Source organism: Equus caballus, chromosome 18, assembly GCF_041296265.1.
Source record: "Equus caballus isolate H_3958 breed thoroughbred chromosome 18, TB-T2T, whole genome shotgun sequence".
Lineage (NCBI taxonomy): Eukaryota > Metazoa > Chordata > Mammalia > Perissodactyla > Equidae > Equus > Equus caballus.
In genome coordinates, this window is record NC_091701.1 from 37,822,326 (window position 1) to 37,894,414 (window position 72,089).

General features: G+C 36.4%; 2 long non-coding RNA genes across 2 annotated transcripts; one reads left to right on the forward strand and one right to left on the reverse strand.

Moving 5' to 3' along the window:
• Positions 1–3,155: 3,155 nt before the first annotated feature.
• LOC111768905 (uncharacterized) lies at positions 3,156–44,233 on the reverse strand. Its single transcript, XR_002801550.2, has 4 exons — positions 43,996–44,233; positions 39,419–39,505; positions 15,729–15,826; positions 3,156–7,358 (listed from the first exon to the last, which is right to left on the reverse strand). It is a non-coding gene; the product is annotated as an uncharacterized lncRNA (long non-coding RNA).
• A 6,654-nt stretch (positions 44,234–50,887) lies between these two features.
• LOC138918715 (uncharacterized) lies at positions 50,888–54,586 on the forward strand. Its single transcript, XR_011428416.1, has 2 exons — positions 50,888–51,346; positions 54,127–54,586. It is a non-coding gene; the product is annotated as an uncharacterized lncRNA (long non-coding RNA).
• Positions 54,587–72,089: the final 17,503 nt, after the last annotated feature.

A 72,089-nucleotide genomic window follows, 5' to 3' on the forward strand; every position in this document is an offset into this window, starting at 1 on the left:
GTTTAAAATGATTAAAGAGATAAATGAAAGTAGAGAACGCATGGGGAAATAAGAATAAACACTTGGAGTAAGAACAGGAAGCATTTTTATAATGAATCAAATAGAATTTTTTAAGTATAAAAGTATGGGGATAGAAATTAAAAAAACATTGCCTGGGGGGCCAATGAGGTTATGCAGTGCTTAAGTTTTCACATTCTGATTCAGTGGCCCTAGGTTTGACAGTTCAGACCCTGGGTGTGGACCTGTGCACTGCTTGTCAAGCCATGCTGTGGCAGGCATCCCACATATAAAGTAAAGGAAGATGGGCACAGATGTTAGCTCAGGGACAGTCTTCCTCAGCAAAAAGAGGAGGATTGGAGGATGTTGGTTCAGGGCTAATCTTCCTCAAAAAAAAAAAAAAAACCAAACACATTGCCTGGGTTAGATACAGGTGAAGAGAGAATTCATTAACTAGAAGATATATCTGAAGGAATAATCCAGCATAAAGAAAAAAGCAATTAAAATATGGAAGATAAGTTAAGAGTCATGAATGACAGGAAAAGGAACCCTAATAACAGAAATCCAATATATGTCCAATTTATGTAAATGTTGAAAAGGCAATACTTAAAGATAACAGCTGAGAATTTTCCAAAATATTTGAAAAAGTTGAATATGCAGATTCAAGAAGCACAACATGTTTTAAGTAGGTTACTCTGTTTCTTTATCATTTTCCATTGTTTTTAGAGTTCACTCTGAATCATAGTTTTTAATTTATTTAAAATCTCCTAAAGTCATTCAAATTGTTAAGTGTGCTATTCTAGCAGCAAATTAATTTCTAAACCCAATACATCCCAAGAATTGATTTTACTTAGTTAATATTGTAATTTTTATTGTGGCTTCCTTTCCTTTTGCTTCCATATTTGTCTTGGGTAAAGCTATGTTTTTCTTCCTCATAAAGGAGATGTAGTTTCTTATCTGATGGTTAATAAAGTCTTATTCCACAAATTTGCTTCCCATTTGAAAACCATGCTTAATTTGCATTTAATAAGCAAACCAGAGTGAATTTGAAAGCATAAGATATGATCTAAGAGAGACTGAAGACTAACCAGAGAGGATTCCTGAAGGAAATCTTTTACTCTAGATGGGGTTCAAAACAAAATAAAATGAAATAAGATTTAGGTTGCCAATCCAGCACCAACTATCAGAGCTAATTTCAGCAATTAGCAGGCCGAGACTGCACACTTAAATTGGTAATTACATTTTGATAATTTAAGATGTTTCACACCCCAAAAAAGATAGTGAAGACTATAGTTTCTAAGACTTCCTAGTTTATAAGATTTCCATTGCTTTTACATATCATGGTAACTTAATTAGGTATAGAAAGCCTATACAATAGTAAGACTATTTGTATCATTGTCTAAAAAATTTTAGTTATAAAGAGAAAGGCTCATGACACCATGATTTTGGTGTTTTTTGTTACTTTTATTTTTATTTTCATTGTTTGTATAATTTCTCTAAGTATATGAGTTAAAAATATATTCATGTAAAGTATGTTTGTATTCATTTTACATAGAGTAATAACAGCTCTTCTATCTTTATACCAAGGTCTTTATGCACGTATAAAGGAATTTTTTTTATTTTGTTTTTGAAAATAATTTTATTATGCATAATTCATGCATACCAAAGTATGTATTCACATGAAATATAAAGAATAATATTGAATTAAATATTTATATAATAACCACTTGGTTTGGGAGGTATGATTGGAAGAATTATAATAAAATTGCATCCCCCTCCTACATCTTCCTGAGATAATCATTGTTCTGAATTTAGTGTTCACAATTCACATTTTTTTCTCCCCAAAGTCGCAGTGCACAGTTGTATATCCTAGTTGTACTTCCTTCTAGTTCTTCTATGTGGGACACCACCTCAGCATGTCTTGACGAGCGGTGCTAGTTCTGCACCCAGGATCTGAACCAGCACACCCCAAGCCACCAAAGTAGAGTGTGTGAATTTAACTATTATGCCACTGGGCAGGCCCCTTACAATTCACATTTAAAAAATATATATATTTTAACCATATATGCATCATCCGTAAATAAATATGGTTTATTTTTGCACATTTTTTAACTTTATATTAACTTTATATGAATACAATGTGCTAATTTTGTTGTTTTTAGTGCTGTAGAACAGATTTTGACTTCTACTCACCCTACATACAGGAAAGCAGAACCCTGCTCAGTCTTTTTGGACCACCCTCTCACCCTCTGGTGCTCTGTCAGACAATGCTCTGCAGCTATCCACAGGGTTTTCATGGCCAATTTTTTCAGAAGTGGGTGGCCAGTGCCTTCTTCCTAGTCCATCTTAGTCTGGTAGCTCTGTTGAAATCTGTTCATCATGGGTAACTCTGTTGGTATTTGAAATACCAATGGCAAAATTCATCAGCATTACAGCAACAGGTGGCTGCCACAGTATGATGACCGACAGATGAGTGGTGTGGTTCCCTGACCGAGAAACAAACCTGGGCTGAGGCAGTGAAAGCACCGAATCTTAACCACTAGACCACCAGGCCTGGCTTATGCTGGTTTACTAAATCTTATCTTTATAGGAGTCTTCCATAAGGAGGCATATTATTCTACTGGCATGGTATCCTTTGGCTATATGCAAATGTTTCAACTTATTTTTGTATTCAAGTGTGTTTTTGTGACCAAAAACTGACTTTCGTGTTTTGCTGTTATAAACAATATTTCTATGAACATTATATAGCTCCCAGTGTACTATGCAAGGTTTTACTAGGGTATACGTCTAGAGTGTTTCCTCTTGTGTGATGTGCCTGTCCATGTCTTTTCTCTTTGTTCACTGTGTTGCTTACTTTTCTAACTGATTCTTGAATACTGCGTAATCCTTTTTCCTGTCTATTTTGACTGCTATTAATATAGCTATATCAGCTTTCTTTCATGTATCAATGTGATATATATATTTGTATATAGTGTGTATACATAAAAATACATATTTACAAAACTCCTATTTTAATAATTTTCATAGTTTTCGGTAGTCTAGACAGATAATTGTATTACAAATAATGACAATTTTTACTTTTTCAACATATTGGTACCATTTATTTGTTTTGTCTTGTGCTGATTTCAAAATGCAACAAAATATACAATAGAAAAGAATGAAAATATTCTCATTTATTTCTAATTTTAATGGGAATGAATTTAACATTTCAATACAGTAGTCTCCACTTATGCAAAGTTTCACTTTCTGTGGTTTCAGTCATCTGTGGTTAACCTCATTCGAAAATATTGAATGGAAAAAAATCCAGAATTAAACAATTCATAAGTTTTAAATTGCACACCATTCTGAGTAGCATGGTGAAATCACTGCATCCTGCTTTGTCACACTGGACCTGAATCATCCCTTTGTCCAGCGTATCCATGCTGTATACTCTACCAGCCCTTAGTCACTTGGGAGCCGTCTCGATTGTCAGATCGACTGTCATGATATTGCAGTGCTTGTGTTCAAGTAATCCTTATTTTAATTACCAATGGCCGCAAGGCCCAAAAGTATTGATGCTGGCAATTTGGATATGCCAGAGAGAAGCGGCAAAATGCTTCTTTTAAGGGAAAAGGCGAAAGTTCTTGAGTTAATAAATGAAAAAAAATCCTACGCTAAGGTTACTAAGATGTACAGTAACTTTTATTATAGTATATTGCTATAATTGTTCTATTTTATTATAACTTATGGTTGTTAATCTTTTACTGTACCTAATTTATAAATTAAACTTTATCATCAGTATGTATATGTAGGAAAAAGCAGACTATATTTAGGGTTTGGTTCTATCCGCGCTTTCAGCTGTCCACTGGGGGTCTTGAAATGTATACGCGGAGCATAAGGGGAGACCCACTGCTGTATTAGGATGCCACTCAATACAGGATTTTGGTAGATATACTTTTCAGATTAAAGAATTGTCTTTCTAGCTCTAGTTTTGCAATATTTTATTTGTTTTCCTTTTTTATGATAAACTATTTGCTTTTTTAAAAAAAGTAAATTTTAAATGTTTTCCTCTAAGTTTTTTTTATTATTAGCTCCTTTTATTTTCTTTTAAATTGTTAAGATGAAGAATTAAATTAATAACTATTCTAATCTTAAATCCAACTTGAATTTCTGGGATAAACCCTACATGTTTTATCTATTTTAAATAATCATAGATTTTATTTGTTAATACTTTATGATTTTTGGATCTATGACTATGATTGATACTGGCCTATAATTTTTTTCTTATATTTTCTACTTGATTTTGTTTCCAATGTCATTCGAGCCACATATATTTTTTTTATGTTTTTTTGTTTTGTGAAATAGCCTCTGTTGTATTGTCTTTGGAATGGTTTGTTTATGTTAGGTATTAACTATGTTTGGCATTGCTTAATTAATATTTGCTTGAATCACCTTCTAAAGTCTTCTGGATTTGGTGATTCTTTATGTGATAATTTTAATTACTATTTCAATACTTTTACTAGTTATAGGACCATTCATATTTTCTATTTCTTCTTGTGCTTCTTTTGGTGCACTAAATTTTGCTAGGAGACAAATCAGCTGCATTTTCAAATTTCTAATTTATTGGCATAAATGTTGTTTTGTCTTATTATCTTCTTAACCTCTACTGTATTTATGCTTGCTTTCTTTTTTACAGTTTTATTTATTTGGATATTCTCTCTTTTTATTTCAGTGAGCCTGGTTGAAGATTTGACAATTTTATTAATCTATTTAAATAACATATTTTTGGTTTTTTTGATTATCCTACTTGTTTTATTTCTTACATCAATTCTGCTTTATTATTTTCCAGTTCTTATTTCTTTCATCCTTAATTTATTTAAGATTTTTCTTTTGTCCTTTTTCTATTATATGAATTTAATTATTTAACTCATTCCTGTTTATTTTCTTCTTTTGTGATAGAAGTATCTTAAGGCTGCAAATTTTGCACTGTGAACAAGTTCAGCTCCATCAGCTAAGTATTGATAAATGGATATCTGATTCACTCTAAGTATTGCCTAATTTCCTTTTAGACATTAGGCGTTTTAGGTGTTCCTTTTAGATTATTTTTATTTTTCCTGAAACACATCTATCATATTCTTTAACTTGGTTTGAAAAATATTAGATTTTTTTTCTCAGACGGGAAGAAGAGGGAATACACAATCCTAGCAGAGATTAAGGCTCCTGGAGGAGCAGCATAATTGCAAGAGCACAAGATCAAAATCAGACATGGTGACTTTGAGATATCAGAATCATAGACATGTGGAAATGTAAAGTAGGCACATGAAACTCAGGGAAGTCCAGGACAGAGATACAAATTTGAGAATTGTTGGCATAGAGATTAATTTGAAAGTCTTAGGAGTCAACCTGATTCTCCTGGAAGAAAGTGGATAATTAGAACATAAGAAGGTCGAGAGGCCAAGGGCTAAGGAGCCCTAGCATCTAGAAGTCAGGAAGTTTCAAATGATCAAGTGAAGGTAGCTAATTGATAATGTGGAGCAGCTTAGTTATTAACGAGAGTAGAGAAATAATTTGATAGCTGGAAGGAGACATTTGGTCAAAATTTTTGTTTTGCTTTCTTCTTCAAGGAGGAAAATATCACGTCATGTTTGAATGCTGACAAAAGAAATCCTGAAGAAAGAGAGTGATTGAAGACATAGAAAAGATGACGGAAAAACTGGAATAGTAAAAATGCAAAACAATCTAAAATAAAAAGACTGACAACATCAGATGTTGTCAACGAGGTGAAACAACCAGAATTTTTATTTATTGTTGATGGGAATATAAAACGGCACAATAATTTTGTAAAAAATCTGTCAGTTTCCTATAACAACCATACACTTTATGAGCCAGCATTCCACCCATAGATATTTATCCAAAAGAAATAAAAACATATGTTTGTAAAACAGAGTGGCTATAGCTGCTTTATCCCATACTACTACCAAATTAGAAATAACACAACTGTTCATTAATAGGAAAATAGATAAACTGCAGAATATTCAGAAAATGTAATATTTCCCGGTCATAAAGGGAAATAAACTACTGATACATGTAACACCATGGATGAATCTCAAAAAATGTTGTGCAGAGCGAGAGAAGCTAGACAAAAATTAGTGTGATTCCATTTTATGTCAAGTTCTAAAACAGGGAAAACTAATTTCTATGGAAAAAAGTCAAGACAGTAGTTTGCTCTGTTGGTGGTGGAGGTAAGGTGTTGACTGGGAAAAGGATGAGGAAATTTTCTGGGTGATAGTAATATCCGGTATCTTTATAGCAGTTTGGGTGATGTAAATGTATGCATTTATAGAAATAGAAAATGTATATTCCTTTGTATATAAAACTTACTTCAAGAGAAAAATAAATAAATATTAAGCTCTAGTTAATGATAAGCATGCTGAAGTATTTAACAGTAAAGTAATGATTCCTGCTTTTACTTGGAAATACATTAAAAGATTACAAGATGGATTGATGGTGGATGGTTAGAGATGTGATAAAATGAGTTAGGTAAAATATCAATGGTAGCATCTAGGTAGTCGCTACATGGATATTTACTTTCTATGTGTTTGGAAATTTTTATAACAAAATGTTGGAAAAATAGAGAGAGGGTGTCTGGAGCTATGTGATTGGATTTCCTTTTGTTAAGAGGAATGCCAGTGCAAGGATTTGGAGGAAAAAAGGCAGTCAGAGAAGCGCTGCTCCTGGAATGAACCAACCCTGAGAGAAAGAGAAGACACGAACATAATTAAGTCATTTTGGTATGATAAAACTCCTCAGAAATCTCAATTTGTAGATTGCAAGAAACGTCTGGACATTTTTGTGGCTCAACTCTTCAACAGCTTTTTAAGATTGTTAAGGGCATAACCCACATACTTTTTCTCTCTATGCACTTGGCTCAGTGGCCATTCACTGACATTTCAATTAATGAAGCATTCCTCTTCTTCCTCTATCATATTCTTGAATCACGCAAAGGGCCCCAAATCATAGTCTTGTAACTGCACAAAGAATCTCCTTTCCCATGTCGGTAAGTTTATTTAAAATCTATTCTTCATTGTTCTATTTAGGAATCTTTCTTTGCTCTCTCAATGCTTTGAAGTCAAAGGCATCTTCATTTCATTTTGCAGCTCCCTCTGACAGCTGATGCAAGCTGGCAGAAGACGAAATGTACTTCAAATGTGGCAGAAGGGCTCAGTTCACATAAAGCAGCCATTCTCTCCTCTGATCCACTCTCGATCACTCTGAACTGCGCCAGGTTAAACAAGTCCAATCTCTCTATGGTACCTTGTGCAAGATTTGAATTTTCCTCCATGGGGCATGCCCTCATTCATTTGTTTGCATGTTTATATTTTCTGTGGCAAGGAAGAAGCAAAGAAAAGTGAAAGGTGAGGGTCATCTCTAATGGAGAAATGCTGGAGTGGGCTCATTTGAAATGTGCCATTATGCACACCAAGCAAAACCTAAAGGAAACCACTACACAGAAGAGCACCGCCAAGATTCGCCTGAACTCAGGATGCCTTATAGAAACTGGCCCCTGAAATTAAAGTCAAACAAGTCTTTTTCTTTTCTTTTCTTAATGACAGAAAGATTCAGTAAAATTCTACCACCCTGGTTGAGGGGTAAAAAAGTAAAAGCAAAATGAATTAAAAGTAGCATGTACATTCAAAATTTAAATTTCCTGCTAGTTCAGCAATGTAAGATGTCATGGGTAACACAGGGAATACTTATTTAAATTTTTCATATACTCTCAGAATGAATCAAGATTAAAATGAGGGAGTGCACATAATAGCAAGAAAAAGAGCAAAATCTCAAGCTTTCTTCCAGGTGAAAGATTAGTCATTTAGGGCCTTCCATCTAAAAAGCAAAATGGCAACTGCTATTTGCTTGCTTTAGAAACAAGTTTGTCCAAAATAGTTCTCTAGACAGTTCCACTCTGTTAGATTACTAGCGTACTCTGTTTAAAGGCAACCACTGTCTTGAATTCTTATCCAAAACACTTTGTCCTATCAATTTCGTTTGCTCTAAGTGGGTGATCATACACAAATAGGTGTGCTAACTCTGGTTTAAGTAGCCTGACACAAACAGATATTTTAAAAGGTGCCTAGATTTTTCAATGTACCTCATATTGGTGTTTCATTTTTATTTTTGGCATGGTTAGTGCTGTGTACAAAGTAGGTTATTGTGTGCTTTAATTATCAAAACGTGAAAAGAAACTTGAGAACACGACTTTATTTCATATTCTGACTTTGTCTTCCACACTCCAGTTGTTACTGGTATTAGACACACTGACATACACACAGAGAAAGGACAGGACATAGGTAAAGCAAACAAAAATTGAAGAAAACACAGGAAGACAACATTTATAATGCCACTGACAAAGCCAGTCACTTCACTTTAAATAATGTGGCAGGCTGCAAAACTATAGTAATTACTAGAATTTCATTTTCATTAACTAATAAACCAAGGAAAACAATTTAAGTATCTGAATGTCATTTTTCAAATGAAAATAAACTGTAAACATTTGAATAACATCACAGCAGGGATAATATACCTAAGGAAATCTATTGAAATATGCCAGTGGATTCATCCTCTTCTATCACATTAAAACTGCAATTGACTGTAAACCTCCTACCACTCTCCACTGAGACTTTAATTGTAAAGATTCCTGTTACATATCATATTTGAATTTAGTTAAAATTGTAGAACACATTATTTCCAATCAGACAGCCAACCATCACTCACAAAGATTTTTAAAAAGGTGATTAATAATTCATCTCAGATAAGGAAAAGATCTATATTTATACCATCTTCTCAGCCACCATAAACTACCTGACAATTGTTCAGTAATGATGCCCAGTAAATTCTTTAAAATGGTAATTTGTCATTCTGTCACTTCATTTGTGACCTAAAATTCCTCACTTGAGGCATCATCAAATAAATTAATCACTTTCCAGGATCCATTTCTCTGTTCTGCACGTTATTATGCCCGGGCTCTCTTGTGTTTCTCTTCATTTACATATATTTAATGGCTGAGCCGTGGTTCACGATGGCACATAACGCACACATCTCATTACAGGTGAAATATTCTAACTGCCACTATCACTGGGAAAGAAAATAACTCTCCCAATTTAATTTTCCTGATGTAACAAAACCATGATTCTTCACTATGAAATGTTGATGCCATCCATCAGTCACAATCAATAAAATCATCATAGAAAGACGCCTTCTTCAGCATCTTTCCTTCATACTGGTATTATTTGAGGAAGGTAATTAAACTCATAATATGTAATGAATGTAAATGAAGTAAAAATCCTCATGTTAGCTCTCTAACTATGCTTATTTTATAGCTTTGATTTAAAATATTTCCCCCACAACTTACAAGTACATAAGGCCTGAAGAGAGAGGTATCCACTGCAAAGACAATATTCATCAACAAATAGAACTAATTTTTAAAATAGCGTTTTTCATATAAAAGTACCAAGTGTTACTATTTACAGGTTTTTCACTTAAATGATATATTCTCTTTTAGTTGACATGTTTTTAGGCTTTCTTCCAATGTAGCTAGTAGTTTCAATGTAGGCACTATCGTGTAACAAATTAAGTGATTTTTTTTTAAGTAATCTGATCTACTTTGATTCCTGCTATGAAAGGGCTGCAGGTACCGTCTGCTCTCAAGCTACGAAACCTTGTTGAACTTGCAATATTGCCTGTCTCTGCCTGAAGAAATCCGTGAAAATATACATCAAAGAAGCAGGACATTTCACAAACAGTGGTTTGGGAATTAGTACTTCTGAACTATTTCCACCTACTGTAAATATTCATCTCAAATTGCTATGGTATTATTTTTGTAAAGGTCAATAGGGAGTGTTTTAAAGTAAACTAGTGTCACATAAACATCACCCATGTCTCTAAGTATGTTACAACTTAATTTAACATTCATTAACTGATTCTTCCCACATACTTTGGAACATGAGTTTCAGGGGAATGGTGCCGTACAGAAGTCCATTCGGGATGAGGATTCCCTTCATTATGAATTCATCATCAAAGAATGGCGACTTTCTGTATCTTGGAAGTGGTCCCTGTTTGCCTGTTTAAAATAATGCTTGAGAGAGTGTCTAAAATAAGAAGTGAAATATTAACTCCACATCTCTGAAACAAAGGAGAAAGTAGGTGGGTATCGCTCCTCCACACATGAATGATCTAACTACAATATTGACAAACCATCCACAGTGCACTACCTTCCTTCCTCATTAATTATCATATAGTTATTTTTAATGGGCACTTATTTAAGAAAAAAGACTGTGTGTGCAGTTTTGCATATGTTTTTATTAACACTGAAGCAGTCTGTTAACTAAAAGCAAATCCTGTAGCACACAAACCCCTCATAGATTTAGCTGGAAAATAGTAGTCAACCACTTTCTGGAGCTCTTTGGGGACAGCCTGAGGTGCATTTGAATTTTGAGTGTCATCAGCTCAGATTGAAGCAAGAGCTGGGAGCTTGATGGGCGTTCCGACATGAGACTGAACTAGGGCCCTAGAAGATGTGCTGGTATGGGATGTAGCTGGTTGACTCTTCAAACAGACACCAAAACGACTTGGAATGGCTCATTGTGGTGATGGTTGCAGGGGCTGGAAAACAAAATTCTATCGTAATTAAACAAAACAGATGCAACTCAAGTCTCATAGAAAATAAGTCTGGGATGCAGTGGTACGGATTAGAAGAGTCAAGCTCTAAGGCTATTGGAAAATTCACAAAAACTATAGCCGAGTGATACTAAATACGTGTATTAAAACAAAGACATTAGGCAAAATAGATTAAACTATTTTGGACAATAGGAGAAAAAAGATAGAGAAAAAATATTATTTATGGTGCACGAATGAGCTTTGTGGATTGTTGCAAATTTGATGCTCTGAATATTCGATGAACTAAAATATATCTGAAGGACAGAGGCTAGTAGCCAGTAAAGAAAACAGGTATGAAGGTGAGTAAGATTCGTGTCATGAACAAAGAGGAAAAAGGAAAGATCGTTGCAAACACAAATGCATATATTAATTACGTTAAATGTACCACAGAAACTAGTGATTGTCCACAGACACTAGTGATTCCCCTGGTGTGGAAGAGTGCACTTAACAAGAACAAAACTTTAAAGGGGATAGGAGTCATTTCCTTATTATTTAAACAACCATCTCCGTTGCAGAAGAAGAATTCACTCCTCCAGTCGTATTTACAATTCTACTAACGAAAGCTGCCTCCACTGAGATAGTCCACTCAGCTAGTCCACCGGGTAGTCCACTTAAAGAGACCTGGCTGTTAATATGCTTATCCAATAATAGCACCAGAAAATGTTCTTGTTACAGTGAGTTGCCTTGAATATTGTTTTCGAAGACCATAGAAAATTTGAAAACATAGTTAAACTCCAAGTTGCAATTTGTAAAATAAATGCTGTACGGGAATTTCTAATGAAATTGAAGTTTCCATTAGGATTTCCAATCTTAATAAACCTAAGGTAGTAAGCTTAGTTCACACATCTGACTATGGCCAAAGGCCAATGTTTATAGGCTTCTGAAATAACCAGTTTTGCCTGAGACAACTTATTACTGAAAATTTGAACTACCCTAGCACATGAACACTGCAGTGAGTTTGATCCACTGGTTAACTAGATAACTTTGCCTGAGTTACTTTTCCCCTTGAAAGTCTCCTCCTCCTGGTCTGTAGAATAGGAATCAAAAAGCAAACATATAACTCACAGGAGGGCTACCAAAATAAGCAAATGGGTAAAGTCGAGTTATAAAGCTTTAAAAATCAGGCTAGCTATATTTCTTTTTCTTTTGTATTGTATTAATTTGCTAAGGCTGCCATAACAAAATACCACAGATTCGTATTTGTTTGGTATTTATTTATTTGGTAAACAATAGAAATTTATTTCTCACAGTTCTGGAGGCTGAAAGTCCAAGATCAATGTGTCAGTAGATTTTATTTCTCCTGAGACCTCACTCCTTGGCTTGCAGATGGCCACTTTCTTGCTGGACATCCCACTCCCTTTCCTCTGTGCATGCGCATCCCTGGCGTCTCTTCCTCTTTTTGCAAGAACCCCAGTCACTGGATTAGGGCTCCACCCTTATGACCTCATTTAACCTCAATTACCTCTTTAAAAGTCTATCTCCTACTGGGGGTTAGGGCTTATCTTATGAATTTTAAGGGCACACAATTCAGTCTGAAACAGTAAGTATATATACAATAAAATAAATTCATATAAATATCATCACAAATTTTAAGAAAAATTTCTTAGGCTAACTAGTATTAACCACGACTGCTCACTCACATCCAGTTCTCTCTCTTCTCAGGCGTTTGGGAAGATTACACACCCATCTTTTTGCCATTAGGTTGGTTTTGCCCAATTGGTTATAGGTGCACGTGATAACTTTAACTTGCTGTCAGACTCTCGAGCACTCTGTTCCCTTGCTGTGGTGATCATGATCTTGAGTTGAGATGAAAGTGTCACAAGACAGAGGCAGCCTGGAAGGTTGAGTCTCCACATGGAGGAAACTGCCCTGCATAGCTACTCGAAACTGCAGCCGACTTTGCATGCGAAAGAAATAAACCCTGGACTTCGTTAAATCACTGTGGCAGGCACAGCCTAAAGTGACTCCTAATGAGTCACGCGCTCGTATAATCTCCTCTCCTTGAGTGAAGGCTGCACTTGTGACTTGCTTCTTACCAATAGAATATGGCAAAGGTGAGTGGACAGTCAGTCCCTTGGATGGGTTATGCTATATGGCAAAGGTGATGGGATGTTACACTCATGACTATATTATGTTTTAAAAGATTCTGTCTTAGGCTGCTGGGGAGAGACTCTTTTTCTGGCCTTGAAGAAAGAAACTACTATGTTATGAACTGTCCAAGGAAAAGACATTGAAGCAAGAAACTGTGGGAGGCCTCTAGGTCCTGAGGGTGTCCCCTACCCAACACCTACCAAAGCAGCTGGGCCCTCAGTGTCACAAACTTAGGAACTGAATTCTGCTAACAACCACATGCACTCAGAAGAGAACCCCAATGTCTAGAAAGAATTGTGGCCTGGTCAACATCTTTTTTGCAGTTTTGTGAGGTCCTGAGCAAAAGACTCTGGTAAACTCCTTCTGATTCACTAAAACTGGGAGATAATAAATGTATGTTGTTTTAAGCCACTAAATTGGCAGTAAATTATAGGCAGTAGAAGAAAACTGACACAGCCAATGAGACTTTCAGGTTGTTTGTTATCTCAGCACAAATCTAGCTGATCCTGACTGATACTGGAACGATTGGTAAGGTGGAAACAACAGGGCTAATTGCAAAGTAGTTAGATGGATAATCTGTTGAACAATCAGAACCAACACGAGTACAGAAGAATGGACAGACATCATTCAGAGGGGAGGTGCGCTACTGTACTAACCTCTCACTCACATCTTTGTCCATTGGGTGATGCAAAGAAAACATACTTCTTGAATTTCAAGATGTCACAAAGTTTAGAAGGTTATCAAAAACATTGGATTTCAGAAATAGGACCTCGGGATACCTGTAAAGGATAAATCTAACAAATACTCACTAAAAGGAAATAAAAGGTAGGATCTTTAGCAACTAAACTACTTGACCTGCATACCATGATCTTAAGTGTTGCCTCTCCCACCTAACCTAAGAGGAGCAGAATCTGAAGCAAACATGTTTCATTCTGGACCACATTTAATCTAGTGTCATCCTCCTTTTCCTCTTCAGCAGCATCATCAGAAAACATGTATTAAGAACTGTGCTGGCTTCTGTACAGAATAAATAACAGATGCAATTGCTATTTGTGGGAAGCTTCACATCCAAGCCACTCATGTGCACTTATTAAAAAGAAGAGACAGAGAGAGTTGAAATAGTTAAATACACAATCCTGAGACATACAAAGAACTAAATCCCCAATGCTTAGCAAAGGTTCTTCTAATGAATCACAGAATGGAATCTTAAAGCGTGGCAAATTTGAAAGAGAATTCTCTAATAAGAGTCTTTGTTTGTTTGTTTGGGGGTCTGAGCACTAAATAAAACATCAGAGACAGCCCTAGTTCCTTCGGAATGGCAGCTTCCCAACAGAAATAATAAAGCAAAATATTTTTATACTTATTTATTTTTTAGTTATATTTATTATTTTTAACAATAAAGCAAAAAACTCTCTCTACAGTTTGTAGAATTGTGGAACATCAATAAATACATTAAGTAAATAATATGGCTCGTATATCTTGCCACCGGAATTCATAAGAGAGCCTGTGGAATCTCTTTATGTATAGGTTTAATAATCGGGCATATTCTCTGCTATCTACTAGAATATAAACACAGGCCTCATGGAATGCATGGCACTGTCCTTTCTAATCTTTTATTCTACCAGAGAATGATTTTTTTCTGATGGATTTTTTAACACCTTATTCCAAAATGTTAAAGTGGCCTCTGTTTTTTCTCTTCGTTAACATTTGACTGCAGTAGGTGCACTGAGTTCAATAGCAAGGATTCTGTTATCTTCACAGAAACACGCCAAAGGGAGAAGTTATCTATCGTAAATATTGCTGTTGTGGTTCAGACAGACGATGGATACGTGGACTTCAGCATTTTCAGTGGAACGGTGTCCAGTAAATTTATGAGCCTTGGACCACCTCTGTATATTCCACAAAATAAGATGGAATGGAGCTGACAAGGACAACTAACTCATTCCAAAGTTTCTCCTCTTTTAATAGTCTCAGTCCTGGGGAAGCAAACCTAAACTCTGAAAGATGTTTTCTCCGTTGCACAATATAGTGAGGTTTTTGCTTTTTTTATTTTTTTAAGTATTAACATTACCATTTGCTGTTTGAGTTTTCCATGGTACTCAGTTTCAACAACAACAATTAGTAATAGGAGTGCATTTGCTCCTCAATGCTGGGAAATGGATTTTTTTTTTTATAGGCACAGCCTGTTTTCCTTAATTAGATGTACCACCAAGGAGTAAAACAAAAGATGAAACATTCTCCAAAGGAAGACAAATGGAATTAATATTCCAATTAGGTAATTACAATCCACCAGCCTAAAAGAAATCTCGAGTCCTTTCCTTTTCAATCACAGATTATTGTGCAACATAGGTCTGTTACACTGAAGTCTACTTGCTTGCATACACGCAAGAATGCTTTTCAAGTTGAGGTTAAAATCATTTCTTCTTATGTTTAGTGGCTAGTTCTGAATTCTTTGGAATTTACTGGCATGATACAGCAAAGGAACTGACTTTTCTCAGAGTTCTTGCTACCCCTACCTAATTTAAGGATTAAATAATATGAATCATTTATGTGACACAATCCAACACGTTATTTTTCTTTGATTGAAAAGAAGTATGGAATTAATGTTAAGAGAATGGACTCCTAAGTCAGATCACCTTGTTTCAAATCCTGGTAAATGTCATTTGTTAGTTGCATGACCTTGGACAAGTTACTTAAACTCTCAACGCCTCAGATTTTCTCCAATTTACAATTGTCATAGTCCCCACCTTATTGTATATAATAGTGGCAATTAGTACTTGTGAACATTTAATATGCACCAAACATGCTTTGAAATACATCACATATATGTTGAGTCTACACATGTATCAGCCACCTGGACTAGTTTCTGGCATAAACTGAGCACTCAATTAATGTTGGTAATGACATTGGTTCTTAGTAGTAGCAGCATTCATAGTAATGAAACAGACCTGGTAGAGTTCTTATCAACTTTCTCTAACTCCAGTTGTTGTTATAGATTTCAAATCCAGTTCTTCACAGACAGATATTTCAAAGGTCCTGTTCAGTTCTAGTAAGAAGTTAAGAGAATATGTTATGAGTATCTATGAAGGATGATGAAAATTTCACATTAAAGCCTTCATATTTTAAAACTGTCTTAAAAATGCAATATGTATTGGCACAAAATAAGTTTTGTCTAGATAAGAGCTGAATAACAATATGAAGAAAACATGAATTATAACACCAGTTTCCTAAATTCATAGAGCCTTATTGGAATACTGAACACAAGTTCTCAACTTTCATTGTATCTATTAAAAATACTGCTTTTGTGGTGATGGGAGGGGGGGATCTGGTTGTAGGAATGAAAACTGGAAAATTCAGGGTGCTCCTTTCCCCTATGTATATCACAACTGCTCTGTGTTTGGACCCAAACTGTCCCACACCTCTCAAGTGAGAGTAGAAGGAGAAGCGATGTCTCACATACATACGCCTGTGTGCACGCTCACACATACCGTCACTGTACTCCTGTGCCGTGCTCACCCTCATTCACTCATTCTCTAGAAAGAAAAGGCAGCAGAATAAAATTATAATCACAAACACCAACCCTAATTTGAAATTGTTGAAGGATATCAGTAATTACAAGTTTTGCCATCTATTTTAAAGATAATGTGGACATTTTGTTGTTCTTGGATATCTTAAAGTGTCAAATAAACGCATTCTCTTGTTAGAAAATAAATCAAACAGTTGAGTGTGAGATGAAGCAAAAGGGCTAATTTTTAATTCCTCCGTTCTACCCTCTGAATGAATCATTGTTCATAGATTGGTTTATATTCTTGCAGGTAGGTATGAATTGCTTTTTTCTCTTGACAATATATTGTGGCTATTCTTTCATGACAGTATTGACAGAGTTTCTTTTCCTTTTCTTTTTTTTTTTTGCTGAGGAAGATTTGCCCTGAGGTAACATCTGTTGCCAATCTTCCTCTCTTTTTTGCTTGAGAAAGATTAGCCCTGAGCTAACATCTGTGCCAATCTTCCTCTATTTTGTATATGGGTCGCCAGCACATCATGGCTGATGAGTGGTATAGGTCCACACCCTGCTTCTGAACCTGCGAACCCAGGCTGTTAAAGCAGAGTGCACTGAACTTAACCACTACGCCATGGAGCCAGCCCTCTGATAGATTTTTTTTAATAAATATTTGAGCACTCCTCACACGATGGGAAACAAAAGAAAATCTGAGGCATGCATTAAATAGGATAATCAAAAAAGCAGGAGGGGATATTCGAACAGAGGTTTGAATAAACACACCAGTCCACTGTCCCAGGGAATGGTTTTACCATTAGGATGTTTAGGTCTGTTCCACATCTCCACTATTTCAAGGAACGAAGTGGACATACATCATGTAAATGCTGTGTACTCATGTGAGTTTTTCAGTGTAAAGATTTCTAAGTGGGACAGATGCACATTTAAAATGTTAATAACTATTTCCAAATTGCCTTCCAATCCAGTTTACCAAAATGCTCTGACACTGGGACCGTGTGAGTGTTCCTATCCTCCCTGACCCTTCCCACCTCTACAGACTGTCACATTTTCTTTTTTAATGTTGCCTAATTTTACTGGTGAGAAATGGTATTTCTACTTCCATTTCCCTGATTACTAGTGAGTTTGCAAATCTTTTCATATATTTTTGACCATAACACTTGCTTTTTCTCTTAACGTCTATTTATGTACATATTGTTGATCTTTTCCCAAAAGATGTGTAGAGGTCTTTGTGTGTTAAATTACCCTTTTCTATCATAGAGGTTGAAAAGAATTTATCCAGTTTCATGTTGGTCTTTCAATTTTGCTTACATTGCTTTTCGTAAAATTTTCTTTTCCTTTTTATATATCAAAAATTGTTCTTTTCCTTTGTCTAGTACCTGCACTGTGCCAGGCTCTCTTCTAGGAGCCAGAGATATAAAAGGATTAAGAACATTTACAGTCTAATGGAGGGAGATAGACAAAAAATTGTATAAATGTTAGGTGGTTCCTATGTCCTGCAAAGGATAAGCAGGAGAGAGAGTCAAAAAGTGTTGGGGAGTTTGGGGCTGCCAGTTTACAAAAAGCCGTCCAGAAGCCCTCTCTGAGAGGGTGACATTTAATCAGACCCCAGAAGAAAGCGAGGGAGTGATCAAGAGAGGGAAGGACTTTTCAATCGGGGAAACAGCAAGTGAGGGAGGACCCTGCCAAAAGTGAAGAAGAGCAAAAGGGCCAGAGGCCAAGCGGATGAGTGAAAGGTAAACGCTAACAAATGAAGTCAGAGAGGCAGCGGGTATCAAACCAGGTAGAACCTTGTTGGCTGTGATGTGACAAGCCACTGGGAGATTTTGAGCAGTATATCTGACTTCATTTTAAAGGATCCTTCAGCCTACACTACAGAGAATAGACTATAAAGGATGAGAACAAAGACTGAAGCAAGGAGAACGATTATGAGGATACTGCAATAGACCAAGTAAGATATACTAGCTTCTGGGAATTTTGACATGCTTATGAATTATTTTCTTTAAGACTATAAAGAAAATATGCAAATATTTTCTCCTTGAAGCTAAGTTGAAATTTTTGTTTATAATTAGATTTTTTATCATGTGTAATTTATTTTATTTACTTGATTTATTGAGATATAATTGATGTATAACATTGTATAAGTTTAAGGTGTACAACATGTTGATTTGATATATTTATATATTGCCATGTGATTACCATCCTAGCATTAGCTAACACCTCTATCACATCACATAATTATCATTTCAGTGAGAATAATTAAGATCTAGTCTCTTAGCAACTTTGAATTATATAATATAGAATTGTTGACTAAAATCACTGTGCTGTGCATTAGATCTTCAGAACTTATTCATCATCTAGGTGCAAGTCTGTACCCCGTAACAACATCTGCTCAATTCCCTCACCATTCTACTCTAAGTTTCTATGAGTTTGGCTTTTTATATTCCACATTTGTCTTTCTCTGTCTGGCTTGTCTCATTTAGCATAATGTCCTCAAGTTCCTTCCATGTTGTTACAAAAGACAGGATTTCTTTCTTTCTCTTGGCTAAATAATATTCAATTTTCTCTGTGTGTGTGTGTGTGTGTGTGTGTGTATTTTTTCTTTATCCTTTGATCCATTAACAGACACTTAGGTTGTTTCCATATCTTGGCCATTGTGAATAATGCTGCAATAAACATGGGAGTGGCCATATCTCTTTGATATCCTATTTTCATTTCCTTTTGATATATACCTAGAAGTCAGATTTCTGGATCATATAGTAGTTCTATTTTGAATTTTTTGAGAAACCTCATTCTGTTTTCTATAGTGGCTAAACCCATTTACCTTCCCACCAAAAGTGCACAGGTGTTCCCTTTTCTCCACATCCTCAGCCACACATTATCTCGTCTTCTTGGTTATAGCCATTCTAACAGGTGTGAGATGATAGCTCATTGTGATTTTGATTTGCATTTCACTGGTGATTAGTGATGTTGTGCATCTTTTGCTGCGCTTGTTGACCATTTGAACGTCTTCTCTGGAAAATTGTCTATTCAGTTCCTCTGCCCATTTTTTTTTTTTTAAAGATTTTATTTTTTCCTTTTTCTCCCCAAAGCCCCCCAGTACATAGTTGTATATTCTTCGTTGTGGGTCCTTCTAGTTGTGGCATGTGGGACGCTGCCTCAGCGTGGTCTGATGAGCAGTGCCATGTCCGCGCCCAGGATTCGAACTAACGAAACACTGGGCCGCGTGCAGCGGAGCGCGCGAACTTAACCACTCGGCCACGGGGCCAGCCCCTCTGCCCATTTTTTAATTGGATTTTTTGTGTTTTTTGTTATTGAGTTGTATGAGTCCCTTATATATTTTGTATATTAACCCCTTATCCAATATATAATTTAGAAATATCTTTCCTCATTCTGTAGGAAGAATTAATATTGTTAAAATGTCCATACTACCCAAAACCATATATAGATTCAATGCAATTCCCATCAAAATTTCAATGACATTTTTCACAGAAATAGAAAATACAGTCCTAAAATTTGTATGGAACAACAAAAGACCCCAAATAGCCAAAGTAATCCTGAGAAAGAAGAACAAAGCCAGAGGCATCGTACTTTCTGATTTCAAACTATACTCCAAAGCTATAGTAATCAAAACCATATTTACTGGCGTAAAAACAGACATATAGACAGTGGAACAGAACAGAGCCCAGAAGTAACCCCTCACATATATGATCAACTAATATTTGACAAAAGAGCCAAGAACAGTCAATGAGGAAAGGATAGTCTCTTCAACAAATGATGTTGGGATAACCACAGGCAGAAAAATGAAATTGGACCCCTTATCCTCTACCACGCACAAAAATTAACTCAAAATGGCATTAAAAACTTAAACATAAGACCTGATATCATAAAACTCGTTGAAGAAAACATAGGGAAGAAGCTCTTGACGTTGGTCTTCACAATGATTTTTTGGGATATGACACCAAAAGAATAAGCAACAAGAGCAAAAATCAACAAGTGGGAGTATATCAAAATAAATTTCTTTGTACAGCAAAAGAAACAATCAATAAAACGTGCAATTTATTTTAAAGTAAAAGGTAAAATAGGGCTTCTGCCTTTTTTCTCCACACTTACCTGTTTTTTCAAGGACTGTTTGGGTTAAATGTTTTGTATTTAGACCTTTTATCCACCAAGAATTTATTTTGTGAGTGATAAATTAGAGATCCACCTTTAAGGGCCTTTTCCCCAAAGTCTACTATTCTAGCAACATTTAATTTAAAAAATTATCTTTCCTTTTGTCATAAATAGGAATCCATTGCCAAATCTAAAGTCATGCAGAGTTACCCTCCTATTTCTTCTAAGACTTTTATAGATTTGACTGTAGTAGTTACGTCTTGTCTTTGAAATTTTTCAGTTACTTTTTGTATACAGTATGAAACAGGTCCAGTTTCATTCTTTTACATGTGGATATCTAGGTTTCCATACCATTTGTTGAAAATCCAATTCTTTTCCCCATTAAACAGTCTTTGTCTCCTTGTCAATAATCAGTTGACCATAAACACATGAATTTATTTCTGAATTCTCAAGTCTATTCCATGGATCTATATGTCTATCCTTAGCCCATATCACGATGTCTTGATTACTGTTGCTTTGTAGTAATTTTTTGGGAATTGTGAGTCTTCCACGTTTGCGTGTATTTTTCAAGGTTGTTTTGCCTGTTCTGAGTCCTTTGCAATTTTTTTGAATTTTAGCATCAGCTTGTCAATTTCTAAAAAGAACCCAGCTAGGATTCTATAGGGATTGCATTGATTCTGTAGATCAATTTGAGGAGTGTTGCCATCTTAACAATATTAAGTCTTCCAATCCATGAACGTGGGATGTTTTTCCATTCATTTAAATTTTCTTTTGTTTCTTTCCACAATGCATTGTGTTTTTCAGAGTACAAAATTTGCACTCTTTTGTTAAATATATCCTTACGTATTTTATTCTTTTTGGATGCTATTGTAAATGAAAATTTCTTAATTTTATTTTTAGATTATTCATTGCAAGTCTACAAAAATACAATTGATTTTACATATATTCATCTTGTATCTTGAAAATTTGCTGAAATCATTAAAAAATTAGTAGATTTTTAGTGGTTTTTTTTTTTTTTTTTGCTGAGGAACATTCACCCTGAGCTAATACCTGTGCCAGTCTTCCTCTATTTTTTAATATGTGGGACACCAGCATGGCATGGCTACTAACAGAGCAGTCTAGGTCCACACCTGGGAACCAAACCCGGGCTGCCAAAGTCGAGCATGCTGAACATAACCACTAGGCCACTGGGGCTGGCCCTTTAGTGGATTCTTTAGGATTACCTCTAAACAAGACCATATTTTCATCTTTGAGTAGTGATAGTTTTATTTCTTATTTTCAACTTGTATTTTTTTAATTTTCTTTCCTTTGTCTAATTATCTCAGCTAGAGCTATCTAGTACAATGTCGAATAGAAGTGATGAGAATGAACATCCTTCTCTTTTTATTGATCTTAGGAGGAAAGCACCCAATTTTTCACTATCACATAAGATGTTAGTTGTGGTTTTATTACCTACCCTTCATCAGGTTAAGGAGTTTCTTCTCTTCGTAGTTTGTTGAATGTTTGTTATCATGGAAGAGTGTTGGATTTTGTCAAATGCTTTCTCTGCATTTTTTTGCATGCTGTGTCTATTAAGATGAACATGTGTTTTTTCTTTTTATTCTATTGCTAAGCTGTATTATTACATTAGTTGATTATCAGGTATGCTTGCATTCCTGAGATAAATCCCACTTTGTCATGGGTATAGAATTCTTTTCATATGTTGTTGATTTGGTTTGCTGGTATTTTATTGAGGATTTTTGCATCCACATTCATAAAAGATATAGGTCTGTGGTTTTCCGTTTTCGTGAAATATTTGTCTGGTTTTGATATCAGGGTAATATTGGCATCATAGAAAGCAATGAGAAATGTTCTCTCCTCTTCTGTTTTTTTTGAAGACCTTAAGAAGAATTGGAATTAACTCTTCTTTAAATGCTTAGTAGAATTTACCTGTGGAGCCATTTGGGCCTGGGGTTTCTTTCTGATAGATTTTTTTGATTACTACATCTATCTCTTTACTTGGTATAAATATATTCAAATTTTCTATTTCTTTTTGAATCAGTGTCAGTAGTTTGTGTGCTTTTAGAAACTTGGCCAGTTCATCTAAGTTATCAATTTTATTAGCAATCAATTCTTTATCATATCTTTTGTAATTATTTTTCTCTGTAAGTTCATTAGTTATGTTCATTCTCTCACTTCTGATTCTAGTAATTTGAGTCATCTCTTTTCTTTTCTTGGTCAATCTAGCTAAAGGTCTGCCAATGTTTTAATTTTTTAAGAGACAGTTTCATTTATTGTTTCCTTTTTTATTTTTAATTTCATTAATTTCTACACTAATATTTATTATTTCCTTCCTTTCTGCTTCTTTTAGGCTTGCCTTTCTTTTTCTACTGTTTTAGTGTGGAAGGTAAGTTTATAAATTTGAGATCATTCTTCTTTTTAAATTTTAGTCATTTATAGCTATAAATTTACCTCTAATCATTGCTTAAGCTACATCCCATACATTTTGGTATATTGTGTCTTCATTTTCATTCATCTCAAAACATTTTCTAATTTCTCTTTTGATTTCTTCTTTAACCATATGGATATTTAGGACTGTGTTGTTTAATTTGAAGGTAATGTCAGTTTCTCAAATTTGTGTAAATTATTTCTAATTCATTCCTTTTTAGTCAGAGAACATACTTTATTTCTATTCTTTTCAATTTATTAAGTCTTTTTCTTTTTTTGTGGCCTAGTATATCATCTATTGGGGAGGATGTTTCCTCAGCACTTGAGAAGAATGTCTATTCTGCTGTTGTTGGGTGGAATGTTCTATGGTGTCTATTACATCTAGTTTGCTTAAAGTGTTGTTCAAGTCTTCTGTTTTCTTGTTGATCTTCTGCCTGTTTGGTGTATCCATTATAAAAAGTAAGGTATAAATCTCTGACTATTAGTATTAAATTGTCTATTTTTCCCATCATTTCTTCTGTGTCATGTATTTCTGTGCTCTGTTAGCGAGATATATGTGTATAATTGTTGTATCTTGCGGACAGATTGATTCTTTTATCATTATAAATGTCCCCCTTTATGTGTAGTAAAATTTTTGTTTTAAAGTCTATTTTGTCTGTTATTAGTATAGCCACTCCACTTTCTTCTGGTTGCTGTTTGCATAATATATCTTTTTTCATACTTAACTTTTTAAAACTATTTTTATTTTTGAATCTAAAGTGTCTGTCCTGTAGACAGAATATAGTTGGATCTTGTTTTTTAAATTCTATCTGACAATATCTGACTTATGATTGGAATCTATTCATATTTAATGTTGTTACTGATATAGTTGGATATACATCTACCATTTTATTTTTTGTTTTCTATCTCTCCAATATCCTTTTTCCTCCCTTTATTCCTCCTTTACTGCTTTCTTTTCATTAAGTGAATATTTTCTAATGGAGTTTTTAAATTTCTTTAGTTTTTTGTTTACTCTATTTTATGATTATTTTCTTAATGATTGATTTCAGGATTATCACATACATATTAACTTATAAGAAACCTCATCAGATTACACTAACTTAATTACGGTGAGATATGAAAACATTATTCCTTTATAGCCCTATTCTCTTTTCCCCTTTTTGTGGTATTATTCTTCTACATACAACATCAATCGTTGCTATAAATCCAATTATGCCTTATTGAAATTATTTTATATAATTTTGTGCATTTTCGAAAAGCTAAGAAGAAAGTTGAGCAAATGTATATTTATAGCTTTTGTATATTAACCTTCTCACTTATTATTTCTGATTCTCTTCATTTATTCTTGTTTCTTCAAGTTTTCAGCTGTAGTCATTTCATTAACTCAGTGCAGCTTTGCCCCTACCCTGCTGTTTTGTGTTGTTATTGGCAAATATATTATGTCTATATGTTATAGATCCAACAATGCTATGTAGATATGATTTTTTACAACTCTTTTTTAAATCAGTTAAGGAGAAAAAATATGCATTTATAATTATAAAATTATATTTACTGGAGTTCTTTGGGTTTGTGTGTGTGTGTGTGTGTGTTTATGTTGATTTGAATTACTGTCTGGAGCCATTTCTTTTAGCCTGAAAACTTTAATACCTTTTGTAAGGTGAATCTTCGGGCAACAAATTCTCTCGTGTTTTTTTGTTTTTGTTTTTGTTTTTGTTTTTAATCTTGGAATGTCTTTATTTCACCTTCATTTTTGAAAGATAGTTTCACTGGATAGAAGACTCTTGGTTGATAGTGTTTACTTTGGTCATTTTACATGTGTTCCCCCACTGCTTTCTGACTTCTACTGTTCCTGATGTGAAGTCAGCTCTTAACTTTATTGGGGTTCCCATTTATTGTTTGTCTTTTCAAGATTTCCCCCTTGTCTTGAGCTTTCAGTCTTCTTACTATAGTGGATCTCTTTACTCTGCTTGAAGTTCATTGTACTCCCTAGATGCATAATTTTTTTCAATAAATTGGGAAGTTTTAAGTCATTTTATTTCTCCCTCTGGTACTTCCATTATGCATTTGTTGGTGCGCTTAATGATGTCCCATGTAGCTCAGATGCTCTTTCTATTTTTCTTCATTATTTTCTTCCTTCGGTTCTTCAGATTTTACAGTCTATTAATCTATTTCCCGTTTTTAAATTATTTTTTCTGCCAGTTCAAATCTACTATTAGCTCCTCTTGTAAATTTTTTATTTCGGTCATACTTTTCAGTCTCAGAATCTCCATTTTTAAAATACTTTCTATATTTTTACTGATTTTCTCTATCTAATAGAACACGTTCATCATACCTTCCTTTACTTCTTTGTTAATGGTTTCCTTTAGTGCTTTGAACATATTTATAATGGCTACTTTGAAGCATTTGCCTGTTGTATCCAATTTTTGTGCATTTTTCACAGGCAATTTCTGTTGCCTGCATTTATCCTCGTGTTTGGGTTGTAGTTTCATGTTTCTTTACACGTCTCATAATTTTTTGTTAGAAGCTGAACGTTTTAGATAATGTATTGTAGCAACTCTGAGTACATCCCCCTTCCTTCCAGGGCTTGTTATTGGCATTTGCTTTTTAACTTGTTTAGTAGCTGACTGAGTTATTTCAGTGAAGTTTATTCCACCCCTCTATCTCTCCCAATGTGAAGTCTCTGATTTGCTTTTCAGGGAGAATAGCCTCCAGGATGCCCACACTCACCCTGGAAAGCAATGCATTCAGCAGGGCTCTCTTTGATTGACTCCTTCGCAGACCACACTCAAGTGTTAAGCTCCACTAATTGCTGGGTCATTGCTCTGTTGTTTTCAACAGTGCTCTGAGGTACAAATTGCTTCACAAGCTAATTCAATTAAATTTGGGGACCTTGAAGTTCCCAAGGTCGGAGATTTGTTTCATTCCCAAGAGGGCTCTTCCAGACACCTCTTTTTCCATTTCTCTCCAGTAAACTAGCTGTCCTACAGCTTAGCCCATATTTCCCATAAATCTAGTAATCTCCTCTCAATTTCCTTTCACAAAAATGTCCACTGTTTTTGAGAGTGCTCTTAGGCCTGACTTCTTCACACTCTTGCAAATGAAGTCAGTTCCTTTGGAGAGGGATTTGTCGATTTCTCAAAATTATTTTTCCCATATACACTCCCACTGGCAATAAATGAGGGCTCTAATTGCTCCACAGCTTGGCCAACCTTTGACGTTGTCTGGTCCTTTTAATTTTAGCCTTTCTGATAGTGGTACCTCATTGTAGTTATAATTTGTATTTCCATTAAAACTAATGATAAGTATTTTTTCATACATTGATCAAATGAATAGTTTATTTTAGGCACCAGTTGTATGCCCATTTTTTAAAAAAAATTGTTTGTCTTTTTCTATTTTATTTTGACAAATTCTTTATATATTATGTCAGATATATGTATTGCAAATATATTCTAGTTTATGAAGTGTCTCTTCACTCTTTTAATGGTGTCTTCTGATGAGTAAAATCATTTATTTTAAAGATTTCCAGTATAGGAATCTTTTTTTTTGGCTAATATTTTCATGTACTTTTAAGAAATCTTTGCCTTCATCAAGGTCATAAATATATTGTCTTATTTTTTTTCTGAAAACTTAACAGTTTTATATCTCACACTTAGATCTAGAAACTATTTTAAATTACTGTTTGTGTATGGTATAGAACAGAGTTTGAAGTCCATTTTTATCTATATGGATATACAATTGGTCCCTTACCATTTATTGAAAACCATATTGCACCTCTACATTGGCATGTCATAACCTACTTCCAAATTCTTTACTTGTTTGCTTTGATGTTTTCATCTATACCTGCACCAATACCACACTGTTTTAATCACCCAAGCTTTACGAAATTTTGATATCTGGTAGTGTATGTCAAATTAATAAACAGAAGCCTCATCAAATTGGGATCAGGAGGCCCAAAGAGGGAGCTCACTTGCCCAACATGTTAGCAGAGCCCAACAGGAAGAGGAAAGACACTATTCTTGACTGGCAAGAAGTTCAGCCAAAGAGACTGTCACAACTCAGCTGAGGTACAGCTACCACACCTCAAACTTTTTGTGTACAATAGCTCTCTCAATTTCCTCTTCCTCTCTATAAAAGAGTTTCTTCTCCCTTGGTACTGGGAGACTTGCACACGGCTCACCATGGTGGCAGACCCTGAAGTACAATTCTTTGCTGATCCCAAATAAACCCATTTCTGCTGGAGAAATAATTTGCTATTTGATTAAGGTCAACATATTGGTGGCCTGTACATGGATCCAGAGAGACTTCCGAGGATTCTGAGGCTAGTGAGCAAACAAGTGTGATACCCACCACAGAGCTCATTGAGCTCGCTACTTTTCTCACCGACCATGGAGTTTGAGAGTAAGTCTTTCTCCTGGATCTGAGCTTCCACTCTCTTTGCATCTGAGGCTCTCCAAGCTTATTCAAGATGTATTTTAAGGCTTCATCTTTTTCTAGTTAAGACTTTGTCTGCAAGTACTCAGATGGCACTTTGCACTGAATCTTTGAATCAGGCGTTCCTTTGAACTGTGCTAGCCTTCAATCCAGTTCCTTTTGGAACCAGACTGTTCCTATCTGAAACTGCGTTGGCCTTCGGTCCAACTTTCAGACTGTTCACTGAAACTGTGCCAAAAGGTGAACACCTTTTGGCCTGACTTTCTTGGGAGCAGACTGCCCCTTGGAATTGCATTGATCAATCTTCAGTCCAATTCTTTTGGGAACCAGCCTGTTCTTTGGAACTGCATTGATTCAACCTTCAGTCCACCGTGATGAAATTGGACTGTTCTATAGGGACGGGCTGGTATTAAGCCTGCAGGCTGTTTGAGCTGTTCAAGTTGTTTGAGTTGCAAGTTGTTTGAGCTGTTTGAGCTGTTTAGGTTGTCTGAGAATTATTCCTTTACTCTAAAGAAAAATTTCTAAAAAAATGACATCCAAGTTATCTATATATTTTGAGGGTGGTCCCCCTACAAGGACCCCAGCTGATTTTATGTTTAAAAATCGTGGTCCTTCCTCATGCGCATTTCTAACTAAATAGACTGATTTAATCAAAAGTAATTTAGAATATCAATGACCATTATGGGGAACTTTTGAACTCCCTAAACTTACATTTTTTAAAACCAAATTGGAAAATAACAGGTTTGTAGTTTTCGAAACTGAATGGGACACCTATTTTGATCGATAATTTGAGGCTTCCAAACATTATCAGGAGTCTAAAATTGCCTCTTTGCAAAATTAAATTTTAAATTAACTGAGGCAAACAAATGTTTAGAGAAAGATAAAAAGGCTTCCAAAGCTTCATGTTCCTCTCCTCTGGCGCCATCTTGTCCCTCTTCCTTGACTTCTTTGTCTCAGACTCCACTCCTTGCACCATCATGTTCCTCTTCCCAGGCTTCTTTGGGTTCCTTTTCCCAGGTTCTGCCATCTTCTTCCTTCCCTTCTATACTGCCTACACCTCCTCTATACTCTCAGTTCCCCCATACTAATATTCTCGCTGAATTTCTTTTCCAAGAACCTCTCCCCACTCTCCCTTCCTCTGAACCTATCAAAACCTGACCCTTTTAGATTAAACCTTCTGAAGATCTATAGGCTAAATCTTTACTTTCTTATACTCCCTGGACTAAAGCTGAACTGCAAGACGCAGTCAAAGATTTTCCCAAAGTAACTGAAGATCCTTATAGATTTGCTGAGGAATTTAATATAGGCATTCAAACTTATCAACCTAGTTCCTCTAACTTATATCAGCTAGTTCACATGCTTGTTGGTGAAGGCCAGGCCCAGCTTTGGATGAAAACTGCTAATTAGGAAAATCCTGAAAGGTCTCTAGAATTACAACCTGGACACCAACCCACTGACTTGTTTTATAATCAGGCTTGGGAAATCACTAGATGACTTAATTAGACAATTCCTGTGGCTTTCAAAAAGTCTGCTGATTGGAACAAAATTCAGGCTCGTGCACAAAACCCTGGTGAGCCTGTTCATGACTATTAAAATCAACTTAAGATTGCTTTTAAGAAAACTCTGGTTTCCTTCAGATGTTGATTCCACTGGGGTACCTTTTAACTCTGTGTTTATTAATGGGCTAAACCAGGATTTTTCCCTCTTAGTAAAAAGGACCAGTGTGGAATGGGAAACTATGTCCACTCCAGATTTAGTGGATCTGGCAAACTAGTTCTCTCACACTCTAGGTGAGTCACCTAAAAGAAAGATCACTAAAATTCCGAATCTTCAACTCCAGCAAATGAAGGCCCCTAAAGAAAACCAAAAACCTCCTAGCTTCTCTTATTATTGCAAAGATCCAGGACATTGAAAAAGAGATTGTTACAGATTTAAGCCCTTCGAGCTCCTTAAGCCCTCTATCCAGGCTTTCCAACGTCCTCCAAATTCTCAATGATGGGGCTTGAAGGAAAGTACAGGGGCTCTTCCCAAACCTCCCTCTTCATTGGCTTGGAGAAACATTTCTCCAGATTGGAGATGAATCTCTTTCTGTTTTAATTAACACCAGAGCCACAATCTCAGTGCCCAACCCCACTACATAAAGCGGACTCTGCCTCCAAGTACTACAACAGTTCAAATCGCGGAGATCTCTAACAAATCTCAAAAGGTTCCTGTTTCTGAACTTATCCACTTTTGTTTGGGCCCTTTGAGAGATAAACACCCTCTTCTCCTTAGTTTTTTCACCCCATCCATCTATTCATCCAAGACTTCTTAGAAAAGTATCATGCCTGGATTTCTTTCTTCCAAAGGGGAGAAATAATTCTACAACTTGACAGTAGCCATCAAAACAGTCAACCAGGTGAATTAAATGACCCTTTGACATCTCTTATTTGCTCTGTCTCTGATGGTACTAGAGCTGATTCTGGAAACACTGGTCATTCGTCCCTATTGCCTCAGCTATCACCCTCCTTATGGGCAAAATCTTCAACTGATATTGATAAAATTCATAGCACACCTTCATCAGGGTTCAAAAACATCCCTCAAAATCTCTCCCTAGAATTAATCAATATTCTATAAGTAAAGAAGCCCTTCAAGGTATAAAGACCATAAAAGAAGATTGCGAGGCTCAAGGTCTCCTTATCCCTTGTACTCATCCCTGTAATACTCTTATTTTACCTGTGAGAAAAACCAAGGGCTGAGGGTAAAACTTTGTCCAGGACCTCTGAGCAATAAACAACATTGTTATCCCTCAACACCCTGTTGTTTCCAACCCTCATATGCTACTAACATCCATTCCCACTGGAAGAAAATTCCTTACTTTAAATTGATTTATGCCATGCATTCTTTAGCATTCCAGTTGATGAAGCTAGTCAATACCTTTTAGCCTTCACTCGGGAAGAAAAGAACTCACCAGGACAGTAGTGACTCAGATTTTTACTGAGTCCTTATTTTTCTCAAAACCTGAAGGCTGGTCTAGATAATATAAAGTTCCCTAGAGGCTCTACTTTGTTGCAGTATGTGGATGATTTGCTTCTTTTCTCTCCTTCCCAAGCCTCCTCCCAGGAAGACAGTATCTACTTGCTAAAGCTTTTAGCTTCCAAAGAACGTAAGTTCACCAAAGAGAAATTGCAGTTTGCCCAAACCCAGTTTCAGTGTTTAGGGTGTCTGATATCAGTACAAGGGCTACACTTAGATCCAGACAGATATCATGGTGTTCTAAGTTTCCTAAAACCCAAAACTAAGGGCTGACTGTGAGGTTTCCTTGGGCTAGTTTGTCGTTACTGAAATACGCTTCCAATGTCTCTCTTATGGCCAAACCTCTATATGTTTTATTAAAGAACAATAACCCTGATCCAATTTTATGGGAAGAGCTGGATGACATAGCCTTTAAGGCCTAAAAGGAAAGTTTGATGAACCCACCTGCTCTTGGGCATCCCAATTATCAGAGTCCCTTTTTCCTTTCTGCACACAAAAACGAAGGGAATACCCTTGAAGTACTCACCCAAATACACCGGGACCACCAAGAACCCGTAGGGTATCATAGTGAACAACAGAACCCTGTGGCATGGGCATACCTGCCTTACAGCCATTACTGCCACTGCCCTTTTGGTTAAGTTACTTAGAAAATTATTGTGAGATCCCCTTTAACCATTTTGTACCTCATGCAGTAGAAACCCTCCTGAATTCTCATCACACTCCACATTTTTCAGTCAGCTGCCTGATCTATGAAATGCTTTTGTTAACTTCTCTTCACATAACTCTTTTATGTTGTAATAACTTTAACCCTGCTGCTCTTCATTTCTCCATTACCAACAAAATCCCTCACCACTGCTTAACATTGATGGATCGCCTCCTAACTCCTCGTGATGATCTCCAAAAGGAAACTCCCTTTGGTAACACCAACTTGTCAGTTCTTCTTTAAAAGATGACAATGGCAAATATTGCAACTCTTTTTGATAGTGTTGAGGCAGCACCTTTACCTATGTCTACTTTGGCCAAACAGGGTGAATTATACACTCTTACATGGGCTTGTACTTTGGCCAAGGGCAAAATTGTCAATATTTATACTGATAGTAGATATGCTTTCAGAGCAGCTTATGATTTTGGGATATTGTGGAAGCAACATGGCTTCCTTATTTCTAGTGGAAATCAAATCAAAAATGATTCCTATGTCCAGGAATTATTGGATGCTGTATTTTTACCTGCTTCTTTAGCTACTATTAAGATGCTGGGCATTCTAAACTTGACTCTTTGGAAACTAAAGACCTTCTAGACATTTCTACAAGAAATGCAGCCCTTAAGGGAATCAACAACAGCCAAGCCTCTATCATGGTCCAAAGGGATATTTCCCCAAATAATAACTCAGAAAAAAGGGCTAGAGAAGCCCCAAATTGGATTCAGAAAAGGAAAAACAAGGTTAAAAATTTAACAAGTATTATTTTGATAAAAAAATAAAACTCTGGTTCAGACCAAATAAAAACCCAGTGCTACCAGAGACTCTAAAATTCCCACTCCTAACCACTGCACATGCATTAAACCATTGCTCTACTGACAAAATAACATTCATGCATCAATATTAGAGGGAAAATACTAACAAGGCTGCAAAAAGTACCACCTTCACTTGTCCTATTTGTCCAAAATACAACCTATTTGGCCAAAAGCATTGCCATTGGTCCTTCTAAATCTCAGATCAACTCCCTTTGGAACTCAAAAACTCTCACCCTTTGATGTGGTCCCAGGATGCCCAATGCACTTGGCTCTTGCCTCTTTTGACCCACAGCTGATAAAATAAAATATATGTCAACACTGCAGATGCCTAATTGTTTTTATTAAAGGTAATCATGTTTTGGTAGAGGGATCTTTTCACAGTGTGCCCCAGGGAGACAAAGACCTTAGGCATCACGCCTTACAACTTGAAGACTTCATCTATTGGAAAAGACACCTCCAGAAGGACTCTCTTCAGGCTTCATGGAGAGGCCCCTATCAGGTACTGTTAACTAACCCTTGTGCCACAAAACTCCAGGGAATAGATTTTTAGATTCATGTGACACACCTAAAGAAAGCACCAAACCCTTACTGGACCTGTGCATCATCTGCTGACCTGAAAGTAAAGACTTCCCAGAATTGAAGCAGACGACATCTAATGAGACAGCTTTCCCAAGATGTCTGGACCAGGCCTGTTGGAAGTTTGTCCCCCAAACTTTTGATGATGACGTAATGTTTCAGATGATCTCCAGTACCTATGATCTTGATAATATATGCACTTTAAAAAAGAAAATGCTTGAGAGTTCTTCCTTCTACCCCTCCTTATTACTCAAATGTGGCTTCAATATGTTTTCCCTCCAACATGGGACATAACTCCAAGGAAGGTACTTCTTGGTGTCGAGGGACAAAAGGCCAATAAACCAGAAAAATCTGACTCTTGATCAGCAATGCTTTAAGAGAAAGATCTTAATCAAAAGTGGGAAAGGTCAAATTAATATACTGAAATCTCATTAATTTGGAGTCAGGAGGCCGAAAAGGGGAGTTCTTATGCCCAACATGATAGCAGAGCTCAACAGGAAGAAGAAAGAAACTCTCTTCTTGACTGGTAAGAAGCTCAGCCAATCAGAGACTGTCGCAACTCAGCCAATGAAAAGCCGCTACACCGGAACTCTTCATTTACAATAGCCCTCCCAACTTCCTCTTGCCCTCTATAAAAGAGTTTCTCCTCCCTTGGTACTGGGAGACTTGCACCTGGTTTGCCATGGTGGCAGACCCTGAGTTGCAGCTCTTTCCTGATCCTGAATAAACCCATTTTTGCTGGAGAAATAAATGGCTGTCTATTTGTTTAAATTCAACAGTAGGTTCCTCAACTCTGTTCTTTTTTGACATTGCCATGGCTATGTTTTGGTCTTTTGCATTTCCGTATAAATTTTACAATCAGTTTCTTTTTCATTCCCTTCCTCGACTCACATAAAATTGTACCCCAAAGCCCAATCAGTGGACCAAAAGATTACATTTGGCAGTCACTGTCTACCCAAAAGTAAAAAGATGCCCAAGGAATTTCTTTAAGAATGTTTGAGAGAGCAACAGTTGAGAATACACTAAAAGAAAAGAAGACATGCTTTAGTGTGATATTCTTATCTATAGAATAATATTGAAGATTGGGCAAAACTAAGAAACAACTGCTTAATATCTACATATTCAAACTATATTTTGGAGATAAACAACTCCAATTCAACTTTAGTACAACTCTATCATAAAGCATTCCCTACATACTTTTCAATGAAAAGGCTGTCCAGGTTATCAACTACAGCATATAACTGTTCCTTAATTGTTTTCTGTATAGAAGTACTGTTTCTCCAACGTGAGTATGAGTTCCCTAAGGACAAAGGACTTTGAGATATTTTCTGTCCCTCAGGGCTAGGCAAATTATAGTGCTTAGTGAAACGCTCAACATATTGAAGTATTCAATAAGTGCATCTTAATTGATTGACAATTGACTGAAGGCCTGTCGGCTGTCTGCTGTCTTACTACTTGGCATTTTCTATATGTTTTCCATCTAGCTCTGGTGATAGTAACCAACAGAGACAGATTTCTTTGCAAGTGACTATATTATCTTTTCAATTTCTCCCTGTAGTGACAGTGGTTATGTGTGTCAGGCACCTAATATTAACATAAGAACCATGAGGTTAAAAAAATTTCTTAATGGCAGACTAAATTTTGGAAGACACTCCTTCACAATAAGAATGGGGAAGGCAGTCCCCAAGTGAAGACACCTTCGGATCCCCTCATACCTATTCAATCTCCTAATCATACACTGTAGAATGCTACCCACAAAACAGACATATTGTGATTATCTGTAAACATTAGAGGATATAGCATTGAGCTGTATTGCCTCCACCAGGACTCTAAGCCGTAAACTTGTAAGTACATTAGAAGCCGACACTCTTAGCAGACTTTGCTGAATTGCTGGCAGCATCAACATCTGATCGATATGCATGTTCACCAGCCAAGCTGACTAGTACATCTGTTCTGTGAAGAAACATACATTCTGCCTCTAGTACAATCAGTGTAATTAAAAATTAACATGCATTAATTGTTAGAGCTGATGTAAACAGCTGATGTTCCACTTAGCACTGTCTTCTGTACATATCATTAGGCAAAGCCAAATATTGTTAAGTAAACAGGCAGCGCTTACAAAAAGGAGAGAAATAGAAAACTAATTCCAACTAAATAAACTGACACAGTATTATAAGTTAAATTAAAACGATTAACCAGAGCCAGATTAGACTCTGGATCTTCAGAGGAAAACAATTATAAAAGTCACATTTAATTATTTGAATCTTATTTTGGTAAATGTATTTAGGCTCAGCCTGAAATAGCATCAGTGCATGCGTGACACACTAGGATTCAGAAGAAGAGCAAAGAACTCTAGGAAAAGTATGATTCAGGATTGATTTATGGCTGAAACATCCCGCGAGAATGCATCAGTCACAGCCACTCCAGTAACCAACGTTCTCTGGGGAGACCCAAATCTGATGCTTAATGTTAAAAAGAGTCTATTTTCTTCTGCATGCATCTGCATAACTGCCATCACTGTCAGTGGGAGTTACAGGCACATACTGAGAAGAGAATATACACCTCAGGAGTTAAGTCCTGCCTGACTTCTTTTTTTATAATGTCATGGCAAAGTGATTTCTCCATCTTGATTCAAAAACAGAAAAAGACCAAAAAAAAAAAACCCAACGAGCCAATCTGTCCAGTGAGGTGCATTCCCAGTTCAGAGAGCAGTTCTGTCTTTACAGATTGCCTGGGGCATTCAGCTGCGAGGGCCCGGGGCACTTCCTCCTCTGCTGAGGCTGTCCCTGCTAGTGGCTTGCCTGTCACTCGCAAGTCTGATTTAAAAATAGTATGGATCTGAATATTGAGAATGATTTCTTAGGCTATTTCCTCATGAAGCTTGACTGAGTTTTAAAAAAAACAAAGTCCCAATAAATTTGTTTTAGCAAGGAAATAAAAATCACAGGGCGCTAGAGTCCAAAGGAGAAACAGACGTATCAAGAAATCACTGCAGAAAACATTACCACATTACTCAGGGTCAACCCTTTTGTGTTTTTGTCTTAATGGCAAAATCATTATAAAGAGAATAAGTATATAAAAACTCCCTTAGCACGTAGGCATGCAACGGTGAGACCTCCATTGTAACTACATAGTGATGTGTTTGAGACACTGCCTGTGTGCTATTTATTCATAATTGTGTGGAATTTGACCGTAAACTGAATTAGTTTGTGTATTAAAGGAAGATATAAAAATGTTGCATCTACTCATAACAAACAACGTTAGATGTGTCAAGGATCCCAGGAATCAAAATGAAGCCTATAAAAGTTAAATAAGTTACATAAATTTAGGAGATGAATATAAAAGCTAGCTTATGAGCTTCTCAGTTTTCTCCTTGCTATTCAAAACCACCATCAATCTGTAGGTTTTAAACATAAAATTTAAAAGTTGGTAGTTACAAGATAACTGTTTTTGAGAATTTAAGGTAAAATATCTTCCTTATTATTATAAAAGTCTATTTGCAAAATACTGAGCTTTTTACTTTAGATACCAATTTGCTATATAGAAATATAGTTGAAAAATTGTGGCATAATATTAAATACATTTTTCTCTTTTTTAAAAATAAAAAATTGATTAAAAATTACTGGATAAACTATTTAAACAAAACAATTTGAAAATGATGCCCTAGTTAGTTAAAAGTTAACCTAAATCCAATACATGGATTATTGATTAAGAAGGTAGTAAAATAGGGGCCCAGCCTGGTGGCGTAGTAGTTAAGTTCGTGTGCTTCACTTCGGCGGCCCGGGGTTCACCGGTTCAGATCCCGGGCATGGACCTACACACTGCTTATCAAGCCATGCTGTGGCAGGCATCCCACATATAAAATAGGGGAAGAAGGGTGCGGATGTTACCTCAGGGCTAAACTTCCTCAGGAAAAAAAAAAAAAGAAAGAAGTAAAATATGCTTCCCATAGAAACTGTAATAAACATCAAGTGTTTCTTTAATTTTTTTTCAAATTACTCAGAAAATCGTGATAATCTTATGGAACCTTTAACACATGAATATCTCCAAGCAGTAACTTGTGAAGTGTTGTAGATATTGATAATTTGTATAATTAGGATAAACTTCTTTTTTATGTTGAAAATTTCTTTTTAAAATGTCTCTCATAGCTTTTTATTTTCTTGATATTATAAACACACACACACACACAATTCAATCAAATCTGGGAAATTGTGACTAATTTCAGGTTCCCATATTTGTACAGTGACTAGACAAGAATTTGCTAAAATTAAAAATTAAAAAAAGGTGTGTACCTCTTCTGTTAAAAGTTGAAAATAGTAAAAGAATCTTCATCTTCAAAGAAAGGCAGGATGAAGAAGATATTTTGTTCATGAAAAGAATAATAATACATTTTTTTCTAGCATTTTAAGGAGGATCTCATATAATACACAATAATGGTTCTTAAATTCTCACAAATATGCATTTTCCCGAAAGAAGAAAGTGTAACTTTGTGTTATTTTAAATCCCTTACAGTCTATAGAAGACTTTCATGAATGCAGTAGTATTAAAAAATAAAATTCAACCGAGTAAATTCGAAGATCTAATTGGCTTTATAGGCGATTCATGACTCGCACAGCATCTCATCTAGCAAGCAGAGAGACTGAGGAGTTATACAAAATGGATGGTTTTTATAGGAAGGAAGGTAGGGCAAGGAAATTATTAGTAAAAGAAGAGAAAGGATTGTTTTGGGCTAGGACATCTTCTCTTTGAGGGTAAGGGACCTGCAAGTGTTTGATCATGCAACTTGCCTCTTCTTCCTTTTGGAGGATGGACAGGACCCATGTGACTGATTACTTCCTAGGTACTGATCAAAAAATTCCAGACTGGTTGATTAAGATTACCTTCCTGGGAAAGGTCGAAACTGCAATTAAGTTAGACATTAAATCTAGGTTTGATATCATGGGCTTTATCACAAGTGACACCATTTTGGACCTGTAGTTTTTCTCTTTAACAGTAGCAACCAAAAAAATGTCTGTCATACGAAGGAAGGCAGGATAAAAATGAATTTAGAAAAATTACTTGTGGTTATTAAAATTCCGTTAATACAGGATAGTTTGTACCTAATGCCTCCAGAAATGTAATAAACATGTTTAGGATTGATTTATCTCCCAATTGCTATCATTTTCTATGTTATTTCATTTTGGAGCACCTCATCTGCTCTCTTTTTCATTGTAAGATCAGGTCAAGGCTTTGTTTTTCATATTTTATTGTGACTTTAGATGTTGGAATTTTCAGGAAATGATGCATATAATTAACAGTAAGAAATATATTTGTACTCAAATTCTCTCTTTACACCCAATCTATCAACAATTTTACCAATGGGATTTAACAAATACAATGAAGAAACTGATATTCACTTTCTCTCTATGCAGTATAGCAATATACAACATCAATATCACAGCTAATCATATTATCTCTTTATTTATGTCCTAAGAAAGAAAACTCATAATTATCTCTGATTCTTGTCATCAGTTTCTTGTTAACGATTGCTTTTCCTTGCTATAGGATACTTTGAACATTCGCTTCTCTTCTCTATTCCTTTGTCCAAAACTACAAATGTGATGTGTTATGAAATTATAATTGCAAGCAAGACAATGTATTTTCAGGCTCCCTATAAGATAAAATATCATCTCTTATGGGTTCCCTTTGGGTTTCCCACTCTTTTTGAGTAGGGAGACTAAATGGTGCATCACGAAGACATGAAATGCCTCAGGAAAGGTTTGTAAAGGAGAGGAGAGAAGAGATTAAGAATAGTCTTTTTATTGTTTTAGCAATTTTGTCACTGACTAATTGCCCCAAGGAATTCAAGAGAGGTGTCAGAGGCAATTAACTGTTTCTCCAAATTGTTTTTTCTGTTATGTTAAGATACACAATCACCAACCACCTTGAACCAGATGGAGCTCCACCACAATGGACCTAAAAGTGCCCAACAGATGACCTTTGCCTCACTTTCAATGCTAAGACCTCCACTCTAGGAGGAGTTTAGGCCTTATTACCAGAAGCTGCAATGTATGTGGAAGCTTGTTTCCCAAATGAGCCTGTGCAAGCAAACATCCACCTCTCCCTTTTGAATATTCATTCTCCCTCCAAAATAAAAGGTCCCTGCTGTCTTGTGTTTGGGGAGAGCTATGACTTTGGAAATGATTCTGCATGGACTCCTATTTGTTGTAAATAAACTCTGCTTTGTGTGACAACTACTTCTGGTGGAGAGTCTGATTTTAACTCACCAGGAAGTGAAACCACTTTGGTTCCATAACATTTTGGCCTTTATTAGTCAACAACTTGAACTCAGGTAATATTATTCATACTAAAAGCAAGGAGTCTCTCTAGCACGATAAAGAGACTCTCTCTCAGGGTCCTTAAAGACTTAGCAATCTTGAAACAACTGCCAATTTAGTTCAAACTCTCAGACACACTTTCGTTCAAGTTGCCCAAACAGCAGAGGGTAGTAACATGGATGCACGTAGTCAGAAGCACTGTCTGAAAACAGGAAAATTGAAGTTGAAATTAAACTTTCAGCCTTCTCTCATGCTATGAAAAAGTACTGAGCTCATCTAAAAAGATAAAAGCAATCAACTAAATTCACCTTGGCCCTTGAATCTGCCCAGAAGTCCTGCTATATTTCTTTAGTTTGCTCTCTCTCTAATGCTCTGCATTGCAGGGACCACAGTGTCTATTTCAGAATTCCTTCCTCAAACTCGTAATCATCTCCTTTGCTCTCAAGGGAGAAATCTCCTAATTCATAGAATACAAAGAAGCCAGAAAGTGATGCTTGCCTCAAGATTCTTCCACTAAACCTGAAAAATCATCTGCATCTTTATCCCCATTATCTCCCTCTTTGTGTGAAAATAGAAGGGTTGTCTGTTTTCTAAGGCTACTTTCTTGCTGGCCTCTAGATTCTACCGTTTCTGATTTCCCAAAGAACCTGTTCTGCCCATTTAATTGTCATTTATTCCTTGTAGCCACACTTCTGGAAAATGTCATTTGCATCATAATGTCTCCAGTTTTTACCTCATGTTGATTCCTCAGTATCAGTTTGCATTTTCAGAGGAGCAGACAAGATTAAATGAACAAGATGAGATTTCTTGGGGGAAATGCCTATAAAGGAGAAAGGAAAGGGAGTATAAGAAAATGGGGTAAGTTTTCAGACTATTATGCTGATATGGGCCCTTGAAGGAGAGATCATGCAGGGAAGATTGGTTAAGAAGAGTCTCAGACTGTAACATAGATCCAGGAGAGTTTCAGCTTGGCCATGGGGTCACCTCGAACCAAAGTTGCCCAGTTCAGGAATGTCAGGTCTCTCAGGAATGGACTTATATTATACTCCCATTGTGCTCAGTCATTGGCTGTGAGCAGCCAGTGGGAAATATGGCCTCTGCTCCAATGGTGGTAAATCCAGAAAGACAGTGCCTAGAGCCAATATTGAGTTATACTCCTGCAACAGGATGTTAGAGTGGGGCATTCTCTTGACAACAATTCATTCTCTCGACAATGAATTCCTGCAATTCATCAACAGATATGCCTCACCATTTAAATCTTTCTCATCCAAGCTCCCAATGGATAAAACCAATGAACTCTGTTTAGTCCTTAATTTTCTTGTCATTTTCACTGCATTTGACGCTGTTGACCACTCCTTTCCTGAAGTTCTCTTCTCTGGACTTCTGCAACACTACCTTTTCAGGGGTTTTTTTCTTAAATCTTGAACTCTTTCTTGGGAGGCTCCTTCTCTGAGAATCCCAGCTAAAATTCACCTTTCCATGTTTTCAAAATTGGTAAGTGTCACCATTATGTATCAGGGTTGATATAAGGGACAAACTGTGAAGCTTGGTATATTAATCAGTTTGGGCTGCCATAACAAAGTACCATAGACTGTATGGCTTAAACAAAACAAAATTTATCTTCTTACTGTTCTAGAGACTAGAAATCCCAGATCAAGATGCCAGCCAATTCAGTTCCTATGAGAGTTATTTTCCTGGCTTGTAGACAGCTGCCTTCTCTCTGTGTCCTCACATGGCCTTTCTTCCGGACATGCATGGAGAGAGAGAGAACCCTTATACCCCCTCTTCTTCTTATAAGGGCACCAGTTCTATCGGATTAGTGCCCCATCCTTATGACATCATTTAACCTTAATTACTTCCTAAAGTCCCTATCTTCAAATGCAATCACACTGGGGGTTAGGGCTTCAACATATGGACTTTGGGAGACACAGTTCAGTCTAAAACATGTAGCATTGCCTTTGATTTTCACCTCTTGCTTTCTCATTGTCCGTATTTAACCTTCTCATCATCCATACTTAACCAATACAGTACTTACCATTTTGCTTCTTAAACGTCTCAAATCTATTCATTCCTCTCCATCCACATCGGCTTTCCAAAACGACAAGACACCTTCCTTCTCACTTGGATTATTGCCACACACTCCTTCCTTGGTTTCTTTGTCATGAGTCTATTCTCACTGCAGACTGGGTGATCTCACTATAATTTAAATCTGATAAATATCAATATCTCATTAAAAACTCTCCAGGATCTTTGACATACAGTTCAAACTCCTTAATACTGTGTGGAAAGCCCTTCAACAACCTGGCCCCTGCCTAGCCTTTCAGCCTCACCTTTGCCACTTCCCTTTATACTCTGCATTCAAGTCAAACAATACTTCCTTTAGTTGTTCCCCTCTATAATACTCTCTCTTCTTCACTTCTGGCTGGATTCATCTTCCTTCAGTTCTTCCTTTGACCAACTAAGTCATTTTTCAAAGACCGTCTGAGAAACCTTCGCCAAATCTGTGAGTCCTGATTTGGCACCTGTTTTTCATGGTCTGAGAACACCCTATTTACAACCGTATTGCAACTGCTTAGCTTCTCTTCTTTGCTAGTTATGGGAAAAATGAAGATTGGAATTGCAGCTGTTCTATGCATCATAACAACACTTGAGACATAACACATAGTCAATAAATATGCCGAGTATCTATTTTAGAAGCATGGTCTTGGAGACGTTGTCTTCTCCTTATATCTCTCACCACACGTCTGTTCATTCATTTGGGCTGGGAATCAGAACAGCTGAATCAGAGCCCTCATTCTACTATTCATTAACTGTGAATTAGCCTTGAGCTAATCTGCCCGGCCCTCAGGGTCTTCATCTCAGGATGTGCCCTCCATGTGAGTGTTGTCCTTCAGGTGAGTTTCTTTCAGAAAAAGCTCGAATTCTACTGGACTAGATGAGCTTTCAGACCCTCTCCAGCTCTAAAATATGGTGTTGCCAGGCTAGAAAATACTGAATTGAGGTAGATGACAAGTGTACAGAGTTACATCACTCAATTATACTAAACAGTTTTTATTATAATGTCCTTTTTACATAGTCTTCTTTTATTAATCTAACACTTGGTAATTTTTTTCACTAGCTCTAGTTCCGTGTTGACTTCATATGGACAGCTTATATCTCTGCACCTTCAGCTTCCATTCCCAACTCTTCTCAGAGCTATCCATCTTACCAACTGGCCAGTGTTCTAGAAGTTTGCCTATGATATCTTAACTTCTCTCTTCCTCAATTCCATCATCTGTAAAATGGGTGTAGTAATAATATCTATAAATATTTTTGTAAAGAATTAAGGAAGTTAATTTTCTTAAAGTGCCTGGTACACAGTGAGCCTTCTATAAAGCTGACAATTATTATTTCAGTAAAGAATCAGACTCTTTTCCATTTACCCTGGTTTGACCCTTGGATTAATTACCTATCATTGTGAGTACAATGACCTTTCAACTGGTTCTTCTGTCTCCAGGCCTTTAAATATTTCTCTAGTTTGTTAACTACCACAAACTTTCAACTTTTGTTTAATAACTTTGGGGCTTCCTTTTTCTTTTTGAGTAAACAATTTTTGTTAACAAAACATAACACACTGTAATTTTCCCTTTTGCTTCCAATTTTTGCCCCCTGTCAATTCCTACTTGTACCTCACTATCCTCCTCTGCAGCCTGAGTATAAAGCAACTTATAGCTTAAATAAAATATGATGAGCATTTTAGTGGAACTGTCACTATGTTCTTGTATCTACATTGCAGTGGCCATGCCTCAGACCAAGTGAACTCTCTCAAATCCATTACAACTTTAAGGGAGGGAGAGTTTTATTGCCGTAAATATTTATTAAAGATACCATGAGAACTCTAGGAATTTTAGGGTCAGAATATAGACCTTCTTTCTGAAAAGTTGCCCCTTATCATCAGGCAGAGGCCCCACAAAGCTCAGTTATTCTGAGACGAAGACTATAGTACCTAATACTTCAGAGGAGAAAGAAAAGAAGACAGACTTGTTTTATATGCTACCTAGTTTGTATAATTATAGGAATTTAGCATAAAAGACCAGATATACTCAATACTCCCTCCTACTCTCACCTCAGCCTGTCCTTACTTCCATTGCCGCCCAGGCAATATGGCATGAAAAGGCTCAGCAAGAAATATTCATTTGTAAAAGAAAAACAAATCATTATAGCAACACTCACTGGTCATTCTGTAGCAAATGTGCAATGCTCAGATTTTGTATTTTCCTGAAATAACATGCACATTTTAGGCATGAAATTATGATTGTTTGACTGTGAAATGCTGCACCCAAACACCATGTGGCTTTTAGCAGCATATCATCATATCAAGAACTATTTTTACCCTTTGGCGATTTTTCCTGCTTTGGCTCTGAGAGCTAGTCCATACGGTATTTGTATGTGGCATCAGTGGCAAAGATTTTTTAGAGGAGTCGATTTCTTATGTAGTACCACGTACCAATGATAGCACAGAATCTAAACTAGAAATTAAAATAACCTGCTTTCAGGTTAAACTGGCAATAAATAAAGTTATAGTGAATATGAAAGAGAGAGAAACAAAGATGACAAAGAACTTGAAGCATGCTTTTCTATTTTTTCTTATTTTCCTTAAAAAATGACATAAGTACCTACTAAGTTGTAGAATATCAGAAAAATGACAGTATATTTTAAATGCATATTCTACATTTCTTCTCCATTGACTTTGAATTCTAGTGGCAATGAACTTTGTCTAGCATCTCATTTGATAAAAGCAGACAGAAATCCTCAGAACTTCCATGTATTTGCTGCCTTTCAGAAGCCTGGGCAGAAGAAAAGAGCAACTTTTTACAAGATTTAAGCACATATTGGTCCCCTTCCAGGACGCAGACATGAAGCCATATAAGAAATATTTTGAAAAGACAACCAAAATTAGCCAAACTCTTTAAACTTCCAAAATGCTTGGAGCAAAAGTCTGTTTTAGTTTAATCCAAATTAGTTTGCAGACTTAACTAGAAAGAGAAGCTATAGGAAAATATGAGCTGGCTTAACGTTTGTGTCTTGTCTATAACTACAAAGTTGGCTTTTGTCTCTCAAAGAGACAGATCTGGTTCTGGGGTTTTCCAAACATGTGATGACATAAAGGTGCAGTGACACTGAGCATAGATTCTCAGATTCAAAAACTCCACTTGCATTGAAAATAAAACAAAATTATGCTAATTCCTATGAAATTTCTACCATCCTGTCCACTTTAAGGAAATAACAGTGTTAGAAAAATTAATTAAACCAGTATTATTTTATACTCACCCAATATATATCGCTGTTTGTCTTGGTGAGCAAATATTTCCAAAGCTGCAGAAACCACTTTTTAAGATCTACTACTGTTAATCATATTATCTTCTTCTCATATTTACTCATGTAGTTACTTCTTTAAGTAGCTTCCAAGTACTATTCCTTTATAATAAAATGTTCCAGAATTTCTATATTTAAACTGAAGCTCAACTTATCCATGCAACCTAACTTGTTGCATATGTATTGCAAAGAAATTCCATTTTGTCAGTTGATTTATTGTTGTATCAGAAGGAATAAACTTTTGAACCCCAGGGGAGAAAAATTATGCTGTTCTATTCTACTCATGACATTTCAACATAAGCCAAAAAATAACTGGGATTATTTTCTCAAGTGAGCAAGCTGAAATTTTTTTTAGAAAAAGAAGGTAAAATTTTTGTCAAAATCAAAGTTTTTATAAACTTTCAATGTAAGAATTGTTCTTCTTTCTCCCAATGCTCAAGCTTCACTTTATACGTCTATCTTTTCTAGAAAAGTATGGCTAAACCATTTGTTCCTTAAAATTTGTCATCAAAATTAAGAAAAAGGATGCTAATTAAAGAACTAAATATGTGAAGTAATGCATTTCCTTCTAGCTAACTCTTTTAGTGAAACATCTGCCTGATAATTGGATTTGGTTGAAGCAATCCAACTGTCCTTGTCATTTTTGATTATATATATTTAAAGTTCCATACAACTACAATAGCAGCAGCCTCAATATCAAAGAATAACTATTATTAAGTGTTCACTGACTTATGCAAGTGTTAAAATAATACTTAAGGTTCTCAATCTTGAGAAGTAGGAACTAGTAAATCTCACTTTAGAGAAGATGAATCTGAGGCTTAGAGAGTTGAGTAGCTTGCTGAAGATCACAGATCTCATAGATGACAGCCTGGACATTGAACGAATTCATTTGACTTTAAAGCCCACGTATAAATTATTACTCATTCCTGTGCTGTTTTCCTCCTGCACCAGAAACTAGCCCACTGGGTAACCAATAAGCTAGGTTACCAAGACTGCTTTTATTTTCATTTTCTTTTAAGTAGTCATTCTTCTTCACCCCTCTCCTTCACCCCCCGACTACCATAGAGGGGAAAAATTGCCATTATAAATGTAGGATGTCTTTCAAAATGAGTATTTCATGATTAGCAAGGCTAATAGAAGTCTGTTTCAGTTATTGTAGCCAATTAACTCAATTATGATCATCAAAGGAAAGGGGCAAGTGATATCAAATGAAAAATGTCTGAATTAAGATTCTCTGTTTCCCAAAACGTAATATAACAAGAGGCTTTTCTAATGAAGAAAAACACATTGGTTCTTCTTGAAGTTGTTTCAATGTGTTATTCAGCTTTATACTGGGAAGCAACTTACAGTGCTCCAATTGTTTACTCACTCAGCTCCATGTAAAATGTGTACTTAGGAATGCTTTATAAGATGTTCAACAAAGTCTGTCTTATTTAACTGCACTGATTAGAAGGGGCAAGCATTTCATTTTGGCACAGTATGGTCCACTACCTCATTTCATCCTGTTTGAAATATTACTCAGAGTTTAGAATGCCAAGCTTTGAGCAGAGAAGAACAATGGGTGGTTTTTAAATAAAATAAAATAACAATAGTGATAATGAGAAGAGAGGGAAATAATGCAATTTTTTATTTCATCAGATGTCAACTAGTTCAGGGGAAAAAAAGTGAGTCTCTTGATGTTACCAAAACAGTATCTAAAAAAATCCCTGAGATTACAAAAGAAGCAAAGTTTAAACCTACCCTGTAGGAGTGAGAGTCACCAAAGCCCTGGGTGACTGAATGAGAAAGACTCGAAGAAAATGTCCGTGAGAAGAGCTACTGGAGAAGGGGAGAGAAAATTGCTAGGCAGCTTGAAAACAAACCTGAGCTTAGTGGTGACCACATTCAAAATGCAACAGAAAACCTGATGGAGCAAAACAAGAGGGGTAAAGAAAACAAGCAAAAGCTACGTGGAGTCTCATTAGCTAACAGAAATGAAATATTTGATTGGTGGTCCCTGAGATTTGTTGGTGTTCTACCTCTATGAGTTCCAGATTTTGCTCCAAAAAGGAAGAAAATCTCCTCTCCTGTGAATAAAGAATGAAAACATTTGTCTGAGGCTACGAGTCATGTTATAAAATTGTGGTCTATCACCTCACCCATGTAGGGGAGGAAGACATTTCCTCTACCCACTCTAGGTCCTTCTGGCTGGGCTATGAATTAAATTCACATGAGACAGAATAACAGGAGAAAATTAAACAAAGCTTTATAACATGTATACATGATAGAGACTCAGGAAAACTGAGTGACTCGCCAAAATGGCAGAGGTTCTCATCTTAAATACCATCTTCAGCTACAAAGGAGGTTGTTGGGGGTTGGGGGAGTCAGTTGTGGGAGATTCCCAGACAAGCACAGTAAGCAAGAGTAAGATTATTATGCTGATTGAAGTCCTTGCCTTCCCCGATGATAAGAGTTTCTAGAGATAAGGTCATCCCTCCCTTCTTCCTGATACAGAGAAGGAGACGCTCTTACAGATGGAGATTTCCTTTACAAATGTAAATGTCTCTTACAAAGGGTAAGTAAATTCTACTTTCCAGAGTTTCTCTCGTCTGCAGTTTTTAAAAGTAACTAGCCCAAAATAATCCTCATGCCAAAGAGACAGATCTTGGGGTGGCCAATTCCAATCCCCCACACTCCCAACTGACTTTAAGTGAAGAAACTGTAAGTTCAAATAAATTAAATGACTGTCCAATGCCATTAGTGAAGCCACTGTCTGAGCTTATACTTGCAGGGCAAGAGTGTGTGTGTGCTATAGCCAGGGAAGTAATTTTTAATCCCTTAAATCATGTATTTATTTTTTCACATTTTTACAATTCTGAAATATGAGTGCCTTTACAAGTAATGCATACATTTTAAAAGGCCATCTTTTATTTCTTTTCTCTTTTTTTCCTTCTTTCCTTCCTTCCTCCCTTCCTTTCCAGCTTTCTTACCTACCTTTCTTCTTCACTTTTCCTCTTTTATTTCAACCACAAAGAGCTGTTGTTAATCTCCGATCAATCTTACATTCTTGCCTCTGTTGCACAAGTAACTTCCAGGTTGAGAGCTAAGCCAGTAACATAGACTTCCAATGAGCCGATCATGAGTATGATGAAACTGTTGGAGGAATATCACTACAAGTATAGCTAAAAGCTTTTCTTGTTTAATTATTTCAAATTCCCTTATACATTAGCTATACAAGCACTAGAACACATCTTTTCTAACTATAAAGCTAGTGTTTTCTTCACTCTATCACATGTATCATTTTAATTCTTGTTTCACCCACTGACAATTACTTAAGCTACAGAAAAGATACTATGGTGCTTCACTTACGTTTAAGCTTCTGGTCAGTACAAAGAAAAATTGAGAATGAGTCAATACTTTGTGAATTTCATCAGTAAAGATGGTTTATATTTTCTGAAGATTAGGTTTGTATAGAAGTTTTTCTAAAATTATTCAATTGAATTAGTTGATAAAACTCCATTTTAATTAATATATCATAGAGTAAGTGTTTTCACACACAACAGCAATAGATCCAGAAAGTATGGGTAGAGATTATTTCTGTGGACAAAGTTTAAAAGACAATGATATAAAGTCAAGTTAACAAAGAAATTCTAGGTATATACTTAACTATAAAAATATTGGAGTATCTAATTAGTATTTAGAAGACACAAATCTTTTCTAGAAATCATCTCAATACAACTTCCTAAGATGCTTCATTGTATGGAAGCAAGGAGGGGAGGTAAGAAACCAGCACAGACAATTTATTTTTGCCTGTTTTCTTCTACACTGGCATTCATCTCTTACGAGTGTACATTTCCTTTGAAAATTGCTACTGGTTTGCATTGCAACCACTTTAAAGATTAGGATCATAGCTTATTCTTGGATTTTTACAGCTATTAGTGCAAGACTGGTATTTGAGAAGTTTAGGGGAAAATAATCGTTCTCTCTTTTCTGGATTTTAATAGTCCAGGATACTACTGATTTATTAAAATATCAGTTCTAGTTGATAAATCAAAATAAAAGTACAACTTTGAGATACTGGCAGCAAGTTCATATTCATTTTAAGGATTTCATCAGATTGGGTATATGATGCAACTTTTATGATCAAAAGTTATCTTTTTGCTTGCTTTATGTTCCGATTTAAAGAAAGAACATAATTGCAACCACTCTCTGTACATGTCAGACACCTCATTTCTCCACACAGTCTTCTCCAAATGAAACAATACAGATCTATTAGTGTAATTATCGCATAAGGTCATTTACCACTTTGTAATTGCTGCAGGTTGTGAATGATGTATGAAATGAAAGCATCTGCAGTGCAAATAGAACATAGGCAAGAATATGCTGTGTGCTAATTAGGTAACCATCTAATGATAAGACCCTAGGGAAACACAGTGCAGCAAAATCTCACAGTGCTCTGCAGTCACAAGGCAACAAAACATTCCTAAGGGGTTCAAAAATATATCCATTATTAAGTATAATCCTTTCCTCTCCTCAGACTCTCTGAACTCTATTCCCTGCATGCACAAACCCCTTCTCTCTACTCCATCCTTTGCAATGCTAATCAGGCCCCGACAGTCAAGAACCATCTGATTACTGTGAGAACTGTTCTGTTTATTCATATTAAAGATTGACGACTTATTTGAAGAGTGTTGATGAGTTTTGGTTTTTTATTGTTTTCCTCATCTTTTCTATTGAAGTTTTTGTCTCAAGAGTGGGCCACATTACTAAGTAAAGGTGGCAAGTCTTAGTCATCACAACATTGGTGTGGAAGGAATGGAGTTCACGTTACTTAAAGCAAAATCTTACTTTCTTTATGCAACGATCCAACAGGTTTAGAGTAAAAAATAATCCATAGACAAAAAAATATGTTTAACAAGCTGAGCTCTTAACCAATTCCTAAATGCTTCATATGGATGAACTGTAAATTTCAGGAGTCTGACTGCAACTGAGCACCTGACACCAAACATATTGAACAATTTGGCCAAATTAACCACTTGGATGTCCCTTCTTCTCTGCTTCCATAATGCACTACTGAAAATCTTTGTTGAATTGCCCGCTGCCCCTATTTGGGAACAGAGGATTTAATTCCATAAAATTGCCTAGCAAAACGCACAATCTAATCCTGAATGCCAAGAACGGCAGTTCTCCTTCTATTGTGATCTGTTTGCTATTTGTATAACATCTTCTACTGATCTTGCTTTCTTCTTGAGCTCAACATAACGTACTTCTTATGATGTCACACTGTCACTTCCCATTGCCTCTCTAGTATGACAGGATAGCTATGAACTTGTCTTCAGTGATAACATTTGACCTTGTGGTTAGTTTCTTGCCTTTCTATTCACTGCTATTTGTGACTCATAAATGTTACTAATAAAATTTGTCTATGTGCTTCACACAACAGGTCCAGATCTTTGGCAGACTTCTACCTTAGTTCGGAACTTGAGGCCACATTGATTTTTTTCTGCCAGTCTTCTAACTGATGGGCTTCTTCTCTTGATGCATTTTTTTCTAGCTTCTTGCCACTTCACAGCAATTTAAGTAAACAGAACTTAGTGGCTGTTTTTCATTCTACAGCATGAGTTTTTAGATTGTGAATCCCCAGATGTTGATTGTTAATGTAGATAGGGCAAATTTATTCCTAAATTATTTCATAATTTTTGTATGTGTCTGCTGATGAGGACCATTGTTTTTCTTTTTGAAAAATATGTATTGAGCGTCTACTATGTGACAACAATAGATATAGATTCTCAGACATGGGGAAAAGAAGCACAGAATGTCACTGTTATCAGGAAGCTTACACTACAAGTGTCAGAAAATCACCAAACAATAACCAAGAAGATTCTCAGGTAGTTATAAGTATTTGGCAGAAAATTAAGAGTGCAACGTGATAGTGAATGCAAATTTAGACTGAGGATTTAAGAAGCTCTCTCTGAGGATGTGATATTTTTGCAAAGATCTGAATGACACAAAGGAGCTAATCATGATAAAATCTATGGGAAGAACATTTCAAGTAAAGGGAAGAGCTGGTGAAAAGGTCAAAAGGCAAAAATAAGCTCAGTTCCATTAGAAGTTCCTGGAAGTTCTTAAGCCTAGAAATGTGTGTACACTGTAGGATTTTCAGAGCTCTCTCAGGCTTCAATGGGGAGAATTGAGAATCAGGGTTTAAACAAGAGGCTTGTTAGTTGATTATTGCAGTAGTTCAAACAAGAGAAGATGATGGCTTGAACCAGGGAAGAGGTAGTAGAAATGGAAAGAATTGGATGGATTTGGATTGTATTTTGGAAGTAGCATTTACAGGACATACTTACAGAAGAGATGAGAACAGAATTAATAGAAAGAGAGGAATAAAGGATAATTCCAAGATTTTTGGTGATCAACAAGTAGATGTGGGTCTTTTTACTCAAGGAAGACTAGGTCAGGAACCTGTTCTTTGGGGGGAGGAGAATAAAAGTTTTGCTTTGGTTGCACTTTGACTTATAGAGTCTTAGATTCATGCCTATAAGAAGGCCAAGTTAACACTGGAGATAAATTTGAGATTCACTGGAGCCTGAGACTACAAGAGCTCACCTAAGGAGGTAATATAGATAGACAAGGTAAAAAGGAGCAGAATCGGGCCCCAAGAGCCCTCCAGTAATAAAGGTGGAGCAGAGGAAGCAAAGAAAGGAGACAGGGAAGGAAAGGCCAGTGAAGTAGGAAACATGATATTTTAGTATCCCCGAAGCCAAATGAAGAAAAGCATTTCAAAATAGAAGCAATGGCAGAGTAGGAGACCCGAGCCTCGTGACCACAAAGATCAACAATTAGACAGCTATCCAAGAACCAAAATAGCCCAGGGAGAGCTTAAGAGTTCACTTAAAGAAACCTCAGCAACACAGTGAAACAAAAAAACCCTGAGACTTACTGAACCAAAAAGGAAGGAAGAACAGCTTCATTTTGCCTAAATCATGCCATCTTCCAGGCTCACACTGTTCAGCGCCAAGAGGGAATGTCCCAGCTGGAAAGAGTTCTTCTTACCAGGAAAGGGAGAACAGGGTGAGTGACCAACTTCTCCAGCCTTTCGGGGCACCACCTGAAGGACCTGCTTTGGTTTCCCCTATCCAGAGATAGGCAAAGCTGAGACTTACAGAGCTGGCTAAGGAAAAGGAAGAAGAGCAGGGGCTATCAGTGTCAGCCGTGCTCAGCAGGAGCCACCACGGTTCACAGCCGGACCCCAGCAGCTTTCATCACTGAGGAAACCAAGAGCTCTCATGGACCTCCTGAAAATTTCACCAGGTTTTGCCCACAGGTATTTACACTTGCAAACACCAGCCCACCAGCTGCCTGAGTCCCTCCCTGCTCCCTCCCTCAGCCTTTTCACCCACTCCACCCTCACTGGACCAGGATCTGCATCAGGAGCCAGCCCAGGCCTCTGTGCCTCTGCGAGGGCAAGACAACAGCCTAGATCCCTTTGATAGACTCCTCACCGCTGTGCTTGCACTTGGGACAAACCACTCCAGCTGTAACCTGCATATGGCCTGCCTGATGCTGTTTACCAGCCTCCACTACTGTGTGAGTGCCCCCATGTCAAGGCCTGTAGACATGGAAGTGCACACCGACAGCCAAGGCCCCCATGGCTGCTCATGGGACCAGATATGGTCCTCTCTTATGTCCCTGGCATGCATGGCTGGGGTCACCTGCAGCTAGCCCTCCCACACCCCAAGCTATGACCCTGTATGCCTCCTGTCTGACAAGACCCTGCAGCCAATAGCCAAGGCCCCTGAGTTGCTTATAGACCTGGAATTGGCCCTACCTCCTGTCCCTGGCCTGTACCACTGGGTTCACCTGCAGCCAGCCCCTCCAGTTGTGCATCTGAATGCCCCTGGCCTGACTTCTGACACTGACCTCACTGCCATGCATGCATGGCCAGACGCTGTAGCAACAGTAGTGCATTTTGACAGCCAGGGCCCCCACAGTTGCCTGTGGGACCAGCTTTGGACTCTCCTGTCACTGACCTACACTGCTAGGATCGTTTGCAACTGGCCCCTCCTGCTATGCACATGCACCCAGCCAGCCCAACTCCCATCACCAGCTTCCACTGCTGCGCGTGTACCTGTGGTGTGATTCTGCAGCCACTGGAATACACAGGGACAGCCAGGGCCCACACAGCTGTCAATGCACCCACAGGTGGAATAGGTTCTTACTGATAACTCTGGCCCTGACGACCACACGTGTATCTGCAATTGACCCCTACCAGTACACAGGCTCCTGCAGCTGGACCCTGCAGCTGAGTATGTGCACAGCACTGGCTCCTGACACCATCAGTCCCTACCCTGGTCTCTACCAGCTGGAACTTGAGGGGCTGCTGAGGACCCCATTAGCTCTCGCAGCCACTGTGGACCAAGAAAGAGTCTAGTTTGAATGTCATTTAGGATCTAGGGTAGAATTAACTTGGAAATGAGTAAACCATGCCCTCTTCAACTGAAATAAATTCTTTGAAATATTTGAAAGGTCTACCTATTATAGAAAAACAACATAACAACAATATGTGTTCACAACAGTCAGGCATATCTGCATAGAAACTCTGCTCTACCAGTTACTTACTTGGTTACCTTGAGCAATTTACATTTTTTCTCTGAATTTCACTGTGTTCAAGTACAAAGTGAAGCCCCTAATGCTTATTTCATGGGATTTATTTCAGGATTAGTGAAGTAATTATATAAAACATCTAGTATAATGTCTGGCAATATGATACACATATAATAAATGGTGGATATTTTAATTAAGACACTCTATTTAATAGAGCATTGAAAATCATGACTCACATTCAATTTTGTTAAACTATAAGTTACATGATGGCAGGAAGATGTCTTATTTACTTTTGAATCTCTGTAACCTTCTACAATGCCTGACACATAGCAAGAAATCTTTAAATACCTGCTGAAGTAAACTGAACTGAATTCCCTGATGGCTCTTATCAATTGCAGTGTAACAAACTACCTCAAAACCTAGTGGCTTGAAACAACACAATATTTATTTTTGGTTGGGACTACTTACTCTACTCCACCTAGTGTCAGCTCCAGTGGCTCAAAGCATGGGGGCTAGAAGGATTGGAAGGTTCACACATTTACAAGTTGATGCCTGAATAGAAAGACTTGAACAGCTGAGAGGTGGAGCAGCTGGGACAACTTGGGTACCTCACTCTATCTCCATGTGGTCTCTCCAGCTTGATAGCTTCAGGGTAGACAGATTTATATGCCAGCTCAGAGGTCCCAAGGCAAGAATCTTGAGAGAGAGAGAAAGAGAAAGTCAGGCATATCTCTTTTCATGAGCTAGATCTCAACTCACTTCTACCACATTCTACTCATTGAGTTGTAGAACAGAAAGTATCATGGTCTTTTCTGAAAATAAAATCTACCCCAACGTCTTGGCAATGTTGTTTAGTAACTGATCCAAGGTAATCTGACCAGGATTTTGTGAATGAGAGCAATGAAATGAAATTAGCCATACTTTAATTGCTGACTATGAATGATATGTGTATAAGGGGTTCATTGTTATTCTATTTGCGAATATATTTGAAATTTTATACATACAAAGTTTAACAAAAAATTTAAGTTCTGACTTTAAGCTGGAAATCTACCTCAAATTTTCTGGTCTTAATCTTGTCAATGTCATCTGGTATTTTTTCTTGTTGTCCTACTTTTATGGACTTCCCATTTTCTGATTTCAGTGTGGGATAGAGATTAGGGTCTCAAACAGACTTCCTTGATTATGCTCATCATTGCTTCTCAACTATCCAATTTGCTATAAGCATTGCTGACCCTGACCATGTGCTCTTGGAAATGCCAAAAGACTTACCTTTCTGATCCTACCCCTAGCCTCACAAATTCCTGCTTAACCTTGGGCTAGATTGTACTACTGTTCAAAATACTTGTTGCCCTTTTTTGTGGGAGAGTTATCTATCTCTGCCCCATTAACATTGGATTTGACCATATAATTTTCTTTGTCTGGTGGAATGTGAGGAAGGATAAGTATGACTTCTAAGAAAGGCGATCATTTAATTCTAATATTCTCTTTTCCCTGCCACAGATCAGCAATGTCCCAGGGAGCAGCTGCTCCTTCAGCCTAGATCCCAGAATGAAGATGACTCAGAGCAGAGCCACAACCAACCCAGAATGGATATGTAGTACAAAGGAGTAGCAAATTTGTTGTAAGCCACTTGTTTTGAAGCTATTTGTTTCTTCAGCATAACTTAGTCTAAATTGCCTGACACACGCTCTGTCCACTCAGCATTTGTTGTGGCTTGTTCAGTCCTGGATAAAGACTTTTCCACCCACAACAATCTTATATCCACAAACTAACCTGGTTGAGTTTTATGTTAGTTACAAAATGAGGTCCTATTCTCATAATAGCAAGATCTTCATCATCTAAATGACTTTATTTGTGATGTCAAAAGGATTAGAGATTAATATGTTTGTCTATGTATATTCATAGCCAACATTAATGCCTGCAATAAATTCTTATGTGATGATCAGTATTATATGTTAAATTGGTAAAATGTTATGGTCAGTTTATTATACGTACTTAAATACCTGGAAGCAACCATTAGAATACTGAATAAAAGCAGGTGAACTCCGATAGCAATAAATATTTATCTCCTAAGTTTCCATCCTTTCAGTACAAGCACGGTGATAGTCCATTAAAATGAATAATATGCTCTTTTTCTTTAAGACAAGAATGCCAGTATTAGTCGTGCATGAAAAATAAAGTAGTACTTTGTATTAGCCAAGACAGACTAGGTAACAAACAACTTCAAAATCTCAGTGGCTTAACATCTATAATTTATTTCTAGTTCATGCAAAGTATGCTATAGGTTAGGTCACCCTCCTGGGCAGTTGTCCTCTGCGTGGCAACATTACAGCCTAAGGTGTTTCAATCTTGTGGCTCCACCCTCTCAACAAACAATTTACATAATTACTGCTGAAAGAATAGAGACTGGAGAATCTTGCAAAGGTTTTTCATTGCCTCCACCACAACTGACACATTTCAGGGGCCAGAATCAGTCATGTGGCCCCACCTAAAACTAGGCCAGAGCTGACTCAGTGGGCTCAGGAAGAAAAGAAGTATTGATGAGCGTAAGTAATGTCTATCACTGCTGCTTTCATGTTTTAAATAATATGAAAAGGATGTTCTGATAAGGGATGGTTACAATGATGGAAATGGAAAGAGAGAAAGGTTGCACAAAAATTCAATTCCCACCTGTACGCAAGATATCAAAATATTGAAAGTAGTGTATTTCTATTAATGTAGCAAGATTTCCCCGAATTATACAGTAACATCTTTCACCACTGTATTTCTTTCAATAGAATAGTAGGATGTTGCTGGAGGAAAAGAGGTGGTAAAAAATAACAATAGCAACGACAACACTGTGGGCTACCATTTGTTGAGTACTTGTTCTGTGCTTGGCACTGTCTAAAGGACATTACAGGAACTATTTTATGTAAAATGTCAAAGAGGACTTAGAAAATAATTATTATTGACCTAGGAAAGTGTATTTTAAATCTTTGAGTAGTAATTAATATAGTCACAATTGTTTCAAAGGAAATAGGAATGACTGACACCAAAGAACGTACGATCTTAATGACGATATCTCCTTCTATATGGTGGTTTTCATATTTCTTTACATTCTTGTATGATTTGGCAGGATTTCAAAGATAACATATGTGCATTCCAGTGCTCGAAGTATTTTTCAGTCTGTGCTAACATAAAATGTGCTTTCACCTCACCAACTCCGTGCTATAATACCAACTGGGGAATATTCTCGTGTATGTCACTCAGACACAGGGTGACACTACAAATCTTAATCCTGTTTTAGGTTGGCAGGGGGGTAGGGGAAAGAGCTTAAACAAAGAAATTACAAGACTACAAAGTTCTGATGGAAAATAAAGACAGAGATGTACAAAATTCCAGACAATGGGGCAGGGAGAGAATGTGATGGAGAATGCACACAAATGGGTTTTAAAAGGTATTAGCAAACTTTATTTCTTAAACTAGGTTTTGGGCATATGAATATTTGTTTTATTATTTAAAAATGCATATATCCCACACACATTTGCATAATATAATTCTACAAATAGCAAAGAAGTCTCTTGGGGGGAAAACTTAAATAGACACAAAATTACAGCTATATTTGACTCTTCAAATCACCTTGCACATTTATTTTTGCTATGTAGAATAAAACGTTTCAGGGGAAGACATAAAAAAATTTTTTTGAAGCAATAGTGACCATTTTCGTTAACAAGCAGTTACACACAGTGGTAATGTGTAAAAGCTAAGTATATTGGATTAACAATCTTTGCAATACTAAACTATTAGGAGTAGGTTTTACAAGTGAAGCATTCTCATGACTTCCAACTGGTCTCCCTGCGTCTACTTCCCATCCATCAGCTACATACTCAACACTGACGCCAGGGGATCTTTGTAAAATGCAAGTCTGGTATCTGATTCCTGTTTACCATTTTCCAGGGCCACCCCTGTTTACATGGAATGATATCAAGATCTCTATCTACTTTTTAAACGTCATTTTCTACTCCTCTCACCATGTGATAACAATTGTGCTCGGCCATGTGCATGCCCTCTCCCATGCTATGCTCTCTCTCGACTTTCCGCCTTTGCATAGGCTGGACTCTTTTCCAGGAATGTCCTTCTCCACCATGTCTGGCTAGCAGACTGCTTCTCATCTTTTAAAATTCAACTCAAATCTCAGCTCTGCTTAGAAATTCCCCTGATTTTTCTAAAAAGATTTCAATCTTTGCTCCTTAGGCTCGCACAGACCTTGTCTGTACCTTCACAAATACATTAATGTATTATTGTATGTTTATGACTCTTTCTCTCCCACTGGTATGGGAGCACATGGAGAGTTGGATTAAACTCTATTCTAGTCACCTTTGTGTGCTTCGGATTCAGAGTAGTGCTCGAAACATAGTGGGTATTTAACAGATGATTGCTAAATGACTGAAGACGAATACATTTGGAGCCAAGAGTACAGAATTCCCCAATATAGTGGAATCTGGTACCTGTCAGTTTTGACCAAATAACCAACAAAGGAGTCACATTCCTTCCTTTCAAACATGATGATAATCTTCTAATTATATCTCCTCTAATAATAAATATAATGGTTGAACTTTATTTCGCGTGTTCTAAACCTGACACTACAGTATGTGCTTTACATGCATTCTCTGTAATCTTCACATCAATCCTTCTAAAGTGAGCACTATTAATCTATTTCATGGGGAAAGCTTGAAGCTCAGAACAGTCAAGTAACTCGTCCAAAGTAACATAGCTAAAAAGTGGTAGATTCAAGCTCCAAATATGCCCAAAATGGGCATATTATAAGTCTACTGCATAGGAAAAAGCATCAGGGATTACACAGATGTGAAGATTTTTCAATCTACCATAATAGCACAAAACCACCAGCAAGCCTGGATGACCAACATCCAGATAATCCATTCCCAGACAACAAGGATGACCAAGGGGCTGCTCCTACATCCAAGAAGGAAATAGATGAAGATTTTGCATCTAGAGAAAGGAAGATCCCGCCCTTTCAAGCCTATATTTCTGAACTATACAAAAGGAGAAATGTTTCAGTAAACTCATTTTGAGAATGTTCATTTATGCCAAAAGACTGGGCAAACACTTCTATTCCACTCAGGAATATTTGTTGTCAGTTCCCTCAAAAACAACAAAAGCCCAAAACTTTCTACTTTCTACCTACATTGTTTTTATCGCAATAAGAAAAACAAAATAGCCTAGATCTTGTCTAGAACCATTACTAGCTTGAAGATTAAGAACCATAACTTTGCAATTATATTTTCATCATTTTTTAATTGTCTCTTTCAATTTGTCTGATTACTTTTCAAAACCATATTTAGATCCTTCTTTTTCTAATAAAATATTTTACCACCCAGTCAATTCTGAAAGATCTATTAAACTTTGCTTTTTACCTTTGTTTAATCCTATAAAAATAATTTATTTGACCTTTATTCTTATTTTCCTTTTCTAAAGTAATAAGGAATAATTTATCTTTGTTTTTTTAATGGGTAGTCTCTTGTGAGTTGATGGGGAAGATGATTACTAAATTAATTGACTGGTTATTGAATGGTGGTGGTTTATAAAATATTGTATTTTAAATGCATAATTAAGAGATATACACAAGAAAGATGTCCAGAGGTAAATCTCCTTAGTTAAAATAGACTTCTCTATAAGTTTGAAGGTATAAATCCAACAAAAGGCAATGTGTACCAATGTGGCTATATTCACACATGAAATGCTTAATGAAATATGCTATTTCTAGTAGAAATAGTTGTCTTTGTTTTCATCATCTTGCCTGGTGCATCATAGCAGGCTCCAGAATAGTGTATGTTTTATCCTGATCAGCAACCAGACAGTTCATAAAACTCTAATGGAAATGAAGATTTTGCTATTTGTAGTGGTCAAATTTCCATTTTCAAACACATCACAGCTTATAACCACTGATGGCACTTGGGTTTGCTTTTGAATTTAGGGTAATATCAAATTATGGAGAAAATCTACCAATTCTTTGTCAGCTGAACTATGAGGAAAAAAGGCCCATTATCCACCTGAAAGAAAAGCAAACCTACATGGTGTTTTTAAATGAAAAATACATATTTGTTTGTAGCTGCATGCTATTTGTAAATTTAAGATCATTAGTCCTGCTTAAGAGACCAGGGAGTTTGTACAAGTAGATAAAAATCTTTCTTCTCTTACGTTTAAGGAACAAAGAAGAGGATAAGGAACGCAATGTTAGCATGTACTCTTTTTCTTCCTATTTCAGTGCTCTGTGATCCATACAATCCAAGTGGTTCTTTAGAACAATCCAACCTGATTGGAAATGTATGGTTGCATATCTTTCCCTTTCTAATGCTTTTTCTGCTAAATATTACTTCTACCTACCTTTCTTCCTTCCTTTGTCCCTAACTGAAACCCCCAAAGCCTCCCTACTTCAACTCAAATCCCACTTCTGTGAGTATTCCACCACCTGCCTCTCTGAGCCCTCATTGATCTCATTCATTCAACAAATATTTCACAAGAGTCAGCTTAGAGATCGTCCTCTCTAACTGCCATCCAATTTGGGAAATTTTGCTGTGAAATGCCTGACATATTTAACTCTTGGTTAAGAACTAGTGACTATGGGGAGCTTATTACTATGTAATGCACCAATTCCTAAAACTTCTTCCCCATAGTTAAACTAAAACTGATCCATCTGTAATCTTCATATATTGGTCCTTTTTCTGCTCCTTAAGGACCCAGAGAAGTCATTTCATCCCTTTTTTCAAGTGATGGTCCTTCAAATATGTGAAGAATGTTGTCATGTTTCACTCCTGCATTTTCTGCAAGTCAAAACATGTCAAATTCCTTCCATAAGTCTCCATCGTGCATAAGTTCTAGTCACTCCATAATATTGATCTTCTTCCACATACACTTCAAGTAACTGACATTCCCTTTTCAAATATCACCCTAACTGTTCCGTATCTTGATAGTGGTGGTGTTTACATGATTTCATACAACCACTAAGGCATATCAAACTATGCTTAAAATGGGTGAATTTTCTTGAATACAAATGATACCTTAGTGAAAAACATAAAACACTGAGGTGAAGCTATGTGTGTGTGTATATATATCACCTAAATGGAATTGTCTAATGAGAGCATAACGCACTCAAGCTTTCACCTCCCTGGTCCTGGACCCACTTCTCTACTTTAACTTTTTGGCCATGGGTGCTGGTTCACAGTAAATATACAGTCAAGAAAAATTGCAGGGATGCTCTGATGTTTGTGGGAAATTATAGACAATTGATTTTTGAAGTCAAATATAGGTCTAAACATACATCTCAGTTTTGTTCCTTCTTAACTCTATTTATCTTCAATGTCCATTCATTCACTCTGCACAGACTTATTGAATCCATATTATGTGTCATGCAAAGGTGAACAAGACAGATAAGGACCCTGCCTTCTTGTAACTTATAGTCACTTGGGGGAAACAGCAGTAAAACAAAAACAAGAGAGCAAACAAATAAAATAATTATCATTTGTGTTAGAGTAATGAGAGGATGGGGTGCTGAGATAGAGAATAACAGGGAATAGGAGGTAGAAGGTAACAAATCCTACTTTAAACTGAAAGTTTAAGGAAGATAACATAAAAAAAATTCACATTTAATTTGAAACCTTAATGTTAAATTGCAAGAGGCAATGAAGGGAAGATCTGGGAAAGTCATAGTGCAGGCCAAGACAACAAATTCAGAAGCAGAAATGTGGCTGGCTTGAGAAGGACTTAAAAATTGGCAATGTTTAGGGGCTGGCCCCGTGGCCGAGTGGTTAAGTTCGCGCGCTCCGCTGCAGGCGGCCCAGTGTTTCGTTAGTTCGAATCCTGGGCGCGGACATGGCACTGCTCATCAGACCACGCTGAGGCAGCGTCCCACATGCCACAACTAGAAGAACCCACAACGAAGAATACACAACTATGTACCGGGGGGCTTTGGGGAGAAAAAGGAAAAAATAAAATCTTTAAAAAAAAAAAAAAAAAAAAATTGGCAATGTTTATACTTTAAGCCATATATATAAATGACTTCTGAATTGTCATTTAGCACCATAACTACAATGACGTATATGACTATACATGCAATGACATAGTGACTATAGATAACATACATAGGTGAAAATGGCTGGGAATAAATTCTTACCACATGACTAGCGATTGTATTAGGATGAGGATGGCATACATATGGCACTCCTTTCTGCATCATGGCAGACATTATAAATCAATTGCAGGTCCTGTGGCTAGATGTGGCCAAAGATTCCTTTCTCAACTCACTGCCTTGGAGTCATTACAAATGTGACATATTTAGAAATCAAGTTAAAATATTTTTCTATCCCTTTGTGAGAAATTGCCTTACGAATTATTTTGTCTATTTTTCAAATTTTCTATATTCTATTTTATAAGTAATGTGATTGCAAATTAAATAATTTAAAAATTTGACACTAGTGTCAGAACTATTCAAAGGAAATAAATTCCTTACCCCAGTAAGACTTAGCCTAATGAGAAATTTGTACTATTAAAATTAAAAGAATTAAATGCATAAGTTTCTCAAGAGAAAATAATTGCAACATAAGGAAGGTGCCAGAATTGCTATATAAATTAAAAACATTGTACACAAAGATTACATACTGAGAGTTAGAATGATGGAGGTTAAGTGGGCTTCTAAGTGTAAATTTTTACTCCACTAAAAGTAAATATCAATCCAGTCTGTCCAAATGAGATTAAAAATTCAATTTAGCTATTACCTCTATATTCCAGAAGCTGTGCTATGTTCTAGAGACCCCAAGAATGAGCAAGCTGTACACATAGTCCTTCCTTCATGTGCTTCACTCGATCAAGAGAAAAGACTTATAAATAATTATTTGTGGTGCCAAGTGGTACATGTCCTAATACAGAAATATACAAAATGCCATGGGACACAAAAGATGGACAGTTAATTCTGACTGGAGAAATCAAGGAAAGCCATGGAAAAGGTAATATTAAATTAGCTAGTTCTTAAAAAATAAAATGAAGAGGCCAGCCTGGTGGCATAGTGGTTAAGTTTGCATGCTCCCCTTCAGCAGCGCTGGGTTCACTGGTTCGGATCTGGGATATGGACCTACACGCCACTCATCAAGCATGCTGTGGTGGCATCCCACATACAGAATGGAGGAAGATCGGCAAGGATGTTAGCTCAGTGACAATCTTCCTCAAGTAAAAAGAGGAAGATTGGCAACAGGTGTTAGCTCAGGGCCAATCTTCTTCACCAAAAAAAATGTTCTTCAAGTATACAAATGATGATATTCTAGAGAGAAATAATGCATAAGTAAGAGCATCATATGTTTAATTTTCTTCTCTCTCTATCTTTCCTTAAAGCCCCTGCCTTTTGACCCTGACTGACCCTGAAAGCTTGGTCACAACCTTGGAGGCTAGGGGCACTACTTGGTGGAGAAAGAATAGAGGGCATGCGCCAACCCTTGTCGATGTGATGAGGTAGAGGGTGGGAAAGGTTTAAGATTAAAGTAGGTTAAAATTTTTTATTGTTTTTTGGAACTAGATCTTTTCAATTAGTGAACTGAAGCTGAACATCAAACTTAAGGAAAGAGTAGATCACTTTTTTTTTAACACTTAAAGATGAGCAGGAAGTCATGGGGCCTGCTGGAACTTCCATCAAAGAGCAAGGTAAGAATTATCTCCAGAAGGATTTAAATGGGCAGTGGGACAACTAAATAAAGTTGATTTTATGATTACTCATCGCATCTTGTTTGTTCAATATGCTAATGATCCAGTCATTTGCTGATGAGGTTATATAGAACAATGAACAAAGCTGGTTTCACCCAAAATTGACCTTCAAAATAGTGCATAGCTATTGAACAGTTACTAGGAACCAATCACGTACCTAAATGCTTTAATTGTATGATTTCACTATTCCTCAGCAAGCCCAAGGACACACAGGTGGTAAGCAAACAGCAGGTCCTGGATTTTAACCCAAATCGTCTGAATCAAGCACTCACCCTTGAAATATGGAAAGTACATTTTCTTCTTAAACACTGAAATTTGAAACTCAAGGTAAAGAATGCGTTTCAAATCTGAGACACCTTATTTCAATGGTATAACGTTATTAGGCTTCCTGTCTAACCATTTCTTTTATTATCCTAATTAAAAATAAGTATTATTCGTCAGTATACGTGCACGTAGAAAAAGCAATTCATTACAGTGAGGCCACACAGCACACACAAGTAATCAAATAAACAACTAAACAACAATAGTAAACACCTGCTTGGTTAGGGCTTTGTGGAAAATAGTGTTAAGATCTCGTCTTAATCAACTTTTGGACTTGTGGATATAAGAGTACCATTTCTTTCTAGATACAAGAAAAGGCTTTAGGGATAAATAACAGATTTCTAGGCACTGAAGTGTGGTTCACTAACGCCAGCCCTTCTGAGCATTTACTGACATGCAGGCTAGAATCATTTAATGATACCTGGAACAGTATCATTAAAGTCCTGGAGACACTCGCGTCACAGACTAGAAGCTGGAGGCATAGAAATCTGTTATTTATCTCCTTACTTATTTAGTCTGTCTGAAAACCGAGAGCTGTATAAAATATTTAACAGCTCAATTCTTTTTTTTTCTATTAAAGACTTTTAATGTGAAATCACAAACAGAAAAAAAAGCAAAGAAAAAGTTGCTCAAAAGGTTACAGAAATTGATGCATATAAAAATGTCCATCTAAAAATGACACAACCTCAAAAAGTTTCTATTTTTTTTAACAAGTATGTTCCAAAAGAATATGGCCACATTTCAGAGAGACATTTCTTCTCCCAACACCATGACAAGTGTTGATATCACTAAAAGGATTCTGAAAATGAATTCAAAGCAACATCAATTTTTTTTTAAATGTTGAAGAAAGTAAAATGACTTTGGTATATATGTCTTGTAAAGACCTTAGTTTTTATAGACTCAACTCAGTTCTCTTAATACTCAAAAGAACTATTTGGACTCACATGGATCTTTCTCAGAAACTTTTTTTAAGCGCTCAAATTCACACACAGATGCATATAGACACACACACACATTTTTATGTTTTTTAAAGTGAGCAAGTCGTTTTATTCTTGATCTCACATGTCTTCTGTGCCTTACAGTATATTTTGATCCCTGCTAAATAATACAAAAATAATTGTTTGTAACTAATGCTCTTATAAGGAGAGTTGGTAGAATTTTCTGCAGGCACCCTCCAAGCCTAGAGTGATTTTTCCAAATGGTCTGTAAATTCTCCTTAAATTAAGCACTGGCATTTCACTTCCTTCTGCTAATCACGTCAAGCTACCTAATTCCTAACTGTAAAATCAAATGTCTTACTGACTTTCTCCTAACTGAGTCTTCTCGAATAGCCTCTCATATTAAGGATTCAATGACTGTGCTTTAAATGAACCCGTTTCACTGGCAGGTGCCTGCTGGTTTTTAGGTTTTAAACGGTACCATTACTATCATTTATAAGGATAACATCACAATTAAGAATGTATGAATAATTTAAAATTGAGTAGCATTCAGTTTCACAGTCTGTCTGGCACGAAGGTTTGAAAGTGCAAAGTCTTTATTTTATTACAAAACATTGGCTGTCTGGGTAAAAGGAGATGAAAAGTTACTAATTTCAGGCTTTACTTCAAACCCTTTAATCTTGCAAATAAGTGCCTTCACTGAGGACTTTGTTATCTGCTAAAGCCTAGCCAGAGTCCTTCACGTTCTTTGTCTTTTCCCAAGGTCCTTACCTTATCCTAGGTGAGCCAAAGGAGACAAAAGGGAATCCACCCGAGGAAGTGATTATTTAATAGAGCTTTGCTTTTTAAATCCTAACTTGCGCTGTTGGCAAATATTATGAAACACGATCATTTCATTGCCATAAATAATGTTGTATAATTAAAATTCCATTCTGCGGTTGGGAACAGTGTGATAAACTGTTTGCGAATTGGTAATTCTATTTATTAAAAACAGAGGCATTAATTTTGACGCTTTGAATTATAACACAGACAAACAGATCTTGTGTTTTAATTAAATGCTCTATTTGATGAGCTTTTTTAGTGTGAGATTTAATACCAGATCCTACAGTTTGTATGGTAGAGAGCAGGGGACAGTCTTAGCAGGGACTTCGGCGTCTCTGCAGGAGAAGCTCTGTTAGGATTTGAAAGGCACAGAGCAGAACTCCTGAGCCTCTCCCTAAAACACCCACTCCTTGTGTCAGGCCTGGCACCATTAGCTGGTTTGCTAGGGCCTCTCCAAGCTCCCGTTTTCTTCCAAAGTTTCCAAGCAAGGCTTCTAATCTGGCGATGCATCCTTTATTCTCAATGATGAAGCAGCCCTGAACATTTCTAAAATAAATAAATAAATAACAACCAAACTGCTTTGAGCTTTCTTTCACATTAAGCTACATTTAATATTCATTTCACATTTTTTTTCTATTAATTAAAAGTAAACCGTGTATTGTATGGTACATTATCCCTCTAACAGCCCCATGTGGAGATCATGAAGTGGAAGACTAATGGTGTAGACTTTAGCATTTAGTTTTAACCAGAATAATTTACATATCCAGGAGAAGAGTCCAAGGCATGTGTAAATAAGCAGAACTCTGAGATAGCAAGACCCTTGCTCAGTTTACTATGGACTGCCGAGCTATGGGCTGTGTATTTATTCCATCAGTCAGGTAATTTAATGAGACTTACACAGCATCTATTTCTGCAGAAGAGACAAAAGTTATTATTAAGGAGAGGCATGTGGCAGTAAGAAAAATGTGTTTGCTTGTTTTATTTTATTCTATTACCCCAAGTAGCAAAGGTGAGCCTATTCAATGTTCATTAAGGTTTACCTTTATAATTTATCAAAGGGAACCCACATCAACAGCTTTATGCTGAGATTTCAAAATTGGAAACATTAAAATTTGATCCAAAATGCCAGATATTTAGGGAGACTTTTCATTAGAAAAATAACTCATAGCTTTAATCTATAGATTTTTATTAACGTACAACTCTAAGTGCACAGGAGAAAGCACATTAAAGAAAAGTCATCAACTCTGAAAGGGCATTTTAACTTCAAATTACCAGACTTACGGACCAGTTCTAAGGAAGGAAAGAGATTTCTTAAAGAACTGGTAAGTTTAAACAAATGATCACAAAAGCGTACTTTGCAGCGAATTTGTCTGCGAAGAGATACGCTATATTAAGAATAGTGTTAGGCAGTTACTAGAAGACTAAGATTATTTTAAGAAAACACTCTGTTTCTTTGATAAAATGTAAATCCAATGACATCAGGATTTGGTATTCAAACTGATTTAAGTAATAGGCTCTTAAAATATGCCTTGTATGCAATACTTTTCTCTGTTAGGAAATCATTGTAAAGGCTACAAAATTCAACGAGCACTGACTATACGATGCCAAACATCCCCGAAGAAAAGTGAAAAACTCAATTACCGAAGATGTTTCCAAATATTCATAATTTTTGGCATCAGTGTGGCCAAACGGGAAATGAAGAACAGAAACAAGTCACCCTAATGATAATTCTTTTTTAGTGAGATATTCAGATCACTGATGCCAGGGCTGCTTATATAATTTAAATTACCCAGATATTTACCCTAAAACTTCATTCCGAACTTCATGCCAAAATCAAAATTAACAGTAAAATATTTAGAATCAATTGAAGTGAGGCTGTTCCTTTAAAAAACATCCTAATCTTTTGTAACCTAAACCAACAGTCTAAGAGCACAAATGTTCAGACATAGACACTGCATTTTTACATGGCCTCTTAAGTGTTCACACTCCTACAAGGGCTGTCAGACCTGCTAAATGGCATAGCCAAATTCCTCTTGAATCTTTTTATAATACAATGATGCATAAGTGTAAGTCAACATAGCATTTGACTCTTCAAATACCACACCAAAAAGCTCTTTACATACACAACTCAATCCATAGGACGGATTCGAAGTAATTCCACAGGAATATCTGTAACTTTACGTACTCTTTGCATATTATAACCGATTATTAAACTTACATGCAATTCTTCCTGCAGCAAAAACTCACTCTAAAATTCCCTACCTTTGTTTCGAATGGATCCACCTCATTCAAATTATGAACTTTACCCTGAATAAATGAATGTAAGTCTACAGAATGCAGACTTTTGTAAATGCTAACAACAAATTTCCTGTTTTCATTCCAAAATAATTATTTCAAATAATATGCAAAATAATTTATTTATTAAACACATGTAATGAAAAATAAAGCTGACAACAAAAGAGTGAAAGTCTCAGAAAAATAAAATTCTCCCTTTTTATAAAGTTTTTGTCATATTGCATTTTAATCTTTTATTCTTTTCTGTCCTTGTCTCCAGTAGATTCAGAGTTCCTAGGGCAAAGACCATAGTTTAGCGATTTTTCTCTCCTCAGTACCACTTATATTGCCTTAGACATGGGGAACAAGCTTTTTAAAAATATTTCTATCGACTGTCGAACGAGTAGAACTTTTCCAGGACTTCCTGAAAGATTTTCAAATCATTTAGCTTTGACTTGGATTTTGAGACTAATAAGTAAAAGGCAAATTGCTTTGAATAGGAAAAGTTATCCATAAATAATTGAAAACGTGTTTTTTCTTAAACAGAGATGGTCATTCTTTCTAAGTGATGATTATTTTCTTCTTCAAATATTGGTGGTCATGATAGATACGCCACACCTTTTTTAAACTCAAGAAAAGAACCAATTCTTATTTTATTTTCACTTAGTCTTTATAAAGTATTTCAGTTGTCTAAGTCTGTCCATTTTATGTTTTTAAGACATAATTTAGCATTTTAAAATATCGTACTTTCCTCACTCTTCCAGAAACGTGTGATAATCTAGTCACACGTGTCAATTAAAAGATTGCTCGCTGCTTCATTAGATGGCAGAGATTCAACGGAGTTTCCAACAAAGTGAAGCTTGATGCATTGCCAGTCTTTTATTGTAAAGTCTATATTTCGGTCATGACGCTTCTGCAGACAGATTCAAGTTGAGCTATTTTCTGTTAAACAGCTCAGCTGACCATCAGTGGTTCTGAATTCTCAGTGCCTTTCTTCAGAATACACATGCAAATGCCCCTTTATTGGTTTTGATTTGAAAATTGCGGCATGGGTCCCGGGTATCTATATGTGGCATTGCCTCAAATAATTCTCCCTCGCACTCAAAAACCAGTGCTGACCTCCATGACGTCAAGGCTCCAGGGTCATATCAGATGTGAGCTTTCATTTTGTTTTCAACTTAGTAATATACAGTATGTTAATATTATAGGACCAAACCCCTAAAATGCGGAATAAAGACCACATTAATTTTCTGATCTTTTAGGACCAAACTGTTAAAGTAAAACAATATATATGAAGGTCCTAAATATTCAGAAATTCTTCAGTTGCAATGCTGTGATTTTTAATGATCTTTAACTTTTATTTTCTGCTTATTCATATTTGAAAATACACAGAAATATATTTTAAAATACATTTAATTCCTTTTTAAATCATAACAATTTTTAAAATGACTCCAAACATGTAAATACAGGGATGATGATAAAATTATTGAAATGTAAAGAGGGAAACATTCTTTTTCTGTAACATGAAAAATTTTATAAAGGAATCAGGATTGTTTGGATAATGCTAGCTTGAGACAATAGGAACCGGAATGCTGTGACATGGAGTCTCGTTCTTTATGTATTAATAACAGCTTTCTGAGCTCACATATTCACTTTCAGATTTTAAACAATTAGTTTGCAGATGTCACTAAATAAATGGCATTCATTCCTTAAGCAGGAACCATACCTGTTAACCATCTCAGCCTATTCTAGCTTTAAAGCCGGGCTTGATGCGCACAGCATGCTCAAAAACTGTACTCACAGTTCAAATGAGCTGGATTACAGACCATGACCACTGAGACCCTCCTATGACAAAGCCTTTGTGTAATTAATATGCAGGGTAAAATGCTCCCTGGACTGCTGCTAAAGCGATTTAAATCATGCACATAAAAAATGTAATCACAAATTTAGCATGGTGGACAGAGTAGTCACACTGGGCTTGATTGCATAGAAGGTTCCAAGTGTGTTTTAAATGTCCTTTAAGATTGAGATTAGGACTTGTACTTACAAGATGCATATTAATCTAAAACTCAACATTTTTCAGTGTGGGATCACAGTAGGAGAACATTATGGGCAATAGAGGTTCATTCTAATCCCAGTAGGTAATTACACTTTGAAATAATATTCTTTAATTAAATCTTGTTTGCAGTTGATTGATTTAAACACTAAATCTAAAAACCTAAATTTGAGTTTTTATCAATTTTTGATGCTTATTGCACACAACTTGGGCTTTAATTGATGTTTCTGAAGTTTTAAAACCCTTGTCCACCACATCCTGGTTGAATTTAGTGTAATTATCAACATTATTCTTTAATACTCTTGATGACTTCCTCTGGAAGCTCAATAAGTTTGAGCACTTTTATAATTTTACTGTATACCTGAAAGGTGTTTAATGTGTCACAGTACCAGTATTTACACGGGAGATTCTGCTATCACACCTTTACTCGACACATATTCTAATCTCTTCTCTGGAACGCTGACAGAGGTTTGTTGTTTTTCTTTTTTCAAAATATTTACCACTTGGAATATTACAGCATAAAAATAGGGCCATAGGGGCCTACCCGGTGGTGCAGTGGTTAAGTTCACACATTCCACTTCGGTAGCCCAGTGTTCGCTGGTTCGGATCCTGGGCGTGGACTTATGTACCGCTTGTGAAGTCATGCTGTGGCAGGCATCCCACATATAAAGTAGAGGAAGATGGGCATGGATGTTAGCTCAGGGCCAGTCTTCCTCAGCAAAAAGAGGAGGATTGGGGGCAGATGTTAGCTCAGGGCTAATCTTCCTAAAAAAAAAATAGGGCCATAGCTCTAGTAATAGACAAGGTATAAAGAAAAAAATGGTACTGAATTCCAGAATTATTTGCATTTTTTCAAATTTGAGGTAATATAGTGTTAAATTACAGCAATAAAAATACTCCTTCCAAATATTCACAAAGGGAAGCTGTCTAACAATATAGACATCACCTTTTATGTTTATAGCTTCTTTCTTGCCATTTGGCAAAACTTACCAAAACACAATTAAAAGACTCACTGTGGACATTTTAAGATGGATTCCTTTTATGTTCAATAATCCACCTGCCACCAAATTTGTGTAATAACTGCCAAGAGCAATCTGTTTTAGCGTACCATTGTGAAAGAAGGCTGTCCTGACAGGTAACATTAATATCAAATTGCATTTTAGTCTTGCAGATTTTGGAACTCTTATAATTCCTCACTCTCTGACATAAGTGCTTTTTCTGAAGGAAAGTTGTGAAAAATGTCATGTCTTATGACCCACAGAAAGGAACTTTGAAATATATCCTAATTTGGCACATGATATTATCTGTCAGAGATGATCAAGGATCTTCATAATTTGTTACAAATTTGCAAATTACAATGAGACCATTTTAATAGGCATCCATATAACCAACTAGTCATACAGTTTACAGATTTATTCCCGGAAACACAAAATTAGGTCTGGTGGCCTAAGCATTGTGATTTAAGGATGCTGTTCAACAGTGTTTAGATTTAAATTCATACAAACAAGGATTGGCTTGGTTTCAGCTTTAGCGGTGCCATATAGCAGCATCTTGTAGATGTTGCCTAGTAAATTACATTCATGATGCCATATTTAATAACTGAAAATTCACATTTTACAACAATTGCATTTGTCACTGCTGAAAAACAAACTAGGATGTGGAATGTTTTATTACAAGGACTACATTCTTGTGAGAAATGATTAAGTCACTATAAGAGAAAAGTAAGGCCAAAAGACCTCATTCACCATAGCGCAAATATTAATCACACATAAATAATACAGGTGTCTTGCAGTAAGCCACATTCCCCTAAAATATAGATTACACATCCTAGGGGCAAATAGTAGCACAACAGACTTGAAATAAATCCCTCAAGCCATGGTGGCCAAAAGGAAATCATTTATGTTTTGACAGTTTAATATACTTTTTGGTTATGCATAACAGATGAAAATATTTACACCAATATAAGAGAGTGAAAGAAAAATTAAATCTGACTAATCGACCTGTTCAAAGAATGATTTTTAATTTCCAGGAATTTTTGTATAACTATTCCAAATAATAAATATGCTTCCTACAATTCAACTGTATCCATTCATTTTTAATTATTTCACAGCAGCTAAAAAATAAACCAGTCTCTCAACTCAAAGAGAACTTTTCCTGGTATGCACATATATCCCATCTGGAGGAAAAAAGAGGGCTGACTGCCATCTCAGAACACTGTGGAGTGAGAGGAACGTCACCAGGAGGGACGCACAGGAAGTGGGCAAGTGGGCCCAGGGATGCCTCTGGGAAGAACAATAGGGCTACAGGAGGTCAAGGTACAGAAAGACCTATTTTCCATGACTTTCACTTTTGTACTGATTGAATTTTCTTAAGATATATATGCTATACTTCAAAAAACATCTTAATAGTGTATAAGTAAAAAAATAGGAATTGTTAAGTCTTAGAAATATATCTCACTCTTGCTTTTCAACAAGTGTTTATTAGGCATTTACAATATTTGAAGCACTGGGTTAGGTACTAAAGAGAGAGTGGGAACTTAGCAATTAGCAACTCGTTGAGTTTAAAGTGTTTAAAATTCACTGAGAAATTTATCTGGTAAATCACGTATCAGGGCAGACCACATACAATCAAACATGACATTATATGATTCATGCTAAAGCATTTCAGGAAAAAAACTCAATAGATTTAGGATACTCAGGGAGGTGGAGTTACAGGGAGTGGATGAGGAGGAGTAAGTAGCCTTCAACAGGAACACAGATGCTCCAATAATGTAAGGAAACTGAATTACAGAATTCTGAGATTGGCAAATGCATGAAGAAATGATCTGTAACACCGATATTAAGAAATTAAGAAAAGCTATGTCAAGGTTTTAGAGGTTTTAGAACATATTTATATGTGACATTTGTAGCAAAAAAGCTGATTTACCCAAAATCACTAAATAAGGTATGGTGATCTGATGCCCAGTTGTCACTATTCAAATGAATGGTTATCTTTGGAAACTTACATGTTAAAAGATTCCAAATGTCCTTGCAAAAGATGCGCAAGCAAGAGCAGGTTCTCTTCTTTCCGACTTCATTTGCTTTTAAGTCCTTGTTTCTGTAGATCTGTGTTGGCTGGTTAGGAATTCTTTTCTTCAAATAAAGTCATTTTCTTTCACCAATATCTATATCCCAAGAAGTCATTTATAGTTCCACCACCAAAATGACCAACCAGTCAACATTGCAGGCTCTACTGTCCCATCTATTACTGGGAAGGAAGTACCCTACCGCCTGTGAACAGCGCTCCACTCCACTGACGCCCTGGAT